The following is a 71653-nucleotide window of genomic DNA, read 5'->3' on the forward strand; positions in this document are numbered from 1 at the left end:
ATCGGTTATATCTGAAACCTTTTCATGCCTAATTTTATTCAATCAAAAAGTTTGAAATTTGAGAACTGTGCACATAACAATACATAAAAATATGAGATGTTACAAAGAATGCTAGTTGCCAGACCAAGCACGATCAATCCTTGCATTCCCCAACGAAACAATAGGCATTTGTTTCCGAATATACATCCAAACGACATGCTTGGTGGGAATGACACAATTTAAATGCAAAATCCAAATCAGCCATATAAGAGCACAAAGATAATGCATTAGAATGCAAATCAAGAAGATAAAAAAAAGATATTGTTACCTCTGCAAGAGCTTCCTTCTCGCATAAACACATGAGGTTCGCAAGGACAAGAAGGGAGCATGCCTTTGATTTGTTTCTTTCAAAGAAGGTTGAAAAACAAAGATGGGTGAGGGGAAGGTCCAGCTACCTCGTCAACAGCAGCACTGGAGCAGGCCCATCAATGATTCTTTCAAGATAAATTTAGATGGTGCATTCAAAGCCAGCACAGGAGGAGGAGGAGGGTGGGGATATGTAATCAGGGATGGAGATGGCCAGGTGACCAGAGCAGGGGCAGGTGGATGTCTGAATCTAGGGCGCGTTTGGTTCGTTTCCGTCGCTAGCCTGGCTCGCATCTGGTATGCAGGCTAAGCTAGGCCAGGCTGATTGCATGCAGGTGATCAATGTTTGGTTACCAGGACGAAAGTAGATAGGCTGAGCAGAGCACATGTTTGGTTGCATGTATGAGCTAAGAACTGGCGAATAGAGAAGAGAAAGCAGTTGTTTGGTTGGCTGCATGTACCAGAGTTTGAATACCAGATTGCTGAAATTGGTGAGGTTACCACAAGTTAAATTTTAGGCTAGGTACTCATACAACTCGTTCATACCAATGGAGGTCATCATCGGCTCAATATTACAACAAATGATCATACAAGCTTGTACAATAAAACTAGGATAATAATGAACTGAACAATGATAATGATATCTTTGGTTAGTGTGCTTGTTTTGTTCAGTTGTTTGTCAGCCTTGAACTGAGGAGGGGCTTGATCTACATGTTGGTTGTGAATTATAGGCCACCCTGAGCCTACTCATGAAGTATGCATAGATGACAGACACAAAAGCAGCAGCTTTTATCACAAGCATGTGTCTCTGGTCGACAGGGTTCATCTATTACACAATGCAAAGCATGTCTCAGCAAAACAACAAATCATTTTGAGCATTCAACAAGTGGGTCAGGAAAAAAAACTGCATCATCGCCTAATGCACAAGTGCTCACATATAGGTAAATCAGTGTAATAAGAATGCATCATTAGATAAGGACATGTGCTCAGTTTTCATTTTTATAACTTAATATCATCGGCCAAGAACATGTGCTCACTGTTGAAAATAAATAAGCATTCATCATCGGCTAAGAACATGTGCTCACTGTTGAAAGAAAATAAGCATTCATCATCGGCTAAGAACATGTGCTCACTGTTGAAAGTAAATAAGCATTCATCATCGGCTAAGAACATGTGCTCAGTTTTCAGAGTAAGTAAGCAACCATCATCGGCTAATGACAAAGGCTCACTGGAAAAAATCGTTACCGCTAGCTCCTTCAGTAAACAGTCCGAGGGCTTTCAAGAGTTCAACGGGTAAGCCAAGATAAAGGCAGATCTGCACATGAGGGAGAGGGATTACTATCAAAACATACAAGATCCAATCGGGAGAAACAACAACAGACCGAAACCCTAAAAGATAAAACTTGCCTTTTTACCTCCAACGAAATCACCAGCACAGATCCGACCCTACAAATGTTCAAAGCATTAGGACCCCAAAAAAACCGATGGAGAAAGGGAGCAACACCAGATCTGCGACGGATTACAGGTTACCTGCTCTCTTTGCCACGAAACCCCGACGAATCGAACCTCAAACCTGCGGAAAATGAAGAGAGGGAGAAGCGAAAGGTCAACCACCGATTGAATCGAGCCTCAAACACCGTGGATCTGGAGCACAAGTAAGAGAAGATGCATCACCTGCTGCGTGTTAGATCTGGAAGAGTAGGAAGAGGAGGACACGAAGAAGCGGGAGAGCTCACAGCGGAGAGGCAGAGGGCGAGTGCGACAGAGAGAATGGGGGGAGGGGTGGCGGCGGTGAAGATATAGCGCGGATGGAAGGCGCGAAAGGGGCGGCGGTAACCCTAGCTTCCCGCGCGCGCCCCCGCATCTCCCGTCTGCACGCGAGGAGCCATTTTTCTGGGCACCGAGAGCGCGCTCGCGTCCCGCACGAGCCAGGCCGTCAAGAAACGGAATCCATTTTCGTTTCCCGGTAGCCAGGCTCGGGGGGTTGTGTTGCACGCCCAGAGCCAGGCTCAGGTACGAATACAGGCATCCAATCGCTTCGACGTTGTATCCCGAGGGCCAGGCCGAGCCATATGCGGGGAAGCAAACGCGCCCCTAATGAACGCGTTCCATGCAGACATCCTGGCGTGCTTGGAGGGTGTTAGTGCAACTGATGAGATGGGCATGAGCAAAGTAGTGGTCGAGGAGTCAGATTCTATGTTGGTGAAGTTTGCCCTTATGACGAACTCCTTAGCTTTCTAGGTTGTTTTAGTATTAGTATTTTTAAGTTCATAGATATTAGTTCATAGATATAACGTACTAGAAAAATCAAAACGTTCTACAATTTAGAACGGAGGGAATACTTAGTTACATAATAACATATATGACACATATGTGCCATTCACGCTGGCATAGATAGACCGACAGCGAAGAGATACGTTGCTAATCCTATTTCGTGAAAATAAAGCGACTTCACTAAAAACAGGGATAGTTGGAGAAGGCTACATGCTAAGGGGAACAAACGGTAAGGAAAAGAATGGAAAAAGGCTACGTCACCAGAAGACGACAATCTTCCTAATACGCAGAACGGCAGAACGACACTCCGTTGTGGAAGTCAAAACTTTGCAGAGATGACGACACATACGTGAAAAGGAAACATAAACAGAACTGAAAAATCGATCGATCGTTATCAGCGCAGCAGTTTACTTCGACCGTTCGCCGTGTCCTGTAATTTTCCCGCTGGATTCGCACCGGCCGCATGCCATCTCCGTTGCTCAGCCAACAACGGAGCGTGTGGCTCTATGGTCACGAGCAGGCTACAGCTGCCGTGTTGCGGCATCAGCCACACAAGTTTGGATGATATCGAACAGCAGCCACTCCTTCCCCATCCAGATGTCCGTGCACGTCCCTCCTGCTTTGGTTATAGGAACCAGGGGGCGTGAACGAGAAGGGACGAGCACGGAGGTGGCAGCAAAACTTTCTTGCTCTGTAGCTCGTCTCCTCAGCTAGTAAGCCATCATGGCCCCCACCGCGATGGCCGCCACCTCCGTCGCTCCATTCCAGGGGCTCAAGTCCACCGCCGGACTCCCCGTCAGCCGCCGCTCCACCAGCTCCGGCTTCGGCAACGTCAGCAACGGCGGGAGGATCAGGTGCATGCAGGTAACAATTGATCGATCTAGTCACTGGAATTATATTCTATCTTGCTGGTGTTCAAATCTGAGCTGAAAGCAACTGGGTGTCGTTGTTCAGGTGTGGCCGATTGGGGGCAAGAAGTTCGAGACCCTCTCCTACCTGCCGCCTCTCTCAACCGACGATCTCCTGAAGCAGATCGACTACCTGATCCGGAAGAACTGGATCCCTTGCCTCGAGTTCAGCAAGGTTGGGTTCGTCTACCGTGAGAACAACAGGTCTCCCGGTTACTACGACGGCCGTTACTGGACCATGTGGAAGCTGCCCATGTTCGGCTGCACCGAGGCAACCCAGGTGTACGCTGAGCTCGAGGAGTGCAAGAAGGCCTACCCCGACGCCTACATCCGTATCCTTGGCTTCGACAACGTCAGGCAGGTGCAGTGCATCATGTTCATCGCCTACAAGCCCCCGGGCTGCGAGGAGACCGGCGTCGCCAAATAAGTGCCAGGAACTGTGAAGCAGCTAGCCACTACCCCATGGAGTATATATCAGTAGTTCAGCTTATTTAGGGAGCTCACGCCTTTGATTTTTCTTTGTGCCATTTGTATCTTTGTCCATCTGAGTGTTGTGTATGTCCTTTCGGCTGACATTGCGTTAAGTCTACAACTACTATTGTTGGGTGAGGAATAAACATGTTGGGGCTGGCTACTAGGGCTGGAGCCAGCTCGGCTCGGTCTGGCTAGCTAGCCTAACTAGCCAGCTCAGCTCGGCTCGTTAACCAAATGAGAAAAAAAATTGGATCGGAATGGCTAGTTAGTAGCTCAAGTCAGCTCTTGCGAGCTAAACGTAAATTTGACATTAACATCTCAACATCTATTAAATATTAAAACATAGTAATTATAAAGTTCTAAATGCTAAAATTCACCATGCATGAAGCACATCGGATGACTCAGCTTGGCTTCAATTGCTCGGCTCAGCTTTGATAGCTCGACTTCCTATGTTGGACCTTTAGCTTTCTAGCTCAAACCAGCTCATTAACAAAATGAGAAAAACAGCTGCTCGGCTCGTTAAAAATTGACCCAGCCAAGCTGAGCCGAGCTACAAACGAACTGAGCCAGCTCACGAGTTTCTAGCTTGTGATCCAAGCCTACTGGCTATATAAATAATAATGATGGTTCAAGTACATATTCTCATCTCAACAATGGAACTTTGTGCTGTCTTACCAATTTTCCTTAAATTCCATGAGGAACCGGGAGTGATACCCGCATCAGCTTGCGTGTTCTCGGTTCAGAGTTCAGGGAGTTCTATAGTAGTGATTGTCCTATTGTTTGCTGCTAATAAAACTTGCATTTTGCATTTTTGATAATATCAATGATATCATGGAATTGCAGTTTTATGGTCTCTTTCCAACACATAATTCTTAAACGCAAGATTGGATTTACATATAACTTGCATTCTAAATAAATTCAAAAGATAGGAAAGTTGTGAATATAGTTTTTGGATGTGACATAGGGAGAAACACAAAAGTTCGAAGGCAAAGATAGACACAAATAAAAGTTTCCGTGAGGTCTGACCCCATGTTACATTTTCCTGCAAAATTCCTATTAATTATTGCATCCCATGAGAACTGTAAAGAATTTCATAGGATGCAATCTTGTAATGACTTCCGGTTGGCCGGCCATAAATTAGTGACTTGGAACGGCCCGTACTGCACTGTAAGCTTTTCACTAGCTGCTTAGACTATCACCCACGCGTCACATGCAACCAGTTTTCGAAACTTTAATAAGTTATAATTCTTGAACCGGACATCAGAATTGCTTTCTTTTAATAACACCTTCAAAATAAGACCCCACTTATATATGTTTCGACAATATTTTTCAAGAGATAAAATTTGCTTATGTAGAATACAGTAATACCAAAACAGGCTAGTTAAAATACTCAATTGGTTTCCCAAAATGACCTATCGTTAAACATGCATGAAGCATCTACCTACCCCAACACAGTTTGTTTGCCTCTTTTCTGATTACACAATTCAATCTATCTTCGCAATATAAATATCAATATCCACCTTATTAAACTAAGGTGAGTGAAGCAATTTTTTGAAAAGTAATAAGCAATTTTTGTCAAAGCTGTAAGCAAATTTCTACACTGAAAAGCATTTTCTCACATAAAAAAACATCACTTAAACATATTGATGTGAGATATAGTTCTAAAGCTCTGAATGAAACGAGGTGCAATCAGATTTTCATTTGGACCCTTGATTTTCAATTTACAGCTTTTTAATTCTAAAATCACATGTATGTACTGATATCATCGAACTGTTGTTTTCTGCCCCCACATGCATGCATGTGCTTCTTTTTTTGGCTTCACATGCTGCCCTCGTGTGAACAAGTACTGAAAAAGCGGCCATGCAGAATTGACCTACTTCCTAAATTACGACCGTAATTTAGCACGTGCGGGTGAGATGCGTAGGCATGGTGTGCATGATGTGTGGATCTTGCGTGGACATGGCATGGCATATGTGCTGGCACTGAATGTACGGATGTGGCTGGAGAGAGTAGGTGCTGGACAATTGTCCCATATAGGTAAGCTAGTTCCATAGCTCGACGAGGACGTTGAGTCCTTTATGGTGGGTATATGTGAGATCCCAGCCCATGGATCAGTGGACCAAAATCGGGTTATACTTTAGTATCGTGAATTTAGTCCTAAACCGAAAACAATCATAGGGCACTTACAGACACAATCTTCCAAATCGTCGGATTCCCGATCAAATGCAACCTCATGGAATGCTACCACTAGGAGAAGCCCATCCCATCGGAACGAGGAAGTTTCCCCAATGGTTTTGTCAGTAAGGAGTAGAATAACTTAAACAATAGTTATAGTTAAATTAAGTTCAAGTGTAATTCCTTTTTGAGCATTTCTTGCGGACATGAACCAACTAGATGTCCTCGTAGTCAGAGTCGGAGTCGGACGAGGAGTCTTCATTCTCCATGTCGTGGACTTCCGCTTGCTCCCCCTTGCATGCTTATTACTGGAGCACCTTGTTTAGTGCTTTAGTTGTGTGGGAGTCGGAGCAACACCACCTTCTTGCAAAAGCACCAGCGCACCCTCAGGACCTGACGTGTTGATTCTCCAAGCAAGTAAGCTTTAATTTGGAGACCAAATATTTGATATCAATTGAAAGGATCACAAGATGCCTAGAGGGAAGTTGAATAATCTATATATGAAAATCACTTTGCAACACATATTAGAATTGTCAGATGATCCGATATGGCATCGGAACTTTCAACAATAGAAGTAATCTATGCATATTATTCAAATACAAACTACATTTGATAAATCTTCATGAACCAAAGATTGAGTTAAGTTGCTAGAGACCCTGTCGAGGATTTACTGCAAGAGAAAACTCAGAAGCACATAGATCGGAGCAAATGATATGATGTTCAAAGTCAACTAAGAACAACTAGAACACAATAAAGCATAGTAGACAAGCGATTTGTTTACTGAAGTTCACTTCCACAAAGGAAGCTATGTCTCCATTGAGGAGCCTACAAAGAGCTGGGTTGTTTTCAACCCTTTCCTCTACTTAGCAACTGCAAAGGTTGAGTGAGGATGGGTAATAGAAATTTGCTAACCCACATAAGTTGGGTGCTCAACAACAAAGACTAGCCGTCTAGGTGTGAAGCTCCAACAGTATAAATATGAATTGATGGCTAGAGATACTTCAAGTGCACAAGTGATGAAAATCAAGAAGCTCTTACACATAAACCAAAGCTCTCACTCAAACACTTACTCAAATCTCAAAAAGAGGTGTTTCTCTCAAGTTAAGCCAGTTGAAATGAATGAGGGGTATATGTACCCGAGCCTCCAAAACTAACCATTACTATGTAGATTATGTAACTGTCAGGACTTCTGACAATCACTGCACAGAATGCAGTTAGCTCTCCGATATCGAAACTTCCGACGTAGGATCGAAACTTCCAATGAAAGTTAAATCACAAACTGAGCACCTCAGGTCAGGAGAAAATGGAAACTCCTAACAGAACAATCATCGGAACTTCCAATGACATGGACAACATGGCAATAACTCAGTTCAAGTGTTATAACTTCGTGTCTCTCAGGGATGATAAAAGAAATCTACTTAGCACTTTGACACCTCCAACCCAATCAACCGCATCCCCTGTATAGGGATGCCGATCCTATACTAAATTTTAGTAAGAAAAACGAATTTCAATCTTTCATTGAGTCCAATTAATTGATAAGGACCCGCTTACTGTGCTCGAGATATACCCCAATCTTTCACGGTACAGATAACACAAAAATCAGGCTTCTCTAGATTTACTCAATTGATAAATCATCCCAATAATTATTCAGTCAAGAAAATAATTCAGATCAGCAACTATAACGTATTACCATGGCAATAAGCTTCCCACGAATTAAAGAATAGCTGGCCTTAGCTCTGATCAAAATGAGAATGGTTCAATTATCCAACCAATCACAGCTGCATCAATTAGCACAACATGTGTCTCAGTGAAATACCAAGTAGTAAACTCACGGGAATAACATTGACCCAAGAGAGTGTTGGGATACGAGGTAGGCTATGATAGCGTAAAACAAAATTTTTCTACCGCGTAAACTAGGAAAACTGCCATATATGGATCACGGGATTACCACTCGACGCACTGGTGCGGAAGATGTAGAATTGCGTCGGGGCAGCAAAGTTGATCAGCGTAGTCGATCACGTCGACATCGAGCAGCTCCTCAGCAGCTCGTCCATGTACAACGAGGTCGTCCTCGTGTCGTGGCTTGTCGTCGGCTCATTGTGGCTCGTCGGCGGCTCGTCCAAGTGCTGCAAGTGCAACACCTTCAAGGTATCCACACGTGCAGGGAGGAAGCATCACAAGCCGGACTGCTAGGTTCACGAGTTGCAATAGGGCGAGGGTGTAGGAGGCGCGATGGCTGTTGGTTCGGCCAAAAGGGATAAAATCCTAGGGCGCCCCCACCCCTCTATTTATAGAGGTTCCTGACGGGCCTCTGGGTCCGAGGCCCATTAGTACTCCTAAACCTAATCCAATTCAGATATGATCCGAATTGGGCTTCCAACCCGTTAAGTGTGTGACCCTATAGGTTCGGATACGTATAGACATGGCCCGAGTACTCCTACTTAGCCTAATAGTCGGTAGCGGCCTCTAGCAAGACGTGCCAACTCCTATACGCACACGAAGATCATATCAGACGAACCGTCACAACATCACGTACATGTTATTCCCTTTGCCTCATGATATTTGGTCTAGCTCCAAGCCGACCGCTCTTTCTCGATCCTATGATTCAAAATCCCTTTGTAGGTTAACTCTTAACCGTACGTAGCATGGCCATGTATTTTCGGATCCGATCACTCGAGGGGCTCAGGGATATCACACTCAATTAGAGAGGGGCAAATCCCATCTTAATTTGACCATGCCTCACAGCATGCTTCTTGACAAACCCGAAAGCTACCTTTTTAAGTACCCTGTTATGGTGTAGCATTTGATAGCCCCTAAGTAAGACGATCCACATCTTGAGTACATGCGACAATCTCAGGTCTAAGGACAAAGCGTACATGTTGTGTAAAGAGAGAACTACTTCTCATGTTGGGTCAGTCCTAGCACATGTCTCTACATGTGCCTACATTATTAGTTTGACATCTCGATGTCCATGATTTGTGAAATATAGTCATGAACTAATACATATTGGTTCCAAGCATGGCTTCTTTTTCTCCTCTTTCATGCACAATATTGCACCTCTAAAAATTATCTTTGATGATAGGCCGCAAGTAGTAAATTTCCCTACATTACTTTTGTATTTCTCATTAAAAGGAATGCCACCAAAGATAGGAGGGTTAATATTGGTTGCATTACCATCTGAATTATTGGAAAGAAAGCACTTCTTGACATGGTCATAATCTGTCATGATTTGAGGAGCCATGTGCTCATCATCCTCTCCTCCTTGAAACAAAGCCATCCTCAGCTTTGACATGGTTTCAACATTTTCTTTCTTCAGCATATATACTGGGGTCTTTAACGGAATTCTTACATTGCATAGTAGCATTGATAATTTTCTTATCACTCTTGACAGCAACAGGAATAGAGCCAATCTTATCAGAATTAATTGGACGGATATCCAAGGATTTGACAGTCACATTATCCTCACCTTCAAATGAAGCCTTCTTCAAATTATGTATATTTTTAGCATCCTCTTTCTTGGTCTCAACATATTCATTTAAGATCTTGCTGGCTACAGTTTCAGAATCCTTGGAATTATTTTTAGAGACAATAACCGGACAATTGACGATAGCATCAATGTCTCTTGCATTACGAGGGTTTTCACCATTACTAGCAGCATATGTTGAAGCTGAAAGAACCACGCCATTCTCCCCCTCTTGAAGCAAAGTCGTCCTCGGCTTTGGTGCAATGTCAAAAGTCTCCTTTTTCTTCTTTACAGTAGAAAACACCTTAGCCTTTATAGCATTCTCCAGAATCGGTTGAGCACATGATGAACTCCCTTGTGCACAAATGAATAATGGTTGGAACGACCACCATGTGTTGCATCAAGATCAAACTGCAATGGTCTACCCAACAACAAGTGACAAACACTCACGGATGCGACATCACAATCCACTGTATCCACATAATTTCCAATAGAAAATCTTACCCTCACTTGTGTGTAACTTTTAGTGTACCACTTTGATTCATCCATTGCATATAAGGTGGCACAGGAAGCCTCCGTGTAGACAAGGATAAAGCATGCACCAAATCCGAACTAATAGTATTTGTTAAGCTACCACCATCAATAATTAATTTGCATACCTTGTCTTGAATTTTGCATTCCGACTGTCCTTTTACATTAACAATGGTGCCATCTCTCTTTACTTCTTGCACCAACATAGATAGTCCTTTTGAACTATCCTCCTCTTCAACTGCATCTAAATGATTATCCAATTCCTGTTCATGCAGTTTAGTTGTAGAAGAAAAACCAGTAACATCAGCCACTTGGGCATCTTTTCCTAGCAACAAATTTGAGTCACTACTCAGAGCTTGTTGCTCAAGCTCTGTAGGAGAAGAAATCCCTCTCTGTTTTGAGCCAATAAAATTTTGAGTGTAAGTAGCCACCTTCTTTTCACCATGTTCTATTATACAGTCTCGTTGTTCAGATATGTAGGGCTCTCATATCCAATAATAAGTATCACTCCATGATGAGCGTATATTATTCTTCTCTTTCGTGCACAATATTGCACCTCTAAACATTATCTTTGATGATAGGCCTTAAGCACTAAATTTTCCTGCATTACTTTTGTATTTCTCATTAAAAGGAATGCCACCAAACATAGAAGTATTAATATTTGTTGCATGACCATCTGAATTATTGGAAAGAAAGCACTTCTTGACATGGTCATAATCTGTCATGATTTGAGGAGCCATGCGCTCATCACCAATCATTGCCCGTCTTCTTTTTAGGGGTCATCATCACATACAATTTTTTCATAGCATCATGTACCTGTCCATAACTTGAGAAACATCGTTAGTCCCTTAATTGTTTATGTCAGTATCACCAGCACCCACTAGTGGTCTAATGCATTTTCAATCATGAATAAAATAGGTATTTTGCTCAATGTAGTGAAAAAAGATGGTGTGTCTTGAGGCTAGAGCAGGTAAAATAGTACATGTCAATTTGGCTTATAGCAAAGCTGAGTCAGCAAAATCATAGGTAGAAGAGACAGAAAAAAGAGGAGCATGAATAAAAGCGGTGCAGGATCCATCAACCATCGCAACTCGAGCTCCGACGGGCACCTAGTTGCAGCCAAGTTCATCGGCTTCCAAGTTACAACACGGGATGCGCAGAGCCTGCACGCCATGGATGAATCTAGAACAGTACACGGAATAGGCCATAGAGATAGGTCATTGGGTCATAGGCTAAAGCCTTGCATGCCTTCAGCTAAGTGCTAACAATGGCGCCACCCTCAGGTGCTGCTCATTGATGGAAGTAATGTTTCGACTCCGACCTTAGATACTTCGGGTGAAAACCTTGTCTGGTTGTCGGGCAGCATATGATGGTGCTTGGCGTCATGTCCTTTCCGGAGGCGTCATCATAAATATCTATCATGTCATCTTTTTTGTATTCGACAGTCCGCTATGTTTTATTTTGTTGGGATACGAGGTAGGCTACACTAGCGCAATTCAAAAATTCTACCGCGTATAACCAGGAAGTACTGCCGTATAAGGATCACGGGATTACCACTCGACGCACTACTGGTGCGGAAGATGTAGATATGCGTCGATGCAGTGAAGACGATCACGTAGTCGTACGTAGTCGATCACGTCCAGCAGCTCCTCAGCAGCTCGTCCACGTGCAGCAAGATCGTCTCAGGTGCCGCGGCTCGTCGTCGGCTCGTCGTGGCTCGTCGGTGGCTCGTCGGCGGCTCGTCCAAGTGCTGCAGGCGCAACACCTCCAAGGTATTCACACGTGCAGGGAGGAAGCGTCGCAAGCCGGATTGCTAGATCCGCGAGTTGCAACAGGCCAGGGCGTGGGAGGCGCGGCAGGTGTGTTTCACCAAAAGGTGTAAACCCTAGGGCGCCCCCACCCCTCTATTTATAGAGGTTCCTGACGAGCCTCTGGATCCGAGGCCCATTAGTACTTCTAAACCTAATCCAACTCGGATCTGATCTGAATTGGGCTTCCAGCCCCTTAAGTGTGTGACCCTATGGGTTCGGATACGTATAGACATGGCCCGAGTACTCCTACTCGGCCCAATAGTCGGTAGCGGCCTCTAGCAAGTCGTGCCAACTCCTATACGCACACGAAGATCATATCAGACGAACCATCACAACATAATATACATGCTATTCCCTTTGCCTCACGATATTTGGTCTAGCTTCAATCCGACCGCTCTTTCTCGATCCTGTGATTCGGAATCCCTTTGTAGGTTAACTCTTAACCGTACGTAGCATGGCCATGCATTTTCGGATCCGATCACTCGAGGGACCCAGAGATATCACTCTCAATCAGAGAGGGGCAAATCCCATCTTGATTGACCATGTCTCATAGCATGCTTCTTGACAAACCCGAAAGCTACCTTTATAACTACCCTGTTACGGCGTAGCGTTTGATAGCCCCTAAGTAGGTCGATCCACATCTAGAATACATGCGACAATCTCAGGTCTAAGGACAAAGCGTATATGTTGTTTAAAGAGAGAACTACTTCTCGTGTTGGGTCAGTCCTAGCACATGTGTCCACATTATTAGTTCAACATCTCCATGTCCATGACTTGTGAAACATAGTCATCAACTAATACATGTGCTAGTCTAATATTCATGTGTGTCCTCACATGAACTCCGACTAGGGACAACTTTAGAATAACCATACAAGTAAAGAGTTTCACATACAATTCACATAATTGCAAATCAATTCAAGTAGCCTTCAATGGATATTCAATGAACACAACATACAAATCATGGATACAAATGGAATATCATCATCTCTATGATTGCCTCTAGGGCATACCTCCAACAGTCTCCCACTTGCACTAGAGTCAATCTAGAAGGTACCTAATACCCATAGCTCTTACATGCGCATCATGCTTAGCCTGCGGGAGTGGTTTTGTTAAACGGATCAGAAATGTTCAGATCCGTGTGTATTTTGCATATCTTGATCTCACCCCGGTTAACGAAGTCTCGAATGAGATGAAATCGCCGCATTACGTGTTTGTTCTTCTGGTGGTTCCTTGGCTCCTTTGCTTGCGCAATTGCCCTATTGTTATCACAGTAGAGATTCAATGGGCTGGACGCATTCGGGAACACACCAAGCTCAATGAGGAAATTCCTTATCCAAACACCTTCCTTCGCGGCTTCCGAAGCCGCGATGTACTCGGCTTCTGTCGTAGAATCGGCCACCATTTCCTGCTTGGAACTCTTCCAACTAACAGCACCACCATTTAGCGTGAACACAAATCCTGATTGTGACTTTGAATCATCTCTTTCGGTTTGGAAACTAGCATCGGTGTAACCTGTTACAACAAGCTCCTCCTCACCTCCATAGATGAGGAACATATCTTTAGTCCTTCTCCAGTCCATATCTCATATGGTGTCTTAACTATGGATTTAGATGGTACCCTATTAAGTGTGAAAGCTGCTGTTTCTAGAGCGTATCCCCAAAATGACAACGGTAGGTCCGACTGGCTCATCATTGATCGAACCATGTCTAACAAAGTTCGATTACGTCGCTCGGACACACCGTTTCTCTGAGGTGTTCCAGGCGGCGTAAGTTGTGGAACAATTCCGCAACTCTTTAGATGATTGCTAAACTCGTGGCTCAAATACTCGCCTCCACGATCAGATCGTAAGGCCTTAATTTTCTTGCCACGCTGATTTTCAACTTCATTCTGAAATTCCTTGAACTTTTCAAAGGTTTCAGACTTGTGCCTCATCAAGTAGACATAGCCGTATCTACTAAAATCATTAGTGAAAGTTATGAAGTATTGGAATCCTCCTCTAGCCGTCGTGCTCATTGGTCCGCATACATCACTATGTACGAGTTCCAACAAGTCTACTGCTCTCTCAGGAAATCCTGTGAAAGGTGTCTTGGTCATCTTGCCTAGCAAGCAAGCCTCACATGTCTCGTATGATTCAAAATCAAACGAAGTTAGAAGTCCATCAGAATGGAGCTTCTTCATGCGTTTTTCACTTATATGACCCAAACGACAATGCCACAAGTAGGTAGGACTCAAATCATTCGGCCGAGGCCTTTTAGCACTTACATTACAGACAGGTGAACCATCAAGATTTAAAACAAATAATCCATTCACAATGGGTGCAAAAGCCATAAACATATTATTCTTAGAGATCACACAACCATTGTTTTCACTCACAAATGAATAACCATCCTTCATCAAGCATGAAGGAGATAAAATGTTTCGACTTAAACTAGGAACAAAATAACAATTATTCAACTCCATAATAAATCCTGACGGGAGGTGGAGTTGCATTGTCCCGACGGTCAACGCAGCAACTCTTGCATTATTGCCCACGCGGAAATCAACTTCTCCTCTTTCCACGCTTCTACTTCTTATCATTCCCTGCATCGAATTGCAAATATGAGCAACCGATCCGGTATCAAATACCCAAGAATTAATAATCGTATCAGCGAGAAATATGTTGTCTATAACATTAACAACAAGCGTACCTGAGGTAGAAGTACTCTTACTTCCGCCATTCTTCAAGGAAGCTAGGTACTGCTTGCAGTTTCTCTTCCAGTGACCAAGTTCATGACAGTAAAAGCACTCTTTGTCTGGAGCAGGTCCAGGTCCAGCTTTAACCTTGGGCGGTGGGTTTGGCTTGGACGTTCCAGCCTTGCCCTTCTTCTTCCAAGAATTGCCCTTCTTCTTAAAGCTAGGCTTGTTCTGTATCGCCATCACATGGCTGGTACTAGCGCTTTTCTTGATGTCAGCCTCTGCTGTTTTAAGCATGCCACACAGCTCATTCAGACCCTTCTCCGTCCCATGCATATGGTAGTTCGAGATAAAGTTCTCATAGCTAGGCAGAAGAGACGAAAGAATGAAATCAGTGGCCAACTCTTGGCTCAGTGGGAAGCCTAGCTTCTCCAACCGTTGAGTGTAACCAACCATCTTGATTACGTGTGGTCCTACTGCTGCGCCTTCTGCTAGCTTGCTCTCAACAAAGGCCTTAGACACATTGAACCTTTCAGTCCTGGCCTGTGTTTGGAACATGTCTCTAAGCGCCACGATCATATCGTGTGCCTCATGGTTTGTTTCGAACTGCATCTGCAGCTCGGGTTCCATGCAAGCAAGCATAAGGCAGCTTACTTCAAGGTTAGCATCACATGCTTTCTTGTAAGCATTCTTAGCAGCAGCGGGTGCATCATCAGCAGGTTCTTCTGGCAGTGGGTTGTCTAGAACATCTTCCTTTTTCTCAGCCCTGAGAACAATTCTCAGGTTACGGATCCAATCCGAGTAATTTGTTCCATTCAACTTGTCCTTCTCAAGGACCGAACGCAAAGCAAACGGTGTAGTGCTGCTAGGTTCCATTTAATCTACAACAAAGTAATGCAAAATACACTAAGACAAACGTATCCATGATAGAGCAAATCACATTAAACTATTTTAACAGAATCTACTCCCACTAAAATCAATATCCCTCTATTGAAACTTAGTGATTCAGGATCCACAACTAACAAGTCCACTAGTGAGCTTTAGCATCACCGCTAGCAAACAAGGTAGATCGGTAAGCAACTTTTGCTAATCATATCACATATGACTCCTGTTGTTGGGTGACATCTCTATGTCTCGGCGCCCAACCTTTATGCTCCAAGGTCCTTAACCATTAAGATAACCTTGTTAAGCAAACCAACCCTTATGCGTGTAAGTGTCCGACACAAACCCGTCTAGTCAAGGAAAACTAGTGGTACCCTAATTTCATAGACCCACCACTAATTGTACAAGACATGGGACGGTGCAAGTTTTAGTTGGGAGGGCATACTAACTTAAACTTTGTGAGGGATCGTTCTACTTCTAACATCACAGCATGCAGAAAGTAAAACATAAACAGAATAGCATTCACACAGTTGTGACACAGTATGGCCCGATTTTCTTATGGTGATCTCCATCTCCATAGAAGCTGTTCACCATGGTGATCTCCATCTCCATGTTCCATGTGCGCCATCCTTCTTGTGATGAGTCCTCCAAGAACTAGAACATGCTATTACGCCTAATAACTAGTAAAGAATCTAGTAATGAAGATTACATAGTTGCTTGGATCATCACAAATTGGTACGCAGACCATTAAATACAATAAAGTGACAACACATATGGCTCCTGCCGTGTTGCCGTACGCGCGACACGCAGGTCACGAATGAGTTACACACATGCATCACATATACAAGGGGGCCATACTGATCACAAGATACATACATACATCCTGCAAAACAGAGTTAGGCGTCCTAACGTTCCAAACTTCGGAGGCCCGAAACTCCATCTTTCAAGCCCAATTTGGGAAATCTAATTTCGCCGAAAACAGCATAGCCGTTGAATTTCATGTGTAACTTTTTCTGTAGATCAATTTTCATATAAAATTCGCCCCGATCCGAGATCGTACTGAAAAGTTACGGCTGATTTACCGAAGCATATGCATGCGGCAAAAATCCCGACCCCGGCAGTAGATCTCATCTACTATTGCACATCTAATGCGCCTGGCGTATGACCCTGGATTTCGATTCGACCAATCATATTGATCTTCGCTCACTGCAACTGGATTTACGTGTATCACTTAACTCCGATGGCGGAAACCGACCGGTAGGAGTATGTCGTTACACTACCATTGCAGCAAGAGCACGAAACCAGGACATAGATCTAACAGAAAACTCGCATATCTCCATATGCACACATCCCGAATCCAAAACTAAGCAGCTACGGCTCTGATACCACTGTTGTGATACAAGGTAGGCTACACTAGCGCAATTCAAAAATTCTACCGTGTATAACCAGGAAGTACTGCCGTATAAGGATCACGGGATTACCACTCGACGCACTACTGGTGCGGAAGATGTAGATATGCGTCGATGCAGTGAAGACGATCACGTAGTCGTACGTAGTCGATCACGTCCAGCAGCTCCTCAGCAGCTCGTCCACGTGCAGCAAGATCGCCTCCGGTGCCGCGGCTCGTCGTCGGCTCGTCGTGGCTCGTCGGTGGCTCGTCGGCGGCTCGTCCAAGTGCTGCAGGCGCAACACCTCCAAGGTATCCACACGTGCAGGGAGGAAGCGTCGCAAGCCGGACTGCTAGATCCGCGAGTTGCAACAGGCCAGGGCGTGGGAGGCGCGGCAGGTGTGTTTCACCAAAAGGTGTAAACCCTAGGGCGCCCCCACCCCTCTATTTATAGAGGTTCCTGACGGGCCTCTGGATCCGAGGCCCATTAGTACTTCTAAACCTAATCCAACTCGGATCTGATCTGAATTGGGCTTCCAGCCCCTTAAGTGTGTGACCCTATGGGTTCGGATACGTATAGACATGGCCCGAGTACTCCTACTCGGCCCAATAGTCGGTAGCGGCCTCTAGCAAGACGTGCCAACTCCTATACGCACACGAAGATCATATCAGACGAACCATCACAACATAATATACATGCTATTCCCTTTGCCTCACGATATTTGGTCTAGCTTCAAGCCGACCGCTCTTTCTCGATCCTGTGATTCGGAATCCCTTTGTAGGTTAACTCTTAACCGTACGTAGCATGACCATGCATTTTCGGATCCGATCACTCGAGGGGCCCAGAGATATCACTCTCAATCAGAGAGGGGCAAATCCCATCTTGATTGACCATGTCTCATAGCATGCTTCTTGACAAACCCGAAAGCTACCTTTATAACTACCCTGTTACGGCGTAGCGTTTGATAGCCCCTAAGTAGGTCGATCCACATCTAGAATACATGCGACAATCTCAGGTCTAAGGACAAAGCGTATATGTTGTTTAAAGAGAGAACTACTTCTCGTGTTGGGTCAGTCCTAGCACATGTCTCCATATGTGTCCACATTATTAGTTCAACATCTCCATGTCCATGACTTGTGAAACATAGTCATCAACTAATACATGTGCTAGTCTAATATTCATGTGTGTCCTCACATGAACTCCGACTAGGGACAACTTTAGAATAACCATACAAGTAAAGAGTTTCACATACAATTCACATAATTGCAAATCAATTCAAGTAGCCTTCAATGGATATTCAATGAACACAACATACAAATCATGGATACAAATGGAATATCATCATCTCTATGATTGCCTCTAGGGCATACCTCCAACATATTTATCTACAGGGTTGTTGTTGCTTGCTAGTTGGTCATATATGGAGCTGGATTCATCTGGTAGTTTGGTGGTGGTGCTGAGATTTACTTTTCTTTCCTAAAGTACTATTTGGTATGGCTCCAACTCCACCATTTTCTTCTCCAACTCCAAATTCTAGCTGGAGCTAGCTCTACGTGGAGTTGAAGCTGTACAGATGGCGGTGTTTGGCTAGAAGGGTGCTCCAACTCTAGAGAAGAGGGTTTTCAAGATGGATTGCCATTGTTGCCCTCCAACTCCTGGCCCACCTGTCATTCTCTCTATCTTTGTTTTTCTCTTTTTTCATGGTTATCTTCCTTTGCGAGGAAGAAGGGGAGCTCATGCCGGCCTCCTCGAGCTGGTGCTCCTCTGCTCGCCTGGCAGCATTGTGAGCGCATGGGTCAACAGCGAAGCGCGGGACAGCACCAATAATGGCAGCGTGTGCGAGGAGCCCCACGATGGTCGGTAGCGCCTCCCTGTGTAGATTGGAGTTGGGGACAGCGGTGCTGGGGAAGCTGGGGGATGCTGGTGGCTGGATAGGGCCAACGACGTGGGACTTGGCTGGTAGCACTGGAGGAGGCTGGCTGGGTCCCCACTGGCTGGATCTGGGGTGACATCCAAGGGGCAGCCGGGGAGATGGGGAGGCAGGGCTCAGGCAGCATCCATGGGGTGTCGGGGGGGGGAGGCGCAGCTTGGGCAACGGTGGCGCCCCTGCCAGGTGAGTCGGGAGATGGGGAGGGGTCAAGGAGAGGGGTGATTGGGAGGAGATTAGTTGGGAGCAGAGGAAAAATAGAATGAACTGTTACACTCGTGTAACCAATGGCAAAGGTGGGTGATTACCTCTGAACTTTCACTACAAGAAATCTTCCGACTAGTGACAAACTAAAAAGTGTCATAAACATGTTTTTTGCATCATAAACCATGATTTATGATGCGGGAGCGATGAAAACCCTTCAACATTAGTCGATCATCATAAACCGTGACTAGTAATGTTCCTTATTTCGGTGTGTCACTAAGATAATGATGAATGAAAATTCATCTCACATGTCATCATAAAACTGTTTCGCAAGTTGCACCACGGTGGACAAGAATCCATGTGGCGGAACCGCCCAACTTAAACTGGTTTAAATGCGCCTAATCGCTGTCGATACAGCAATTATCCGAAACGCACTTAAAATAGTATAAGTCCGGTCGTCCGTCGAGTGTCCCTAGGACTCCTCGAATGATCCACATCACGTCTCATAGCCATACACCATGATTGTTTCCGCGATGGGAAAGCATCAACAAATATTACATTTTTACATACATACACGAGGTACGAGTTATTACAAGACATAGTTTGAAATAAACTTAACAGTGCAGGTCAGACAGAGGTTCTAGGAATTAAACATAAACGGGTTCAGGTGGGAGATGAGCATTCGAAGATTTCTTCTAAGGGTATTGCGAGACTCATAACAATACCCTAGTTTTTCGGGGCTTCCTCCTCGGTGGACTCCTGCGGTGCCTCTGAAAACAGTCACAAGGGATAACCCTGAGTACGGGGTACTCAACAAGGCTTACCCGACTAACCAATATAATAGTTTTTCCTGGAACTATATGATAGCTTTTTGGTGTACTGGCTGACACACTTTTTGCCCAAAAGAGCTTACTATAAGTGCATCCTTAACTTTATCTTTTATTTTAATTAAGTTATTACCTAACCATTTTAAATGATGACAAAAATAAATATATCCTAAGCATCAAGATATTAAGTCATACACCAATCATTAGTGGAAAGATATTGCATTCAAGAATTTATACTATGATGCTCAACAGTGATCAAGTGCATTCATAACCGAGAATTGCGACGATCCGGATTAAATTACATCCTACCGGAGAGTACCCTGATCACCAGTTAAGTACGACTGTCCAGGTTGTACGTAACAACCTTTCGATTAGCAAATCCAAGGATTGGGAATAAGACTACCCGGACCCAGGGACGCACCCCCACATGGGATCCCAAGTCTGGCCTGATCTCCATGTGAGTTTCAGGCTATGCCCCTGCCAATCTCCAGCACGTCAAGCACGGGTACGAAGTATTCCCGATCAGAGGGTTAACTAACCTACCGGCCTTTACTGGTCCCATACCTAGTAAGTAATCAGGTGTCATTCACTTGATCAAAGGTTAAGACAACGATCGGGCCTGAACCAAATTAATCTAGCAGGCAGAACTACATCCTTAGCTTCTGTCCGCTTCTTAACTTTCAAGCTATCTTTCCATAATTTAGCATGTATGACCCAACATGTTACCTTAAGGTTCGGTAAACAAGTTACTTAAGCAACTAAGCATTTCTAGACTTGGATAACTTACTAAATATTCGAACAAGTGGCAAAGATGTCCTTAAAAACAAGGCACGATAATGCACAAGAATGGGTTTCAATCAACTCCTAGACTTAGTGCATTCATATAGAAAATAACCGATAATTGGACACATGAAATAATGACTCCAAAATAAATAGGTATAATGCACCGGGGCTTGCCTTGTTCTATAAAAAAGTTAGCACTGTCTGAAGGATTGGCCTCGCAGGGGACCAACTCAATGATCTCTTCGAACTCCGGAGATCCTTCTGAAAATTTCGAGAAATCCTCTTCCGGTGCTTCGGTGTCTAAGATAAAGCATATGCAGGGGTTAGTGATGCAACTTTTTGAATACAAGACTATACAACTTTCCTTCATGATAAAGTTGGAAGCCAACAAGGGACCATACAATTTATCATGATAAAGTTGCAAGCCAACACACAAAAACCCGAAAAGATTAACATACCATTTTTATTTCCTTTACTAACCCTACCTAAGGCTCTTTCTTTTATTTTTAGAAAACGTTATAATTATTTTCTAGTATTGAAACCTAATTTCCTATGAGTTAACAATAATTTGTGATTATGAAAACGTTATTCTATATTTTATGCATTTAATAAAGATTAAGTATTTATTTAAATACCTTAAAGAAAATGCATTAAACAAATACCTAAATTTTATTATTTTTCCTAGGGTATAAAAATTTTAATGCATAAAGGAAAATAAAACAATCCTAACAAAATTGGTTTCACTAATTTTGGACACCCCTAGAAATTTCTGTGATTTAAATGGTGATAACTGGATTTAATCTATTATTCTACAAAAGGAAATCTAAATTTTTCCCGGAAAAACCCCCGGCCTACTTTTCTCACGCACTCCCTTTCTACCCCCTCTCTCTTACGCTGGGCCCGCAGCTCAGACCCACCCTTCTCCTATTCACTCTACCCGTCGGCCTCTTTCTCCTTTATTGGGCTCATTGGGCCGATTTCTTTCCCTCTCCTCCTTTCCTTTACTTCCTGCCGGCCCACGACCCACCCTTCCTTTTTCTTCTTCTTTCCGCGCCACCGGCCTGCTGGACCTCACGGGCCCCCGGCCTCTTTTCTCCGACGGCCGCCCGCACCGGCACTTGGGCCTACGGGACTTCGGCCCACCAACTCTATCGCCCAGCCGGCCTTCTTCCTTCCTCCTTTCCTCTAACGCGCGGGCCTGCCGTTGCCACAGCCTTCATCTCCCTCGCGCCAAAATGGAGCACGACAGGTGGCGGCGCGGCTCGCCGGCCGGTGTCTCACCGGCGATGGGGCTAGGCTGGGGAAGCATCCCCAAGCCATAGCGCACCCTTGTGCAGCGACAGCTCCCTTGGAGGTGGCCGGAGCCATCCTCTCCACGGCGGCGGGCGGCGGCGCTAACGGCCGGCCGTGACTAAGCACGACGACGGCGCAGCTCGCCTCTTCAACTACCCCTACAGCTTCCTAGCACCCTAGACGCCTACCTAAGACTGACCACAAAGAAAAACAGTGACGGCAAGGAGGTGCTCACCGTGAGAAGGAGGTGCAGCGGTGGCGGACGAAAATGACGGCGGTTTGTGGCACGCCGGCAGAGATGTTGGGCAACAAGTTGCTAGGGTTGCTGGTAGGGTGCGAGTGGAGGTGTGGATGGAAGGAATCGACGAGAGCTGCGGTGTGGTGGAGGAATTTTGCTCGGCGGTGGCGGCTTAACAGAGAGGGCAGCGGCGGTAAAAAGAACAGACGGTAAGCACGGCGGCGGGAGCGGTAGATATATGAAGTTTCACCGTGCTCATGGTCGACACCGTGGCCTAGCTATAGACTCGCGTTCTGCGGAGGTAGCCTAGCTGCTGCGCTGGCGGACGACCGAAGACGCCGGCAACGACACTTGTGCTGTTTTTCTGAAATCCTATTTTCGGACGGTGAACAGTACACTTCTATTTTTATTTTTCCATTGGTTTTCTTGAGATGTTTAGGACCAGATTTTGTCTCCAATCTTGATCTCCAAGTTCTAAACACTCTTATCCTTCCATTCCATATTTTTGCCCAATTTTTCTGAATTTCGAATTCAAAATTCAAATTTCGGTCAAATTTGACTCGAATTTGACTTTTAGCCAATTTCTTCTCCTTTTCTTCATAATTTGCCTTTAACTCTTCTGAATTACTTTTGATGGCTAAAACACCAGGTGTTATAGCCTCTCCCCCTTAACAGAATCTCATCCCGAGATTCCAAGGGTTAAATTCTTGGTTTTGGGAATGGAAAGGAAACTGCGTCTGATAAAACATTTTTCTCTTTTTGGTACAAGGAAAGTGGGGTGGTGGATTTTGTTCATCTGATCTCGACAGTTTCAAATAGCTCAGGATATTTGGACTCTAGGTCTTCAGCCTGCTCCCAATTAGCTTCATCTGGAGTTTGATTCTTCCATTGTACCTTGTAAAACGTAATACTTCGTGTTCGGGTATCTCTTGTCCTTTGATCCAGAATTTTAATAGGCCTTTCCTCGTAGGTTAGGTCTGACTCGAGCTCAATTTCTGGATCTTCTAGAATTTCTTCTGGAACTCTTAAGCACTTCTTAAGCTGGGATATATGAAATACATCATGTATAGAAGCAAGCTGGTCTGGTAATGAAAGCTTGTATGCTACCGGACCTTTTCGTTCCAGAACCTCATAAGGACCAATATACCTTGGGGCTAGTTTACCTTTTACTCCAAAGCGTTGTACTCCTTTCATCGAAGATACCTTCAGGTACACAAAGTCTACGACATGAAATTCTAAAGACCGTCTCCTTCTGTCTGAATAACTCTTTTGTCGAGACTGGGCTATTTCTAAATGTTTACGAATCTTCCGGACCTTTTCTTTGGTCTCCATAACCAAATCTGATCCCAAATGTGTCCTTTCTCCTACTTCCGACCAATTCAAGGGGGTTTGGCATCTTCGACCATACAAGGCTTTGAAAGGTGCCATTTTAATACTAGTTTGATAGCTATTATTATAGGAGAACTCAGCTAGGGGCAAGCATTCGTCCCATAGCTTAGAGAAGGTAATGACACAAGCTCGTAACATGTCTTCCAAAATTTGGTTGACTCTCTCTGTCTGTCCCCCTGTTTGAGGATGATAGGCCGAGCTTCTGATTAGAGTAGTTCCCATGTCTTTTTGCAGTTGTTCCCAAAATTTGGAAACAAACTGGGAGCCTCGATCGGAGATAATTGTCTTTGGTACTCCGTGCAGAGACACTATCCGGGCTATATAGATCTTTGCATATGTCGACACTAGATATGTAGTCTTGACGGGGATGAAATGGGCTGACTTAGTAAGTCGGTCGACAATAACCCATATGGAATCATATCCTTTTGAAGTAGTAGGCAACCCAACTATGAAGTCCATGGAAATATCCTCCCATTTCCAGACAGGGATTTTCGAAGGCTGAAGCAAACCCGCCGACTTTTGTAGGATTGGTTTAACTCTCTGGCAGGTATCGCACTCGGCTACATACTTTGCAATTTCAGGTTTCATCCTGGCCCATCAGAATCTTTGCTTTAAATCTTGGTACATTTTGTTGCTTCCGGGATGAATGGCAAACTTAGATAAGTGTGCTTCGTCCAAGATCAACTTTCTTAGGCTTTCATCCTTAGGAACTACTATCCTTTTCTTGAAATATAGTCCCCCATCCTCTTCTTGAGTGAGTTCAGAAATCTTTCCTTCTGCTTTTTGTTGATAAAGTACCTTGATCCAAGGATCTTTCTTTTGGGCTGTTATGATTCTTTCTTTTAGGGTGTCTTGCACAATAATGTTCTGGAGGGTACCTTGTGTTACTATTTCCAAGCTTAAATTTTTTAATTCTTCACACAAGGTCTTAAGGTTGACGATAAGCATAAGCAATAACTCTGCCTTCTTTCATAAGAACACACCCTATCCCCATCCCTGAGGCGTCACAGTACACGTCAAAAGGCTTCTCTAAATCAGGTTGAGCTAGTACTGGCGCTGTAGTTAGTAGCTTCTTCAATGTTTGAAATGATTCTTCACATTCAGGGTTCCACCCAAATTTTACTTCTTTCTTTAACAACTCCGTGATTGGCTTGGAAATTTTTGAGAAGTTAGGAATGAACCTACGGTAATAACCGGCCATTCCCAAGAAACTCCTCACTTCATGAACAGTGGTTCGTGGTTTCCAATCCAATATGTCCTTGACTTTTCCGGGGTCTACTTCAATCCCCTTTTCGGACAGTACGTGCCCAAGGAATGGAACTTTCTTTAACCAGAATTCACATTTACTAAACTTGGCATATAACTGGTGTTCCTGGAGTCTAGTTAGAACAATACGCAAGTGTTGCGCATGTTCCTCTTCATTTTTAGAAAACACTAGGATATCAACAATAAAGACGACCACAAATTTATCCAATTCCGGCATAAATACCGAATTCATGAGGTACATAAAATGCGTTTCAGCTTTTGTCAGCCCGAAAGACATAACCAGGTACTCATATAATCCGTATCGGGTTGAGAAGGCTGTTTTAGGTATGTCTTCGGGCTTTATTTTAATCTGATGATATCCCGACCGAAGGTCGATTTTTGAAAAGACCTTGGCTCCAGCTAGTTGGTCGAATAACAAGTCAATCCGTGGCAACGGATACTTGTTCTTAATGGTTACCGCATTCAGAGGGCAGTAATCCACACACAACCTCAATGTGCCATCTTTCTTTTTAACAAATAGTGCAGGGCAGCCCCATGGCGAAGTGCTAGGTCGAACGAAACCTTTATTTAGCAATTCTTGGAGTTGGAATTTTAATTCTGCTAACTCCTTAGGTGGCATTCGATATGGCCTTCTTGAGATAGGAGCAGTGCTAGGTTCTAACTCAATAGTAAATTCTACCGCTCTATCAGGCGGTAGCCCAGGAAGATCTTCTGGAAACACATCTACAAACTCGTAAACCACAGGAATAGATTCTAGAGTCACTGCTCTAGTCTTTTTGACCATCTGGTCCAGACAAGGATGAGTGGGTAATTGGAGCTTAAAAGGATGGCCTCGGTCATCTTTCATACTAACGACCCGGTTATCCATATCAATTTGAACTTTATGTTCCTTCATCCAATTTACCCCCAAAATAATATCTATTCCTTGATCTTCCAGAATTAAAGGATAAGCACCCACCTTATTTCCTTCTAAATTCAAAATCACATTGCGAGCTACCTGATTTGTATTTTGAGTAGCTCCAGTAGCTTGAATAGCATATTTGACATTTAAGGTGTGCACTTCTAGTTGGTGTTGCTTAACAAACTCTCTACTTATAAAAGTATGCGATGCACCTGAATCAAATAGAATCATGGCAGGATAATCATTGACAAAGTACATACCTGCCAAAATAGGTTCGCCTTCTGGGATCTCCTCCACATTCATATAATGAGCCTGCCCCGTCTTGGTATTCAGAAATTTGCGGCGAACAAACTTTTGTTCGGCGCCCTGACCAGAGGTTTGAGCCCTCAAATTCGTGTTTCCCCCAGCTTTGGGAAAACGGCAGTCCCGGGCAAAATGTCCCGGCTTTCCACAGTTAAAACAAACCTGTGGATTCCCTTGAGGAGTAGGGCCGTGAAACCCAAGAGGTGGCGCATTTCCAAGACGAGGAGTATTGGTAGGATTTCTGATATTCCAGGGCTGAAATGGCCTCTGCTGAAAAGAAGGCCGATACGCGGGTCGAGGAGGACCTCGGTATACTACCTTCATCCTCTGCGGGGCATTCCCGAAGGTTCCAAAGGAAGTATTCTTTCTTTTCAAAGATTCTTCTTTCTTCAAAGTTTCATCTAAAATTCTCATTTTCTCTTCGGCAGTAATGGTTGTGCTTACCGCAGAACTATAATCAGCAAAGGTGCAGGTAGACAATTTCTCCTACATCCGTGCATTAAGCCCACGAAGATAACAGTCCCTCTTTCTGGACTCCGTGTTAACATGATCCGGTGCATACTGGGCCAAGTGATCAAACTTATTGGTGTAATCCAGAATGCTACGAGTCCCTTGCTGCAGCCCTAGAAATTGCTCCAGCTTCATTCGCATAATTCCTTCTAGTACAAACTTTGTTCGGAAGGCTTCCTTGAAGTTTTCCCAAGTAAGCTCCCTTCCGACAGGTTGCCTTGCCAAATAGCTGGTCCACCAGGTCCCAGCGGGACCCTGGAGTTGGAGTCCGGCAAACTCCGCCTTCTGGGTGGTGGTGCACTGGGGAATCACCCGAAATTTCTGCTCCATCGTCTGAAGCCATTCATTAGCCTCTAGTGGGTGCTCGGCTTTTAGGAATATCGGCGGGGAATCACCACGTTCTGGGTCCCGTCAGTTTCCACCATTTCCAGTGTTTTGCACAATCATCTGAAGCAGTCGAGCCTGTTCGGCTCCTGAATTCATGAGGCTGGCTATGGCATCAGCCAGCGTTGGGGCTCTGGGTAAGTTTTCCTCGTGGCCCCCTGACCCCGAAGCTTGAGGACCTTTCGGATCCGTCATGCTGCGAAAATCAAACAGAGTATTAATATCTAAATTATAGTTTGCTAACAGTTTCATGAGCATGCTTGTGTTTCACACATCACCACATAACCATTGTAAATACACACAAACCACACTTATATACATTATTATTTATATTACATGACCCGAAGTTGCGTTTTTACAAAACCACCACACTACTCCATCCCACTGTGTTTATTTTACATAAATACACCACAACGCTTCTTGGTCATGATCTTGCTTCAGCCGTCATAGGGATAGATGCCTAACTCTTCAGCATGTATTCCTAGTCGGGCCATCGCAGCCTGCAGAACATAACATCCTGATCCACCGTCATTAGTGTCTGTCCCGGAGGAGCGACAGGTGGGGGCTGATTTACTGAATTCTCACTTTCTGACTCTGGCCCAGGGTCACTTGAAGTGTAGGAGGTATATGATGCAGAGGTGCTGACACCAGAATTTTCCTCCATTTCTTCTAGATCTTCTTCTTCTTCCCCGCCTTCCTGCTCGGCTTCACCCCACTGTTGCATAGGTCCATAGCCTTGTGGATCTAACCCGTCTGCATTTGCATTGGCCCAGGAAAAGTGATGGTTTTCCATTGGAGCTTCACCCAGATCATCTTCCATATCAACATCAAAACCTTCTAAATTTTCATGAGCGTACAAGTTGATCTCCGGAGCTGCAGGTGGAGCCATATCACCCTCCACACCTACAACGTCCACCAACTGATCTGCTTCTTCTGGGATCGGCGGCTGTGGTTCTTCTGGTGGTGGAGGTGGTGGAACGTTTACTATGTTCTGGGCAGGTACCTGAGCCTGCATTTCTTCCAAAGCCAGACGAAGAGATAAGATTTCGCCCAGTTGCTGAAATCTCTCCGCCTCAAGCCTGTTAACATTGGATTCAGCCTCTTCTTTTGCCCTTTCTACCGTATTCCTACTGGCATCCATGAATTCCTTCATTGCCCTGAGCTTCTCTTCATATTCATCTATCCTCCTGGACTGTTCTCTCATGATCTTCTCCAGGTCATGTTCCCTTGCCAGTGCTGCTTTCTTGTACAATTCTTTATCGTGTCTGGCACCCATTACCTCCATCTTGACATCCTCATTTCTCTTTCTCTGATTATAATATTCCTGGATGCAGGACTGATGCAGGTTATACATGGCAGTCATATAGTCAGAGGCAGCAGCAACCAAAACGTCATGCTCCACGCGAGAAGAATTCTTCAAGGCTTTGATCCTCTTCTTCCAAATTCCATCATCTTGATGCTTTATAGGATAGAATCAAGCAGAGCTCGACCCTATTTCTACTTTATGTTTCTCACATAGGTTCGTGAGAGCGGTCATAGCTACCCTTTCAATTGTATCATTAAACTCGAAGCCCGACTCCATAATTTCATCAAGACGCCAATTGGGGTTTGTGTCTTCATCTGGGATATGGACATAAACAGTACAACACTGCTTATGACAAGTATCCTCCTTCCTCCAATAATACTCCGGAGGGTTATGGAAGCCTAACTCCTGTAGCATCTTCCATAGCAGCTGCACAAATCCTAGCTTGTCCAGGTAATGTCCTCGGGTCCATCCATCCTGATCTGTGTATCCTTCTTGGAACATCCTATAAAAGAAACGGGGTTAGGTCTAACGGCACTCACCAAACCCAAAAGTTTTTAAAACATGCTTATGCAACATGATACAACGACTCCTACGTACTCACAGACTCATATACACACTCGTAGAAAAATTGGTGGCATCATAATCTCTCCCTAATAATATACTATCGAGTACTAGCGACACGCAGCAAACAGTTAGCATCTGCAAAACAAACAATCGGTTAACACTACTGCCACCTATGACTCACGTTTTTTTTTGTCTAAAGTAGAGTCTCAGTTCTAAATAGTAACATTTGTTGATTATCCCAACCTATGGCTCTGATACCAGCTGTGGCGGAACCGCCCAACTTAAACTGGTTTAAATGCGCCTAATCGCTGTTGATACAGCAATTATCCGAAACGCACTTAAAACAGTATAAGTCCGGTCGTCCGTCGAGTGTCCCTAGGACTCCTCAAATGATCCACATCACGTCTCATAGCCATACACCAGGATTGTTTCTGCGATGGGAAAGCATCAACAAATATTACATTTTTACATACATACACGAGGTACGAGTTATTACAAGACATAGTTTGAAATAAACTTAACAGTGCAGGTCAGACAGAGGTTCTAGGAATTAAACATAAACGGGTTCAGGTGGGAGATGAGCATTCGAAGATTTCTTCTAAGGGTATTGCGAGACTCGTAACAATACCCTAGTCTTTTGGGGCTTCCTCCTCGGTGGACTCCTGCGGTGCCTCTGAAAATAGTCACAAGGGATAACCCTGAGTACGGGGTACTCAACAAGGCTTACCCGACTAACCAATATAATAGTTTTTCCTGGAACTATATGATAGCTTTTTATTGTACTAGCTGACACACTTTTTGCCCAAAAGAGCTTACTATAAGTGCATCCTTAACTTTATCTTTTATTTTAATTAAGTTATTACCTAACCATTTTAAATGATGACAAACAAATATATCCCAAGCATCAAGATATTAAGTCATACACCAATCATTAGTGGAAAGATATTGCATTCAAGAATTTATACTACGATGCTCAACAGTGATCAAGTGCATTCATAACCGAGAATTGCGGCGATCCGGATCAAATTACATCCTGCAGAAGAGTACCCTGATCACCAGTTAGGTACGACTGTCCAGGTCGTACGTAACGACCTTTCGATTAGCAAATCCAAGGATTGGGAATAAGACTACCCGGACCCAGGGACGCACCCCCACATGGGATCCCACGTCTAGCCTGATCTCCATGTGAGTTTCAGGCTACGCCCCTGCCAATCTCCAGCACGTCAAGCACGGGTACGAAGTATTCCCGATCAGAGGGTTAACTAACCTACCGGGCTTTACTGGTCCCATACCTAGTAAGTAATCAGGTGTCATTCACTTGATCAAAGGTTAAGACAACGATCGGGCCTTAACCAAATTAATCTAGCAGACAGAACTACATCCTTAGCTTCTGTCCACTTCTTAACTTTCAAGCTATCTTTCCATAATTTAGCATGTATGACCCAACATGTTACCTTAAGGTTCGGTAAACAAGTTACTTAAGCAACTAAGCATTTCTAGACTTGGGTAACTTACTAAATATTCGAACAAGTGGCAAAGATGTCCTTAAAACAAGGTACGATAATGCACAATAATGGGTTTCAATCAACTCCTAGACTTAGTGCATTCATATAGCAAATAACCGATAATTGGACACATGAAATAATGACTCCAAAATAAATAGGTATAATGCATCGGGGCTTGCCTTGTTCTATAAAAAAGTTAGCACTATCTGAAGGATTGGCCTCGCAGGGGACCAACTCAATGATCTCTTCGAACTCCGGAGATCCTTCTGAAAATTCCGAGAAATCCTCTTCCGGTGCTTCGGTGTCTAAGATAAAGCATATGCAGGGGTTAGTGATGCAACTTTTTGAATACAAGACTATACAACTTTCCTTCATGATAAAGTTGCAAGCCATCAAGGGACTATAATTTATCATGATAAAGTTGCAAGCCAACACACAAAAACTCGAAAAGATTAACCCAGCATTTTTATTATTTTATTATTTTTCCTAGGGTATAAAAATTTTAATGCATAAAGGAAAATAAAACAATCCTAACAAAATTGGTTTCACTAATTTTGGACACCCCTAGAAATTTCTATGATTTAAATGGTGATAACTGGATTTAATCTATTATTCTACAAAAGGAAATCTAAATTTTTCCCGGAAAAACCCCCGGCCTACTTTTCTCACGCACTCCCTTTCTACCCCCTCTCTCTTACGCTAGGCCCGCAGCTCGGACCCACCCTTCTCCTATTCACTCTACCCGTCGGCCTCTTTCTCCTTTATTGGGCTCATTGGGCCAATTTCTTTCCCTCTCCTCCTTTCCTTTACTTCCTGCCGGCCCACGGCCCACCCTTCCTTTTTCTTCTTCTTTCCGCGCCACCGGCCTGCTGGACCTCACGGGCCCCCAGCCTCTTTTCTCCGATGGTCGCCCACACCGGCACCTGGGCCTACGGGACTTCGGCCCACCAACTCTATCGCCCAGCCGGCCTTCTTCCTTCATCCTTTCCTCTAACGCGCGGGCCTGCCGTTGCCACAGCCTTCGTCTCCCTCGCGCCAAAACGGAGCACGACAGGTGGCGGCGCGGCTCGCCGGCCGGTGTCTCACCGGCAACGGGGCTAGGCTAGGGAAGCATCCCCAAGCCCTAGCGCACCCTTGTGCGGCGACAGCTCCCCTGGAGGTGGCCGGAGCCATCCTCTCCACAGCAGCGGGCGGCGGCGCTAACGGCCGGCCGTGACTAAGCACGACGACGGCGCAACTCGCCTCTTCAACTACCCCTACAGCTTCCTAGCACCCTAGACGCCTACCTAAGACTGACCACAAAGAAAAACAGTGACGGCAAGGAGGTGCTTACCGTGAGCAGGAGGTGCAGCGGTGGCGAACGAAAATGACGGCGGTTTATGGCACGCCGGTGGAGAGGTTGGGCAACAAGTTGCTAGGGTTGCTGGTAGGGTGCGAGTGGAGGTGTGGATGGAAGGAATCGACGAGAGCTGCGGTGTGGTGGAGGAATTTTGCTCGGCGGCGGCGGCTTAACAGAGAGGGCAGCGGCGGTAAAAAGAACAGACGGTAAGCACGGCGGCGGGAGCGGTAGATATATGAAGTTTCACCGTGCGCATGGTCGACACCGTGGCCTAGCTATAGACTCGCGTTCCGCGGAGGTAGCCTAGCTGCTGCGCTGGCGGACGACCGAAGACGCCGGCGACGACACGTCGTGCCCTGCTTCTGTCGCCCCCTCCCCCCTCTTTGTTTCCCTGACACCCGAAGTTCAGAGCTCAGCCATGGTCGATTTTGCATCCAAGGGTCCAAGAGCCCCTTAAGCAAAGTTGGAGATAAACTTGAGCTCTTTAATTCATATTTAAACTCCTACCCGAGATAAACATCCAACTGTTGGAAATTTTCGAATTCTTTCCCTCAGTTAACTGAATCCCCTTTGACACCTCATTCAGTTCGTCAGACCTTCAACATGGTCATTTGCACTTCTGTTAATTTAATTTCAGTGGCCCAATCTCACTCCTCTTAGTCCAACTACTTCCCATTTGTGTTCTACAACTTTCAAAGATTCCATTTTGCTCATAAACACTTATACCTTTTGCTCTACATTCTTCTGAAATTGGCTCCAAACTCAGCTACTTATTGCTGTTTCAGACTTAGACAGTTTCAGCAATTCAGTCTACCGTGGCAAAGTGCTGACTTTGAGCTAAAATTTGAATTTGATCCCTTTACCGTTCCTGATCAACAACACCCGAATATACTTGTCCAAAGTCTATACTTCAATACGGTATAGTTGCCTTGGTCCACTTATTTAGAAAATTTGGCAGAAAATAATTTCCAAAATGGACACTTGTGCTGTTTTTCTGAAATCCTATTTTCGGACGGTGAACAGTACACTTCTATTTTGATTTTTCCTTTGGTTTTCTTGAGATGTTTAGGACCAGATCTTGTCTCCAATCTTGATCTCCAAGTTCTAAACACTCTTATCCTTCCATTTCATATTTTTACCCATTTTTTCTGAATTTCGAATTCAAAATTCAAATTTCGGTCAAATTTGACTCGAATTTGACTTTTAGCCAATTTCTTCTCCTTTTCTTCATAATTTGCCTTTAACTCTTGTGAATTACTTTTGATAGCTAAAACACCAGGTGTTACAATCCAATGTGGCTCCGATGTGATAAGGGTGTTATTAAGATTTCAGTTCATCACAAATTGAAACCCGATCCATGTAAGAGCCTTTACGAGCCTAATTTTGTTGGGCCTTTTTAGCCCATTTTAGTTTTTCATGCTATTTTTTGGGCTGAAAATGTTTGTTGCACGACATATTGTGACATTTTTTTTGGATCTTAGCCCATCTAATGAAGAGCCATTATTGCAGTTCGCAGTACCATATTGGGCTATTTTTTGGGCCCTAGCCCATTATTGCAGTACCCGATATGTGTTCGTTTTCCTGATCACCATCTTCCTGCATAATTGCATTATCCACAACCTCCTGATCCGACAGAACTGCAATTTCCTCACCCCTATCATCCTGCAGATTTGCATTTTCTTGAACCCTATCCTCAAATGTTTCTCCATGATGTATCTACCTAGTGTAGGTGCTTGCCATCCCATTCATAAGTAAGTGCAGGTTCACCGCATCTACAGTACATCTAGACTGATTCAGGCATCCATGACACGGGCATAGTATTTGTTCACATTAGAGTATCTACTCTTAACAAATTCCATGAAATCATTGACCCTTTCTCGTGCTCAGGGGTATATAGTTGAAAACTGGGTATCCAATGTCTATCCATCGGGGAAATTTTAGTGAATTCAACTAAAAATTACTAACCAGATTGAAAGACCTCAATACGAAATGAAATTTTGGTGAATTCAACTCAAAATTACTGACTAGATTAATGCACCGCAGCACGAAGCACAAGAATTGTGCTGCCGTAGGACTGAGCCACTGCGGGGAGGAGCAGATCTCCGCCGGAGTGCTACATCCTAGCTGCCTTCTCTCTATGCTTATTTTTCCCTATCGCGGGAGCACGGCAGTGGGTAAACTATTTTTAAGCTGGAGCGTGGGCTTTTCTGCTGCTAAATACCACACTTACCTGAAACTTACCTTACATGTGGGACCCGGTCGGAATAAAGACTTCCCATTCGATCGATAACAGGTTCAACCCACGGGAGGAGCACATTTTCCATTTTATTTTATCATCCTATTTATCAGCTTAAACCTACATGTGGAACCCTCATTGGTTTATGACATTTTCACAGAGCTTATATCATCACAAAACCACCATGAGTGGAGCGAGTGATGATTTCTTTTTGACTACAGTGGCAACTTTTATGACATTCTGTAACTTTGTCACTAAGGGGGTGTTTGGATACGAGGTACTAAACTTTAGAAGGGTCACATCGGATGTCGGACGCTAATTAGGAGGATTAAACATGAGCTAATTATAAAACTAACTGCAAAACCCCTATACTAATTCGCGAGACGAATCTATTAAGCCTAATTAATCCATCATTAGCAACTGGTTACTGTAGCCAAATCATAGACTAATTAGACTTAATAGATTCGTCTCGCGAATTAGACTCCATCTATGAAATTAGTTTTTTAATTAGTCTATATTTAATACTCCTAATTAGCATCCAAACATCCGATGTGACAGGTACTAAAGTTTAGGAGGTGTTACCCAAACACCCTCTAAATTTGCTTGGATGTCAAACTTTATGATGTTTTGATCCAGAAACGTCATAGATCTATAACGAGAATAAATGTGTCATAAAATTATCATCATAGATCAACACATTTCTTGTAGTGTTCACGAGTAGGTTCATATTTAAGGATCTTGGAGATGCAAATGAGGTGCTCCACAAAAATGAACTGGGACTCGAAAAACTCCATAGAGTTGGGCTGGTCCAAAAAATGGTGAAGTTGGCCTGTTTGGCTAGCTCCACTCAACTCCAGTCTGGAGTTTAGTGTTGGAGCCATGCTAAACAGGGTCTATATTTGGAGCTGTGATAGTTGCTTTCTGTGTGCGTTCTAAACTAGTGTTGCCACCTTTAGTGTGGTTTTGTTGCATTTCTATGGTTTTGGGCTCTCTCAAAGTTGTGTTGTAATTCTCTTCTTTTTAATAAAAAATATGCTCAGGCAAGTAAAAAAACTAATAAACGCCCGTTTTCCTACCTGGACCATGTAGGGCGCTCGACGAATGTGCCACTAGACATCACTAGAAGTCATGCTTCAGCTTCAAGCTTGGCAACACGGTGGAGGCAAACACTCTCACTATTAGAGAAATGACCTTCAATCATCAACAAAATTCTCGGAACGAATTGGATCCAGGACTAAAGGGGCTTTAGTCCCGAGTTTAAATTTCGTAGTCCGTGGAGACCCCTTTAGTCCCGGTTGGTGTTACAAACCTGAACCAAAGCCTCTCAGAGCTTTAGTCCCATTTTGTATTACAAACCTGGACTAAAGGGTCACTTTTAGTCCCAGTTGGTGTTTCAAACCGGGACTAAAAGGTCCCCTACGGGTGACTACAAAAGGATAGCATCCCCTACTTAGTTAGATATGTTGTATAAGTGAGATGGTAAGGAAGCTACATGCGAGGCGAGAGGTCATGGATTCAAATCCCACGCACCGCGCACGCGCATATTTCGCGTGTCTTGCGCGTGTGTGGGACCTTCCCATGAATTTCTAATATTTTTTAGCGCAAAACCCTTTAGTCCTGGTGACTTTAGTTGATATGAACTCGTGGGGTTGAATTCCGATCTTTTGATAAGAGAAGGAGGATTACTCGTTATCATGATTGTATTTTATACATTTGATGAACTGATGCTGCACCATGATGTGTGTTCATTGTTATTTTTAGAAATACATACGTGGATCAAAAAGAGCGTTAAAGACACGTGGAAGGTATGGAAGACCAAAGAAGTTGATTAGGGGGCAAGTCCAAGTATTCCCAACATCCTCCACCTGGCCACCACGTCACTTTTGACCTAAGGAAAGAAAAGATCAAATCCAACACGTCAGGGCTAGATTCCTCGACTACAGCACTTCACCAACTTGTGACAGCCACCACGACTTCATCTAGACTCCGTTTTGGATGTTCAAGTACTTCATGGAATCCTTATAAAGTCTATTTTTATATCGATCTAGACTTATGTCCATATCTATTCTGAGGCTCACATCTTTAGCATGGTATAGTCTAGGCACAACCCCTTCTTTCTTCTCCTTCTCTTTTCTTTTTTTCTTGTTTTCTTCTTTTTCTTTCTTTTTGTTTTTTTTGCAAGGGCCTAAATCTTTTGTTTCGTACTATGACAACCCAAACAAAAAATAAGGCTATTGCACACAGCCCCTTCGAATTCAGATTTAACAACTCTTGTTAATACAGCGGATGCGGAAATCTCTAGGAAGATTGTGGAGCACTCGGAACGAATTTTGCTACAACGCCAGATCCATTGGAAACAAGATAACTTCATCTTTCTAGATTGTATTTAAACTCCCAAATCGGACGTCATATGGATCCGTGGTGGCAGAAATGCAGCAAAGATGTATATGGTGATGGTGGATCTCGTGATGACCAAAACGTGATTGAACTCAAAACTCTAAAGGAATAGACACTAAGACCAGCATTTTGAGACAAACGATGCAACCGAAGACTCAACAAGCCCTAACTAACTAGTAGCTCAAAGGGTCTTTAGGAATAAGGGAACTAATCTACTAATTTTTTAGGCTTTTTCTAGACTATAGGAAATTGAAAACAGCAAAGAACTGGAAGTCTCTCACTAATCAACCTTACTCTGATTACCAACTGATGTGAACCCATGGGGTTGAATCTTGATCTTTCGATAAGAGAAGGGGGCTAACTCGATTTGGGGATGGAGATTACGTTCACGGCCCAACTACAACCATCCAAGGACGCTGCACCTTAGCAACCGATATACCACCTCCAATGGTCATCGCAATCTTCTAGAGCACGATCAACAAAACTACTAGGGTAATTCCTGCAAGCAATCGAGGAACAAGCAAGAACAAGTAGAACGAGCAACTTAATTGCAAATATGGAGATAAAAAACCAATCTGAAATCACAAAGTTGGGATTCTGAATTGAGTAGAATGGATGGTCAAGTCGACACGCGTCTACAAGGAAGTAGCAATGAGTAAACTTTCAACAAAACAAAACCCGATCTGTTTGTGACGGCTATGGTGGTATATGAGAGGGTGGAGGATGACCAAGACATGGTTGGGCTCATCCCATGACCCTAGGATGAGTCCCTAATGGATCCACCTTGATACACGACCCATTGGGCCAAAATAAGGCGACACAGCACCTTGGATAGAAAAAATATGTCAGTTATTATTTAATCACTGCGTCCCCCTCAGAATAGACATGCACATGAGTCTAGATCCATACAAAAATAGACTTCATAAGGATTCCATGAAGTACTTGAGCGGCCAAAACGGAGTCTAGATGAAGTCGTGGTGGCCATCACAAGTTGGCGCACTGCTGCAGTCCGAATCCAGTCCCGAAACGTGTTGGATTTGATCTTTTTAGAATGCAAGTGGACCCACACTTCCAATTCACCTTAGCACCCAAGTGACCACTGAAACCACAAATATATCTGTTTGACTGCCTAAAAGCATGTATTCTTCATGTCACTCCATGTTCTATGTGGAGAAATTGCTGATACATGGTCTAATAAATGCCACAAATAACTTCAACGATAATATAGTCTTAGGTAAAGGGGACTTTGTGGTCATCTTCAAATGGGCCATAAATTATGTGACATTTGCTATCACGAGGTTCAATAATGCTACTATGTGCTTCAAATTCTTGGGAAAATGAGTCACTGTAATGTAATTTGTTTGACTACTTGGTTCCTAGGCTCTTAGTCCATAAGTACACATGTCCCCGTACAACTTTGACAAATTTCAAACTTTTTTTATAATCTCTCTTGCCTAAATTTAAGCCTTCAATTGAGGTTGTGAAGAGGGGGATGTTTAGGTTCTCAAAAATCAAAGTTGAAAGCGTGAATTATTGGGATCATTGTTGGAAATAGCTAAGCACAGATATGACCAAAGGTGATCTAGTAGGGGCGTATGTCCCCACTCTATTTTGATGGGCTTGGATTTACTGCCAGAAGCTTTGCTTTTGGTTGGAAGCATCCTAATTAGCGATTCTTGTTCTTTACACTAGGCTTTACCGGTACCACTTAAAAAAGAATATAAATATCACTAGTAACTTCAATAAAAGTGTGGTCTTAAATAAAGTGGACTTTGCAAGGGATTTTGGCGGGCCGTCCACCCAACAATGGGGCTGATCACAAGAATCTGGTCGGTGCTCTCTTTACATGGTTGAAGAGTAGGGTTCCTAACTCCCATCTTCCTTGTTAGGATGTCGTAAGGTTTTGTTGCCCAACACAATCATGGCTCAATATGCAAAATCGGTCCACCGCATATATTCAATTAGTTGGTAAGAAATACAATTTTCTATTTACTTTTTAGTTTAAAATGTAATTGAGTAATATGAAGTTCACTTAACTAATCTATACCTAATATTAAAGAGAGGATGCTTGGTCATTTTTCAAAAAAGCCCCTCAAGTTTTCAGTAATCAACCCGCAATCCAGTTTTGAAGAGAGGGGAGCTCAGGTGGAAAAAGAAGGGAAGAGAGGGGGTTAAATGAGAAAGAGCTTCTCCTTTTAGAGGGGTGACGGTCACCACCGTTGGAGCCTTGGTTCGTCATCCCCCGCCCTCCCTCCGCCGCCCTCCTCCCGCCTCCAACACCATCCTCGGGCGGCACGACCGCCCCCTCGCCGACCTGGTCTGCGCCAGCGGAGGCGGACTCGACGGGCGACATGGGGCACCCAAGCCGAGGCCCAAGCCGAGGTAGGGTCGCTTACCTAGAAGCAGTCCAAGTCCAGATGAGCGGATCTCCGCTCCGCCCCCAGTCCAGCGAGTAGAATGGAGGAGAACGACGACCCACCCAGGTATAATCCCACCTCGCCAATTTACAACCGAAATTGCGGGATTAAAACCTGGGATGCAGGTACGGGTAATGTCACGGAGGAACAGAAGAGGAAGGGATTGGACTGAGTGATGGATTCGGCAAAATCTTCAGGGGAAGCCGTTGTCGCGGCGCAAAAGGTTGTGGAGATGTGCTTGAGGCGGAGGTGGATGACGGAGGCGCGGAAGGGAGGGCGGCGGCGACAGCCTCGACCTCGGCGTGGAAGTTGCCATGGCGGCGCGCGGGGTTGAGGCCGGGCATGGAGCATGCGGTGGACGGGGGCGTGGAGCCTACGGGATGGCCAAGAGTGGCCTTGGCGGTCAGCCACTGGCCACGGCTAACCGGATCCACCTCCACGGTGACGTCTGCTGACGTCACCGCCCGGTGCACCCCGCTCGTTCTCCTTCCCAGGCCCTTCGCCGACCGTGCACGAGTGGACACCCGAACGCACTCCTCCAGGCCATTGTCGAACCTGGGATTTGGCCAGCCATGAAGGTATGGTTTCCTTGGATTTTGTGAATGATTTAACGGATTCCTAATCCTAATCAAAATTTGCCTGCAATGTGCAGATCAGAGAGGGCAAAAGTTAATTTCAGTGGATGACTGGCATCGCTTATCATTGATATGGGAGAATCATAATGTAATTGATGCCTAAACCATGAACTGTAGTCTACATGAGGTTCTTTCATTGATGGCCATCAGACTAAGGTAGCAGGTGCCATCGTCATCTAGGATCCAGCAACTGATTACCGCTGCCACGACATGTTGTGGCCAGCAACAATAAATCCACCAAAGTCCTTGCGAGTATATGTGAGAATAGCTGACAGGGTAACACTCCTGCTCCTATTTATCTTTCTGTGTCCAATTGATATATGTGCTAGGCATCCCTCCTAATTTGATTGTTGTTATGTACTGAAGCTGATTAGCTAACCATCCCAATTAATTTAAGTACTTATTTCTTTTTTTCCCTTTAGAGGTTGCTGCTCAGTGCGTAGAAAAATATTGGTGTCCTAGCATTTATTATTCCCAAAAGAAGGACTATCAGAGTCTCATCAGTTGAGGCAGGTATGGAAATCTCAGTGCCCATGTGCATCATGTTTCTATGCAATTTTAGTAAAATATTGGTGGCCTAGCATTTAGTATTGCTAAGAGAGTACTTTCCAATGTCATAAGTTTGTGCCTGTTGAGAACCGTCACTCTTCTATCCATGTCAATCTTTTGTTGCCGCATTTGCTGCACAGTGGCTAACGATGACCTCAGGACCACTCTTTTGGTGGCCTAGCATGTATACTTTCTTGTTGTTAATAATGTGAATCTTGCATTACATCCATTTTTAAGTAACAAAGGTCCGATGCCCTTGTATTGCAATATTTGATTGGTCTTTCCTCACGATTCCTTTTCTTTGTGATGTAATTGATTTCAGATGTGCATGGCCTAATCGTGTGAAAAATACATCCAAACAATCAAGTTCACCAGCGTGATTACTTTTCTTATTACCGCAATTTAGGTAGTTGTATAGTACAGTATCATAGATGAATAAACATTTGTGGTAGTTCTATAGGACAGTATCATAGATGAATAAACATTTGTGAAGATGCTCTGAGAAAAAATAGATCTTTGCTTTTCTTTCCTATCTTATGGATTAAATATGCTTTCTCTCCTGTCTTAGGTGCTCAGTGAACTCCATCTTTTGCTGCTCTCATGGTAGCTGTTTGTTACCATGTTAATCAGGTGGGAGAGTGGATTTTTTTCTACACAGCCTGGAGCTACACAATTGAAGTTTGGCACCTTCAAGCTGTTGATATTCAGGCTATATTGGTATGTGCGCTAATGACTGACTTCTATTTTGTTAAGCTTGTCATTTTTCATGGTCTTTCTATTATTTGAATGTATTACATATTATCAGTTGTTGTCTTAGTGTATTAAATGTAGTTTGCTATTTTTTTGAGGTAAATTACAGAGAGGTAAATAAATATCATCTGTTGCTCTGGTTTATCATCTCTAACTCAACAGCTTGTTTTCTAAAGAGAATTTTTTTGTTAGTATTAGCCTCCGAACTGATTTTTATTTTTCTTTTCATGAACATGGCAGGATTAGATGTGCTTCTTTTTTACTATATTGATATTTCACCTCTTTTGTATATTCTGTTTAACATTGTTAGTGTTGCAAAGACATGCCGAATTATGTAAAGCAGCAGGCTGTCATCATCAGTCACTTTAGGTGACATTATAATGTATGGAGGCAGCTGATTTCAGTTACATGAGTTTCTTGATTACAGTTCTCTGAACTTGGCAGGCACATCACCTCTATTACTTTTGCATTGGGAGATGACTACTTAAGCGTGCAGAAGCACTAGCTGCTTTGATATTTGTCAGGTAATCACCAACCATGTTTTCAGTGCCATGATGCCCGATTGTTTAACCATTCATTTCACAATGGTCATGTTGACTAAATGTATTTATCATATTGTTCGTTCTACTATCAGCTCTACAAGAACAATGAGAAATCTAGAGCTGTTTCTCCACAATGATTTTTATTATGTTCTTTCCTGAACCCCTTTAGGTGTATAACTAAGTGATGCTTTTGGAATGATCTGTTAGGATATGCTGAATAGACAAGTTTTGTGCCACTCATTGGTTTAAAATCGCTCTTACAAATTTTTCATCAACCATTGCTACTTTGGGTCCAGCAAGCAGTGTGTTCTTAAATGTGAGTGTCTTGCCGATATACATTAGTTTGCTTCTTGCAGCTATGAGAAACCAAGTGCTGTCATGGAATTGTGCGGTCGTTTTCTCTTCGCAATGCAACGATCTTTTCCTGGGGTGGCTTGCAAGGGTGTTGCTGCTTTGTGCCTTGACATGGCTGCATCTTCCATCCGCTCAAGTAAAGATAGGAGGTGTGGCTCATGGAACGGTTGAGGTAATGCCTTCCACATCCTTTATGTCTGTGTTGATATGTGCAACAGTGGTAGTCGTGGGAGGCGGAGTAGAAGAATGCAAGATTCCTCAAGCATCAGAGGTCCACCAAGATCTCTTTAGTGCAATATAGCCACTGCACGCAACATGTTTGTTGAAATGCCTAGAGGAAGAGAGCCTGACCGACGGTGACCGTTGTTTTTCCCTCTTGGAAGATTTAACATTCAAGGTGTGTAATATTAAAGTATATTGAATGTAAATTGTTTTAGTGTTGATGTGACATAGAATATGTCATTTTGCATTGTGTGAACTTTAAGAAATATACACTATTTTTTGTTTTATTTGCATTATGAAATATTACGTAGCATAGCATTAGCATGGGCATTTTACCGTATATATATCTACCTAATATTAAACTGCGGTTGTTTATTCCAACCGTCATGATTGTTTTGCATTCCAACCGTCATGGAATATGTCTGGACGATTTTGAAAAAGGTCCTGACCCAAGGTCCAGCCGTTGCTCTGTTCTTTTGTCCCACCCACACAACGTGCTTGCCGGCGGCGGCTCGGGACGCGCGCAACCGCTCCGTCGCTCGCGTGGCCAACTCTCCTCGCGCTCACCACGCACTACTGCTGCTTGTCCGGGACCTCACACTCTCAATCACGTCCATCCCCTGCATATCCGGAACTAAGGTCTCCACATCTAGCAATTGGGGGTTCAATTTTGCACTTGATTGGAATGATTTGGAGTGGATTATAGAATGGAGGTGAATGGAAACGAGAAGAAGAGGAGAACACACTGCTCATGGCGGCCGGAGGCGCTGTGGCCTATCGCTCGAAGTAGGAACGAGGCTAGGCACGGGGAGGATGAGTGCTTGCCTGGGCGATGGCGAGGACGGCAAGATGCGTATCGCCTAGGCGACGGCGAGGATAGGGCAAAATGCGGGTGGCATCGATGGACGAAGAGGCAGTGATTGGCTAGATGATGATGAGTACGGAGGAAATCGAATGGACGGATAGAGCGAAGGTTAAGCAATGAATTTTTTTTGTTTCCATATGTTGGTCCCACGTAATAAACACATAGCATCAAACCACCTACAAATTACCGGCAACATTTTATGAAGCGAAACTAACATATTAGGAACAAGCGAATAATAACGTTAAGGACCCGTAGCAACGTACAGGCATTTCTTTGGTGATTTAAAAATTGTAATCAGGATTTAGGGCTTAGTATTTATTCTGAGTGGAAGGAGATAATGCCCCACCGGCGTCTGTCCGCAAAGACCACAAGGCTCTCAGCCACACTACAGCCAAGCTCTGACCTTGAGCCAGGAGCTAGCTTTAGCAGTGGCGCTCACTACAAACCGCCGGCGGCCGGCCGGCTGACCATGATCCTTAACGCCCCCCTCCACCTTCGCCGCCCGTGCTCCCCGGCTGCCCACCACCCCAAAACATCCGCTTCCAGTCCAACCCTAATCCCTCTCCCATGCGGGCTACTCGCTCGGCGCGCCTGCGCCTGCGCCCACTCGCCACTACGGCACGTCGCGTCACCGGCGGAGGAGGAAGGGGCAGGGGAGGGGGAGGGCGGCGAGGAGGAGGAGGACCTGGGCCCCGCGTCGGCGGCGGCGGTGGCGGCCGCCATCCGCCGGGCTTCGAACGCGTCGCCCGTGCGGTTCAGGCGCGTGCGGCTTGGGGAGACGGGGGAGGCGGGGCCGCACCGCGAGGACGGCGACCTGGCGGAGCCGAGCGCCGACTTTCGCCGGCTCTGCGCGGAGCAGCTTGAGATGTTCCGGGTGGTCGTGTCACGCGATGCCGTACTCTCTGTAAGCCCCGACCTATGCGCAATTTAGCTTGTCAATGAAACGTTTCGCGTGCAGTTTGCACAACATTAGCTGCCAACTACTGGAACCTATTTAAAGATTGACAGGTACATAATACAGTTTGCGAAAGACTAAGAAGTATGATCAAATTTGATTTACGAAAGACTAATGAATTGTTGTGCATTAATAGCTGCACCATAGCTTAAATTGTTAATTTCGTGTTGATTTTGAATAATAATACCTTTGATTATTTTCCAGTCTAGCATCCATGGTCAATATTCATCTCTGTTATTACTATGTATTTTAAAGGTATATGTGAGACCTGCTGGGAGTTATATTATGGATCAGCTGGAACTACGCCGTGTGGCTTTATATCCTGGAATTAATAATGTTCCTGAAAGGGATACTGTTGTCCTAGTTGGTAATTTTTCTATATCAGCTGGACTAAGAGCTGCAGAAGCTTTTCTAGTAAAACAACAGGTATTTGGTCCATTGTCTTTCCTGTAGCGTGGTTTTACAACCTCACCAGATTGCGGGTTCAACTACTTATAATCGCAACTAGCAGCTGCGCTGCTCTGGTTTGAGATGTTGATGTTTTACTTTAGTGGCGAGCAAAGGGAGCAAAACCCTAATCAAACCATTTGTAATCACTCTCATTTGTAGTTAGCCTCTTACATCCAAGGTATGAAAATTTGAACAGTGTAGTTGATATAGTGTGGATGCTGGTTCAATGGTTTGACCACCAGTTCATTGTTCTACTTGGTGGTTCATATGAAAATTACTAAGTATTATTTCTATGTAGCATAACATCTCAACATATTATTAAGTATTATTTTTACTTGCCTTCCATTTCAATGAGTCTGGGTTTAGTGTGGTTCAGTCTAAAATCAGCCAGATCAACTAAGTTTGCAACTGATTTATAATGTTCAATTGCACATATTTTGGTTGGACAAAACTGGAGCAGGCACCAATTTTTATTTCTTCTAATTGAACCGCTGTCTGTTTCTTGTACTGTGCAGTCTCATTTTATTTCATTAAAACTTTGTATCATCATGTAAAACACCCTCCAACCACATTAATCTCTTAAGCATTGCTTAGGATTCTTTGCTAAGACCTAGGAGTGCCATGAGATCGGATGCTTAGAAATCTATTTTTAACCTATTGATATAGATTCACAATGAATTGACAAGGAAATGAGAAAAATGCTCAATGGGTGGTTTGGCACAATAAAAATACTCTTGGGGGTTAAATTTACCAAAAATTGACGTGTGGGTAATCGAGTAAAATAGGAACTTTGGGTTCTGAGGCTTTTCCTCTATAATACCTTTCATAGTAGGCCACTAATTATTACCCTTTTGATTAATTTGACAAACAGATTTTCTAGCTTTGATGATTCACACTGATCACTCCCTCAAACTACCTTCTGACCCTATGAACCTATCGTGAGGCTGTTTTGCTTTCCCTTCCAGTTATAGAAACCATGGTTAGTAGGTGCCTAAAGAACAAGAAGAGTTGTTCTGTGCTTCTACTCGTCTTATTTTCGTCATAATTGTGTCACACATATACTGCAGATGGAAGTCGTAACAGAATTTGGAGCTATAGTTCTTCCGATGGTGAAACATCCCTTTGTTGTTGGCTTCCTTGTTGCAGAGCTTCCAGAACTACATGGTGGACGTGCCATTAATTTTCATACTGCCGATATTCAGTTACCATCCAGTACATCCATGGACAAATCATCTGAGATAACTCCACATACTAAATTTAAAGCATGGGATGTTCAAACTTCTGGTGATCAGGCAAATAATTATTCACAACTTGTTAATGAATGGAAGAATACTGCTCTTATGATTTCTCGAACTTTGGCAATGGCTTATGTTATGGATCAGGTAATTTTTTCATTTTTTTCAGATAATATTTAACAATTACCACTGGTGATACTATCATGGGCAGTTGGCTGGACCAACTGGGCCTATTGGGCCAGATCCGTTAGGGTTAGGGTTAGGGTTAGAGATAGGATTAGGTATATTGCTTAGTGTCATGTCAAGTAAGCCTGTCAGTAAAGGCAAGCAAATAGAATATCAAATTATCAATCTATTGTCCCAATCCCCTTCTATCCCTGCCCTTGTGGTGCGGCTGGTGCCTATCTCTAACCCTATCAATCTTTGTATGGAGAGGCTTACATGATCCCTAAATAAGATATCTAATCCTATCTCTAACCCTAAGGGCAGTCCCAACACAGTGTCTGTCGGTAGTGTCCATATTGCCACATAAGCAAGACACTACTTTAGAAACTACACTCTACAACCCATAATTTCTTGGTGTGGATCCTTAATAAATTCATCATCCCTTCTATCAACCAATCATGTTGGTTCTTTATTTATCATGAAGACACTACCATCTCCTAATGGAAAATTTAGTAGTGTCTATGCATAGGTTCTCGTGTTGAAACTGGGCCTTGCATGAGACCCAGTTTCTTCCTCTACTCATTCTCTCTCTTATTTAATCCAGTGCCACATAAGCTAAAAGTTATATGTGGCAATGCAATTAAAGCTATAGAAACCATCCTAGTTGGAAGGTTGGGACTGCCCTAATCCTATTGGATCTGGCCCAATAGGCCCAGTTGATCCAACCTGCTGCCCATGACAGATACATGCAAAGTCATAGTACTTTTATATGTTAAGATTTGAGAAAAAACATATAAATAACCATTAGATGGATCCCAGAGATTTATTTACTCGTACTTGAAACAGAGAAGGAGCTGCCAAATTTTTTAATCAATAATAAACAGACTTGTTCAGGTAGGCTCTGTAGCTGCAAAGCGATGCTTGTACTCATTCTTTCATTCATTTTTCCATCATGCAAGACAAGCAATTTGCAGTGCAGTTATGATGTATCGCTTTCTTTATATCATGGACACATATCAGATATTCAGATGTCCATTTTTATTCACATAAATCATGTGTTCATCAATTTGTTCTCGAGAAACTGAGCTATCGAGGGCAATCTTAGATCTTGATTGCTTCTCTTCATGTCCTCAAGCGCGATAAGAATTCTTATTTCGTACATAACCTCACCATTCTCTGCAGAAAGCATATCTGGTTCAACAAACTTCCTGGCAAAACAATGTCAGAATGAGTGGCCTAGTAGAACAGGTGAGTTCCATATCCTCATGAAATATTGATTTGAAAATTTACGTAGATATTTCTCCATTTAAAAAAATCATTTGCAGATTCGGGGCCCCCTCTCTAATATACAAACACTTGCAAAGATGTTATCCGTTCATATGAAGAGAACTGAGGTCTCTAAATTTATTTTAAATTGTTTCTTCTGACAAAAGGCATTTTTTAGCTTGTCACATGCATTTTTCGGGTTAGTCTAATGCTTTCTTCCTTTATAGATTCCTTATGATATTATTGAAGATATTCTCATCCAAGGTGACCACTTGAAAGATGCTTTGCAACAAATTCAAGAGGCTGTATATCTGACTAAGGTGGTGTTTAAAGTTTATTGTTGCTAGCAAAATCTTGTGGTTCTACTCAAATGTCTCATTTGTATTTTTCTTCTTTTCCTTTGGGTTGGAATTCTTATCTACAAACTAGCAAGTAAATGTAAAGAGTCTTCGCAAAAAAAAAAAGTACAATGTAAAGAGAATCCCCAGCAGCAGAGCTAGATGTTTCTCTGCCATATCCTCTCCACCTCATGTTAAGGACAGCACAAAAGACAGCATCTCTCCAGTAGTCTAGCTCTGACATAGTCTCCAAAGTTGACATGGGTCTCCCATGTAGTACTTTTTTACTAATCTGTCTAACTAGCTTTGAAAGACCTAGTACTATTAGTAGCTAGATTTTACCTCTCCTCCATGTAGGTAAAAAAATATCTGGCACGGACTCCCTTATAGCTTGCTCCTTTATAGCTAGCTGATATGAATTGTTGGAGATGCTCTAGTAGGCTTCAGATGGATATCAAGGATTACACATACACTTTAAATCTCCCCAGGATGTCTACAGGAATGCCTTCACAAGACCTCTTGAATTCTGGTTTCTCTTAGAAGGGTGTAACTATAGATGAGGACGGTTCCCTCACCAGATTAGTTTCCTAGTTGAAATGCTAAGAACTAAAACAAATCGTTTCAAAAAAGAAATGAAGCATATATTTATTTCTTAGCGTTTCAGAAAAAAAGAAATAAAAAAATTGTTCAGAAAAAAAAAATTGGTTCGACACACTGAATTGGATACCTCTGGCACCACAGAAGTGTTCTTTTTCTTTATGAAGATGATCTTCTTTCATCCAAAAAAAATATGATATTCGGTGAAATACCTCGTTTTCATGAAATGAACTTTAGAATAGATAATCCTCAAAAGTATAAGAAAAAACTGGCCTTATTCTGACAATGTGTCAACTTATTGTAAAATCCCTTGATTTATAACTCATATATTGACCATCTACATTTTATCTAAGAGCTACAAGGCATCATAGATTCCATTTTTTTTATCATATATTCCCTATTCAGCTAAATTATCATATTTCATCTGAATAGGCAAACATAGTCAGAAGCAGTGAAGAGACTTTAAAGAAAATTCAGGGGTCACCGCATCCTTCAAGAGCTTTATCAGATTATGGATCAGTACATGGCAATGATTCACAAAACGTAGATCCAGTGTTGGCTCTGAATTCTGATAAGGATGACATGGTAATGCCTATGCCACCTCTATGGCTGGTACCTCTTCAGCACCAAGATGCTAGGTAATACTTTTCTTTGTTGTACACTGCCAAGATATTTGTGAGCTTTTGATGTTTACCTTTCATTTTTATTATGTTGTTCATATTAAATTAGCTCTTTTTAAGTTCTTCATTTGCTCAAGCATCGATTTTCTGTTTGAAAAATGGTAGTAATGACCGATGTAGATTAAAAACCTACATTCGGTGCATAGTGCCCCCTCTTTCGCATTATCAAATCTATAATTTTCAGAATAAATTGCACAACTACTGAGGTTAGTACAAGTAGGTCTTTGTGTAACCTACTTCCTCTTATCACAATGTAAGTCCATCTAGGTTTGTCCTAAGTCAAACTTTTTTACTTTGACTAGCAATATCTATAAAAATATATTATCTTAAATGAAAAGTTATATATTATGAAAGTGTTTCTTATGATGAATCTAAGTGTCAATCTTGTGTCGTTAATCTAATTAGATATTGATGTCAAAGTTTTAAAAAATGTTTGATTTAGGACAAATCTAGATGGGACATATATTTGTGGTCGGAGGAAGTACAATGTTTTGTGACAAACTTGGTTAAAATAGGTTGAAATGACAAGATACTATTTGCTGGCGGTAGTTATGCACACGAATGTGAGCTAACCGCTGTGCATGGTTCCGCAACAGACAATAAGCAAAAAGAACATCACAACTCTCAACAGCCACGTTTATGGCAACTTTCTTTTTACCAGGTCAGCAATACCTGCTAAGTACAAGTCCACCCAGTTCCTCCTGATGACTCTTGGCTGATCACTTTCCAGCCCAATCAATGGCATACTGCTGAGTCAAAGCCATTAAGAAAGCATCGCCTTGAAGGAAGACACAGGTTCCTGTTGGTGGTTACAAAAAGCCCAAACAGTAGAAGGTGGTTCTTGGGCAAGGCACTTGTCCAGAAGACCTTCTAGGGGACTGAGTGGCTAGGATGTTGTGCCTTGGTTAAGCCCTGCGCCCCTCTATTTATAGCCTCAGGGGGCGGGACTTTTTCGGGTAAAAGACCTACATGCCCCCGGTACGGCGCCTGTGGGATCGGGCCTGGTGTGGAACCACCTCTGGGGGAAGTAAGGTCAAAACCCCCTTTGGAGTACGGAGATCCTCTGTAGTTAGGGCCAACATGGCAGCTTCATACCTAGGGCTGACGCTGGTGCGCCCTTTACACATGGAGGCCACGTGGTGTGGGGCCCCACTCCCTGGGCTGCTGCGGTGGTGGAGCCTTGTTCTTCACTCCTGCACCTCCAGGAGCGTATGCCTCCCGAACGGGAGTGAGGTTTTCAGGAGTCCTCCTCTGGACCCGGAGGGACGCCGAGCCTTCCGGGGGGCCCTCATCTATCAGATGGTGCGACCTGCTGAAACAACGTGTGTGGGGTGGTTGGTGGGGAGTCCCCCTTGCCTCCACCCGAGTTCGGAGGGACCCTGTTGATCCCGGAGAACTGCCGAAATCCACGGTCCCCTGGGCCCGTGATCCATGGCCGATTCCCCAACAGTTCCAATTCACATCCAGTAACAAAGTCATGCCTAAAGAAATCTCCAAAGTTAAATGATCAATGCTCAGACTAGCTCCAGACCAATGGACTGAGCGAAATAGTACAAAAAGAAATAAACTTGGGAGTAGGAGGAAACCTGTAGATGTGGGACTGGAGGAGGTGGAGACTGGGAAACATCTAGTGGTTCAAAATGGCATGGAAGGAGCTAATCAGGACGCGGCACATGCTAAGTTGTGAGGTGACGATGTATGACATACAGCTGAATAAAAATGCCGAGGTCTCGGCAGTTTGCATAGGCTTGGGAAAGGTTGATTTATTTTTTATTTTTGGGTTAAGGTGCTGCAATATCGAATCAGGTGGGCATGATGGATATCTTGGAATTGGGGCCTGGGCAAGTGGGCATGCACATACACACACAGAGTTATAGGTATATTACATTTCTGTAGGAACATGGTTCTCTTCTTCCAAATGGGACCTAGATTTAGTCTTTTTCCTTCATGATAGGGTAATGAATTGTACATTTCTAGCTCTGCATGGTTGCTTGGCGTGAAATGCTTTTATTTGGGCCTAGGCCAAGATTATTTTTCTACATTAACTCTGTCTCTGTTGCACCTACAATTTGTTTGTTGAGAATTCCGATATGCTTTACCTGACTTCAATGTTATAGTATGTGTCAGTTATTATTATCTTTTTGTTGTCAGGCAGACCATGTGATCTCTGCGATGTGCTGAAAGATTTAGTTGCAGGAGCGTTACCACTTGCTTATAAGCAGCAACGCACATTAGATATAACTGGAATTTCAAATCCACTTCATGTTGCTGTTGAGGAATCTGCTTTGAGACAAGCCTTGAGTAATCTGATAGAAGGATCTCTTCTACGTACACAGCATGGTGGAAGAGTTCAAATATATGCAGGTGAAGCACCTGCAGGAGGTACTCTCGTGGTCATTGATGATGATGGGCCTGACATGCAATACATGGTAAGAGAAGATACAAATTTTAGCAGTAATACAGTTTATTCTTTTGTTATTAAATCTAAAACTCGTGAAGAAAAAATGCACCTGCTTGATTGTCATACTGATACTGCTAGAGCAGACTGATACTACTAGAGCATTAGTCTGCATGTTCTAAACTTCTAATAAACATGTTTCTAACTGGTAGAAGTTTTTAGCAACTGTCTGAGTTATGTTGTGTGGAATTGTTAAGTCATTTGGTTTATCGGTACAGGAGTGTGCCATCCAAATTGTCTCTATGAATTTCTTGCTTAGCAAAGGAATGTTCGTTTCAATTTTCAGGTGAACTCTGAACTTTGTTTAACTTAGCATGTGGAAATCTGTAGTTTCGGTGCAAAGTTGGTGAGAGTGCAAACATGACGGAGTTGAGCCATATGTAATTATGTATAACAGTTACAGCAAGTAGGTGCATGACCTGGAAATGTTCATAAAAATAAATAGAGTAAAATACACCAGCGGGCCCTTAAACTTGTCTCGAGGTGCCATTTAGGTCCACGAACTCTCAAAATCGAAATCTGGCATCCCGAACTTGTTAAGTTGTGCCACTTAGGTCCATACCCCTTCAAAATATGCAAAAAAATCCCTTGATTTTTATCTTCTTCTCTGCATTCTCCTTATCTTCCTCTCCTCTCTCAGCGCCACCGCCCCCGGTCGGTCGCTACAGGCGGCCGTGCGCCCCCCGCGCTATGCCCCGCCGCCACTGCCGTTCCCCCGGTTGCTGCACGCGACCACGCCCCTGCGCTGCTGCTGGTGGCCATGAGGCCCCCGCGCAGGGCGGCAGGGTCATGGCGACTGCGAGCGCAGGCATGCGGCAGCGGTGGTGAGCTGGCAGCGTTGGGCGCCCTGCGGCAGCGGTGGGGAGCTGGCAGCGTTGGGTGCGCGGCGAGCGGCGAGGGTGACGATGGTGCGGCCGCTGCTCCTTCGCGATGCGCTGGGGCGTGGGCTGTGTGGCAAGCATGATCCTTGGCCTTGAATCGAAGCTCGAGCATCATCGAATCGAAGCCGGCAGCGGGCGTTGCTTGATTTGGAGGGAGAAAGAGGGCCGGCAGCGGTCGCTTACAGCCGAGCATGAGGTGCGCTCGTGGCCAGCGGCGTGGGGCACGTGCGACCGGGCTCGCGGCCGGACGCGAGGTGCGCGCGGGGCCCAACACAAGCGGTGCTCGCGGCCAAGCGGTGTCGACCACCAACGGCGAAGGGAGGACCTCGGGCTCCTTTTGGGCGCTCGCAGTCGGGCACGAGGGGCACTCGTAACCAGCGGCGGGGGGCATGTGCAGCCAGGCTCCCAGGCCGGAATCCTTGTCGCCGGCGAGGTAAGCGCCGGTCAACGGCTGCACATTGCAAGAGAGAGGAGAAGGAGATGAGGAGGAGGATGTAGAGGTAGAAGAAGATAAAAATCAAGGGTTTTTTTACATATTTTGAAGGGGTATAGACATAAGTGGCACAACTTAACAAGTTCGGAGTGCCAGATTTCGATTTTGAGAGTTTGTAGACCTAAGTGGCACCTCGAGACAAGTTTAAGGGCCGCTGGTGTATTTTACTCAAATAAATATTTAACAACTTGTAGAAGAGCAGCACTAGAATAAGAAGGTGCACATGAAATTGGAAGAGTGCTGCTGTCCAAGTGAGCGATGACCCTGGGGGGATAGATACATAACAGAGGCTTTCTAATTCTGTTACATGCTTGACTCGTAAGGACCCCATACTATAGAAAAGGAAAGCAACAACTTGATCTCTTAGTTAAGGAAAGCTAAAGTGTGATAACTAATCGTTGTATTATCCCTGGATCACTGCTGCTGCTGCTTCTGCTCTTTCTGCTTCCACTGCATCTTCCTATCATATCATGCCTTCTTGCCTGAAACTGGTGATGCTACTTCAATTAAACCATGAATCATGGTGAAATCTGTATTGCTTTAATTTCGAACTATGTAATGACCCTCACATTTCACAGTTTGTCTGGTTCGTCACTAAAGTTGATTGATTTTCCTAATTCCCTTATTTGACCCTTGCAGACTCAGATGCGCTCCCTGGCCCCATTTGGATCAGACCTTCTTGCGGATGATATGCTTGAAGATAACATGACTTGGAACTTCATTGCAGGACTAACTGTTGCGCGTGAGATACTTGAGAATTATGGATGTGTTTTGCGTGTGATATCACCTCGAAGGCCTGATGCAGTTATAGGCACTGGAGGAAGTCGTATTGAGATATGGTTACCATCTTTTCAGACAGAAGTAGCTGATATTACTGAAGAAGCATAGTTTGAATATGAGGAACTTAGGTATGCTTAGAAGACCATGCAGTTTCCATTGAAGTTTTGATGTTTTGAAATCTATAAATGATTTTTGCCTATCAGATCTTATTGTGCCAGTAACATCTCATATGTTCAATTTGCAAAAATACAGGTCACTTACTTGATATGATGCTGGTGGTGTATTATTGTGCCCTATCTTCTGTGAAAATGTTGTTGATACTCAATAGTGGCTCAGCTCAATTGTTTGTGAACGATGGATATTATCCGATGTGTCTCAGGCTTCACCGCTAGAACATCCAGATGATAGAAAGCTTCGGGGGACTCCAAGATTTTGCTTCTGCATACCTGTCCGGACATATTCCAACGTGAGCTCACCCAAATATCTGGTGACAAAGACATGATTAAGGTGGAGTACATGCGTCAGAGAATTGATATTTTGCATAAAGACTCAACAAAACATCCAGTGTTAAGGTTCAGGGCAGGCAAAAGTCTTCCAAATTGACAAGTTCAACACTGCGTTGATACATCTTGTGATGCGTTAACCATCCGGCATGCGTACATGCCAAGAGAACTAGGGAAATTTGGTACTATGTAATGATTCAACGACATTCTGACGCTTACAAGAGAATATGTCGGACCATGACGTGCATAGCTTCAGCATAATAAGCTGGAAAATTCCGGTTCTGAGATGTATGTAATATTCCTCAAAATGAGTAATATTAATTTGAGTGAAATTTTAAAAATTTAAATAACTTTTGTTTGAATTGTGTGCTTATTTAAAAATTAATGGCAACTACTCTAATCTCTCATAAAGAGTATAATTATTTTCGAAACATGAGTGCTAGTGTTATTTGGATCTTTTGGATTTTATTTGGATCTCAAATATTATCTGAGTTTGAATTCTAAATCAAATTCAACATTCAAACTAAATACAAAACCTATCTAACCCTAACAACTAACCTAACTAACTACCAGGCCGGCCCGTGACCAAACTTGTTTGGCCCGCTTACCTCTCCCACCGCATCTCCACCTCGTAGCCCAGCAGGCTGGCACGCTATAGCGGCCCAGCTTGCCAGCCAACACCCTCTCTCCCCGCCAATCTTATCTTGCTTCTGGAATTTTTTTCCTTATAAATTTTCCATTTCCATTGTTTGAGATTCGTATGTGTCCCTATCCGTCGGATGCACCGCCTCACGACCGTGCACTTCGGCCGCGGCCCCCACGACCGAGCTCACCGGCCACGCACTCCCGTCGTGTGCGCTGCTATTCCAGGGCCACCATTGCCCGAGGTGCTCCGCAGCCACCCTGCACGGCCTTCGGTGGCCAGGTTCCCGCGCTCGCCATGCTGGCCGCTGCGGCCCGCACTCACCGTCGATCCCCATTGTGTCGTTCGCTGCGGGCTGCCGCCGCCGAAGAAGAAGTATGTACTTTTTTCAAAATGTTGAGCTAGGTTGCAGGAGATGTTGAAATAATTCTCTCAAAATGTTGAGACATCTCATACCAAATGTTGAAGTTAGTATTTTTGAAAATGTTGATGAGTTTCTAAAAAATGTTGAATCCACACTTTGTAAATGTTGATCCTATTTTCAAAAAATGTTGGATCTATATTCTGAAATGTTGAATTTAGACATCTAATTTTAGCCTAATGTGCTATATGCATGTCTGTTTTCGGCTTCCGCACAATGTAATTAGGCTTTAAAGCCATGTTGTCTATCTGGCTTCCGTGTGCTATATACGAGGGGGCCCCTCTCCCTTTTTTTCTCACCGGCACCTCCCTCTCTCACCCTTTACCCCTTCCTTCCGCCGGCACCTCCCTCTCTAACCCACCCGCCTACGCTGCTGCTGCCTCGCTGGCACTCGCACCTGCGCGCCCTCCCCTACTACACGACAAACCGCTAACCCTACCCGCGCGCGCCCGTGACCCCCCTTTCAGAAGCTCCCATAGCCAGGGAAATCCCTGCCTTGCTCTTGCACCACCGATGCGCGCCACGCGTCCGCGAGCGTGGACGCCGATGATCACCGGCCTTCCACAATAGCGCCCCACGGCCGCTGAACCCTAACCCTATCCCCATCACGCCTATATAAGGAAGCCCTCACCTCCGGCCTCTCGATAGCCCACTCAGGGTAGAAAACCCTATCCGCTGTCAGTCGAGTGAGCAAAGGAGAGGAGAAGAAGGGGAGGAGGAGAAGGAGAAGAGGGGAAGAGGAAGGGAGGAGAAGGAAAAGGGGAGTAGCCGAGGCCGTCGCTCGTCGCTGACACGCCGCGTAGGAGGAGCCGGAGCTGAGGATGTCTGCAAGCAGCAACTGTCATGCGAAGACGTACCGCGAGCCCGCCACCGTCTTCGTCAAGCCAATGCACCTTCACTTCTACCATGCCGTGAGCACCGCCACCTCTCCCCTTTTTCTTGGCGAACCTGCCTGGCCGTTGAGCCGCAACCCTTGTTCTTCTCGTCTATCCCGTCATCGAGCTACGCTTGATAGTAGGGACCACGGCTGCAGCAAGCTGTCGTCGTTTGTTGTCGTGGGCCTAGAACGCCGGTGCCCCGCACGCTGAAACGGCCATGCTGCGGGCCAGGCTTTCCCCTATGCCACGCATGAGCAGCCCGCGCTATGCCACGCTGCACGAGCCGACCTTTGGCCAAGCCGTTGCTGCAGCCACCTCACGCCCGCCTTGTCACGTCACCCCGCACCGCTTGCGCTGCCTTGCTACCTTGCCCCTGCTCCGCGCACGCTGCAAGGCCAAGGCTTGGCCTTTGGCAAAACTTGCAGTGCCGCAGCCTTGCACCATGCCACTCGCGCTGACCCTGCCTTCGCCGCGCTGCTTGAACCACACCGCACCAATGACGCCCAACCGCTCCGACGCTGCAGCCACACCCTGAACCACACGGCACAGGCCACACAGGATCTGAGCTGGCACACTAGATCCCAGCCCAGCCGAACAGCCATGTGTGTGCCACGTGGCAGGGCCACGTAGGATAGGTCTGCCACGTGGCTGCCACATGGAGCCATGTGGCACTGATGCGTCAAGGCTCGAGCCCACTTGCGGGGCCTACTAATTGACCAGAGGGGGCATTGACTTGTGGGGCCCACCTGCTGATAGGTGGGCCCAGTTAACCGTAACTTGGTCAACGTTGACCAGGTCAAAGCTGACCATTGACCACGGTCAACGCTGACGTTTCCTAACACGTGGCACCAACTCAGGCTGCCACGTGGCGCTACTGGAGCTGACACGTGTCCCCTTCTTTTTCTATTTTTTTTGTTCTAAAATAATTTGAATATTTTAAATATCCTTTTTTCCTTTAAAAATTCATAACTAATTCATTTAAGCTCCAGAAAAATATGAAATCAGTTGAACTAAATTCGTAGAAATCAAATCATTGCTTATTGCAGCTATTTTGATGTTATTTGGTTGTTCTATTTTGGAGTTTTTGGTATAAATGCATTGCCGATAATTTATAAACATGTCGTATCTTGTTCTATCCAGACTCGAACTATGACCTCGAAGATTCCCAAGACCCCGACTACACAGGAGAGGACAGCCACAACAATGGAACAAGTTTCATGTCACTCCCAATTCTATAGATCCAATGCATGCTTAGTTTGCTAGCGCTTTATTTATGTTGCTTGGTTGATGATTGAATGCATAGCCAATTTGTTAGCCATGCCTTGATAATGGTTTATCCTGCTTTCCTTGCTACTTACTTAGTGGACTAGCTACAGACTCGTACCTAGTCCACCTTACTTTATTCCATATACACTACTGTTGAGTTATGGATGGGCATGTCTATGCCATGGATGTGGTGATGGGAATCCTTGTACACTTTTGTGTGAGTTTTTGGTGTGTGTGATTCCTTGACGTGTTTTGACGGGAGTGAGCCGCGGTCGGTATAATGACAGTACCTAGCATGGGGAGAGGTTCTAGACCCTCCCTGTTCCTTGTACCTGTGGCAGGTACATTGTTTGAGACTTTACGAGAAGTTGGTGTACCTGTCGTGGGTACATTGCAGGTGCTTTGGCACATTCTTTATGGAGTCGAGTGCTCGCTCTCGGCCCCTAAGGACCAAGTAAGTTTACTACAAGTTACAGTATCTATATACGTACATACCGTTTAGTCATGTTATGTCGGGGTTCGGATCAAGACTAGCGGTGGATAGCGCTCAGCCTGTAGGCAGATCAGCTGATTAGTGTAACGAGTTCGAGGCGATGACCTACTCCGACTAGACTATGGTTTCACAGCTTCGAGGTCTGTCAGTGTTTAGACCTGGCAACCTACCGAGTGGGGTGCCTGAGGTAGTGTTTTGGTCGGTGGGGCTCGTAGGGATCAGGAACTCAAAGGTAAATGTAGACACACGATTTAGACAGGTTCGGGCCACTGAAGAGCGTAATACCCTACGTCCTGTGTGTTGGTTGGATTGAGTTGCTTTGGAGGGGGTCCCTGCCTCACCTTACATAGTCGGGGGTAGGGTTACAGGTCGATTGATTTACAAGAATACTAGTCGGATAGGACTAGAGGAGTTCTATTCTTATTACAACGAATACTTTCCTAATCCTCGACTAGCTCCTGCCTTTCCATGTAGACTATGCCACCCTGCGCCATGGTCTCCATGTGAGGTGCATCTCAGTATCCAGCCCCATATTTGGGATTGTCCAAATCTTTTGGTGGGCCCATAGATGTATGTACGACAAACCCCTAGGTACTTTTTAGCCAAATGTAGCAAAACCGAGTACTTTTGAAGTCTCTACCGACTACTCTCGATACTCCTTGAGTACTTCATCTGGTTAGATCTTCAAAGGTGCTCAAAAACTTCCATGAGGCTGGAAGGTGCTCAAACCCCTTTTGAACTTTTACCTTGTAATCTTCACCCTTGAATTTGTATGGAAATGCGACAAAAGTCGCACTCCATATGGAGTAGCCCCAGAGTCTTAGGTTGAATCGAAGAATCAGGCTGAGGGTCAATCTGTAATTTGCATCACTTTTCCCTTAAAACCTGGAGAAAAAACTTTTTGTCAATGGACATGTGGCACACAGCCCCCGAGCCTTTAGCCGGCTAGTTTGGTGGGTATAAGGGTCAACATTTTGTCAACGTGACCATCTCTGAAAAAAGATCTTATCTCCTCCCGAAATAAAGGCAACTGCCAATTGGGTTTCCTAATATTTTGGGGATCCTTTAAACTAGAAACCTTTCACTTCGCATAGTATTTACGGTGCCACTGTTATAAATAATAGAGGAAGTTTATCCCTTCCGTTGTACCCTTGCCATTCGCCTCTCCAACTTCTATACTGTAGCCCTAGCACCGCCGCCACTGCCCAATCTCTGAGCACTTGTGCCACCGCCCTCCATCTCTCCTAGCCCCCGAGCGCATGCGGCTGAAGACGCTCATGACATCAAGGATGGGGAGGAAAACTACTAGATCCAAGACTGCCGATGGCGAGAAGAAAAAGAAATCTGGCAAGAAGGAGCCGTAGTTGCCGGCACCCAAGTACGGGAAGACCGATCAGACTGCACCACCCAATCCCGTTGCTGCTTGGAAGCGGTCAACCTTGAAGGAGGAGTAAATCAAGGTGCTCGTGGCCGCCAAACTACTCCAAGATCAGGACTTTATTGCCTGGAGATCAGCATTCGACAACGCCTGCCCTTTGAAGGCGTACCCAAATGAAACGGTAATATTTGCCCACTCATTGAGCATGGTCTTGCATTGCCAACCTCAGATTTATTCCAAGGTTTATTGGATTATTATAAGTTGGAGTTGGTTCATCTGAACCCCAACGGGATCTTCCACACTGCGATCTTCGTCCACTTCTGTGAGGGGTTTCTAGGAATCAGACCTCACTTTCAACTTTTCCGAAAGTTCTTCCGAGTGAAACTGCAACCCAAGATAGAACACACAACCCTTGTTGGTGGTGCGGGAATCCAGATGCATCAAACGATGAGATTCCAATGCAGAGTGGAAAGAAAGATGGTGCTACATTGGCAACCACATTCCTCGACTTCCTAAGTTGTCAAGCCACAGGCCTATATGGAACAACCGTTGGTTGGATGAGCCAAACACTTCAGAGTGCCTGCAAGTACCTGAGCTGATGAAATGAATAGCAGATCTAAAGAAACTACGTCTGACCGGTCTTGGTGTCACCTTCAGCTTTATGAAGCGATGAATTCAACCTCTGCAGCAACGCTGCCATCTAGGCTACGAGTACACTGGCCCCAATGATCCATCAAGATTTTCACCAGATGATGAGGATCTCCCAAGCTCCTCACATTCTTCTATAGCTGATGCGTCGAATGATCAAGACAATAATCCCAATGCATACAAAGGGCCAATAACACGAGCACATGCATGGGAAAGACAAAATAAGGTGAATTTGTTTCTTAGTAATATACATATTTTTGATGAGGATAGTATACTACCTAATGCATGTACTTTAATTGTTCTCAGGTTTGAAGGACTAGTACCATTGGAGGTCAAGACCAAGGAACAAAACAAGAGGCTTGCTGAAATGAAGCTGTGCTTAACAATACAAGCATCTGATGATGGAATCATGAGGGAGGAGAGGGAGGACGGTTCCAGCACTAGAGGGAAAGTTCAGAGGGTGTGGGAGATATCCTATTGTGGTCCTACATGGATTCAAGTCGAGCCAATCATGAAGACAAAAGATAGAAGGAGTTTAATTCGGTTCAGACTCGGTTTGGACTCTCCAGACAGACACGGAGTAAGAATAGCATAACTCCTCCATACAAAGTCGGATTGGGATGATTAAATACTCGTTGGAAAGATTATTTCATAACCTTTCCAACAAATCTGGCCCTGCTGTCATATTCCTTCTGAGGTGTCCGCAATCATCAACGTAACGTGTCGGTTGTAACTTAGGTTTTCTATTTTGTAACATAGTTGAGTCCAAGTCGGCTCAAAACTATTGTAGGGGTTATAAATAACCATGTACACGACCTGAGAGTTTAGACCACGTTTATTATTCATCAAAACTTGCAGCATATGCTCTTGTTCTTATCTAGGGTTTAGCCTATTGCAAACCGACAACTACATAGGAATTGGGAGTTCCTGCCATAAGATTATTCTTGCTTTTCCGCTGGGAATTGAGGGGGCAATTCAATTCACTTCTGCGTGGTCAAGTGGATTGCTTATCAATCGCGTGGTTTGCGAATTCAAGGTGACAGGTGTGTTGCACGGGCAGTGTGTTGTTCACCCAATTCGTTGGATTTCACGGCATATCCAGATTCTACTTCGAGAAGGTCGGGCATCCCGTATCATCTTGGTAATCAGGGCAAGGTTTTCTCGGTAGGATCTTTACCCTAGCTACGTATTTGTTTATTGTCCTATACAAAAGCCAAAAAATTATCAACCCTTAGTTTGCAATCTGTTATTCTTGTGAGTTTTGTTAGATTTTAGTCCATTGGAATCGTGTTTAGCTTGCTGATCATAATTCCTTTGCGTGTCCTTTTGTGCTGTTCTTTATTTTTCTTATTTCATCGTGTTAAGTTTTCTATTCTGTTTAGAGTCTATGAATTCGAAAATAAAAAAAATAGTGAGCCAACATCTATCCTTTGTGACAACTTTGAACCTATTGAGATTAGCTGTAGGAAGTTGCTCGAGGGCTTTGCACATTATCATCTTTGTGAATCATATTATAAGTCTGCTGTGTTGACCATAGTAGCAAAAAAAAAGAGGGAAAAAAAGGAAAAGAATTCAGTAAGAAAAAAAAGGAAAGAACATGCTTTGGTCACCACATTTATTACATATTTGTTGTTGATCAGATTTAATTTGCTGTTACATTGTGCAAATCTTGTAGCCCTAATTGTCTGTTTGAGCAATCAGCTAGCGTCTCTCCATATCTTGTGCAACGTGAGCTCCTATTTCTTGATTTCAGATTGTATAGCTCGTTCCTTGGTTGCATCAAGATCAATTTATCTTTGTGTGTGAGTTGCTTTTTTTTCCACTTACATTTTTGATCAGCAACTAAGCATCGTATTCTAATTTGGATTATTACTTAACGAGACAACATCAAGAGTGCAGATTTGCTAGGATAAACATAGCCCTCCAAGCTTGAGTAGGTTGAGTGCTTTCCACATTTTTTTCCACATATACACTTGCTGTAGTAGATAGGAATTTAACTATGATAGGAACTAGCGAAGCAAAAGATGTTGATGGGAAAGGCAATGATAACGAACCTGTGACTTGTCTCCAGTACAATGCATTGCGAGATGTGCTGTGAAAGGAGATGACTTCAGGGCTGAATGAACTACGAGACAAGACAGAGAAGCTATCTGAAGAAATCAAGAAAACTGTTAAAGATTTTGAGGAGCAAGCTAATGACACATGGTGAAGCTAAGGCATGACATTGTCGCTGATGTGAGGAATCTAATCCAAGCTGATGAGGATGTGAGGAATCTAATCCAAGCTGATGAGGAGGAAGCAAGTGTTCATGGGTCTCCTAAAGGTGAAACAGATGAGGAACGTGCTGCTCGTTTACAATTGGAAGAATAAGGACATCGTGAACATGATGCTACCAATTCTGTCCATCCACATGGACGTGGAGGTGGGCAGGGAAGTGGTAACGGAAGAGGTCGTGGTCGTTTTGGCTATCGCAATGCCTTTTTGGGTGAACATCGTGATAGTGGATTTCAGTGAAATCAAACAACTAATAGATTTGAAGACAGATTTGGGAAGCTTAAGATTACTATTCCTAAATTTTGTGGGACTAATGATCCTGAAGCATATCCAACTTGGGAGTTGAAAGTAGAGAAAATTTTTCGAATGCACAATTACACCGAAGACACCAAGTTACAATTGGCATCACTTGAGTTTGATGATTATGCGTTGATCTGGTGGGAACAAGTGTTGAACCAAAGAGAGCAGAACAATGAACCTCCTGTTGCTACATGGGCAGAGATGAAGCGGGAGATGAGGGCACGTTTTGTTCCTTCTCATTACAAACGTGACCTTTTTGATAAATTGCAGAATTTGAAGCAAGGGTCTCGCTCTATGGAGGAATACTACAAAGACATGGAACAGGCCATGATTCGAGCCAAGGTGCAAGAAGATTAGGAGCAAACCATGGCACGTTTCCTTGCTGGTCTGAATTACTCTATCAAGCGAATTATCAATTTTCAGCCATATAACAATGTTGTGCAGCTGGTGCATCAAGCTACCAAGGCTGAACGACAAGTGCAAGAAGATGCAAAGCCAAGATCTACTCCATTTTCTGCACGCATCACATCAAGTGGAGGTAGAAACTCCACTCCTAAATTCAACTAGAGCAAGAACTTCACTTCTGGTGGATCCAATGCATGTGGTACAGCAAGCAAGAAAGAAGAAAATACCCCAAGCGTTAGTAAAAAGTCAGCTGGTCCTGCTGCTAGTGCATCATCTTCGATTGGTTCAACTGCCAAGTCAAGTTCAATTCAATGCTGGAAGTGTTTAGGACATGGGCACACATCTAAGGACTGCCCAAACAACAAGACAATGTTAGCAATGGACAATGGGGAATATGATTCTGCTAGTGAAGAAGAATCTGAACAACTAGCTACTCCGAAGCGATTCAGCAACGCACAAGATGAAGAGGAGGCACCAGGTACTGTTTATTGTGATTTTGAGCAAGGACCTACCCTTATCGTTGCACCCACTGTCCTTAGTGTTCAATACAAGATTGATATGCAACAGCACTGCAATTTATTTCATACCAAAGCTAAGGTCAATAACAAGGTATGCAGCGTTATAATTGATGGTGGTAGCTGCCACAATTTGGCTAGCAAAGAAATGTGCGAGAAGCTTGGTCTGAGATTTTTGAGACACCCTCATCCTTATCATGTGCAATGGCTGAATGATAGTGGAGAACTAAAAATTCAGTATATGGTGAAAGTATAATTTCAGATTGGAGATTATTGTGATACGGTTGAGTGCGATGTGGTGCCAATGACTGTGTGTCACTTGCTATCGGGAAGACCGTGGGAATTTGATCGTGATGCACAACATTCAGGCCGGAGTAATGAATACAAGTTGAAGTGGAACAGAAAAGACATAGTGTTGCGTCCAATGACTCCTTCTCAAATTTCACATGAGAGTGGGCAGAAGCTAGAGAGCACACAAGAAAAGGAGAAAAAGAGTGGCAAACTAGAACCGGTGAGTGAGAGCCACAAGCCAAAACTGAGCCGAAAAGGAAAGAATGAGAGAGTTAAATTAGTAATGCTAGCCACCAAATCTGATATTAGAGAGATGCGAGTTGACCCCAATTTAGTGCATTTGGTACTCCTGTACAAAGACGCATCGCTTTCTACTAACAACTTAACATCTCTTCCTAGTGCTATCTCTAATGTGTTGCAGGAATATGAGCATGTATTTCCAGATGAAGTGCCTGCTGGTTTGCCACCACTTCGTGGGATCGAGCATCAAATTGACTTGATTCCAGGAGCATCACTTCCCAATCGTCCACCTTATCGCACCAATCCCGTAGAAACAAAGGAAATCCAGTGACAAGTACAAGAGCTACTAAGTAAAGGGTATGTACGCGAGAGCCTTAGTCCTTGTGCTATTCCTGTTATTCTTGTTCCTAAGAAAGATGGTACATGGCTCATGTGTGTCGATTGTAGAGCAATTAATAGCATCACAATTAGATACCGTCATCCCATTCCTAGACTTGATGATATGCTAGATGAATTTTGTGGTGCTGTTATATTCACTAAAATTGATCTACGTAGTGGGTACCATCAGATTCAAATGAAAGAAGGTGATGAGTGGAAAACAGCCTTTAAAACTAAATTTGGCTTGTATGAGTGGTTAGTAATGCCTTTTGGTTTAACTAATGCACCTAGTACATTAATGCGTTTAATGAACCATGTTTTGAGAGCTTTCATAGGGAAGTTTGTAGTTGTGTATTTTGATGATATTCTGATATATAGCCGAACAATGGATGAACACCTTGATCACATTAGGCAAGTGCTAGAAGTGCTCAGATCTGAACGCTTGTTTGCTAATATTGAGAAGTGCTCTTTTTGTAAAGATAAAGTGGTATTTCTTGGTTATGTTGTTTCTGGACAGGGTGTAGAAGTTGATGAATCTAAGGTTGAAACAATTAAAAATTGGTCTACACCTGTTAATGTTAGTCAAGTGTGAAGCTTCCATGGTCTAGCAGGCTTCTATAGACGTTTTGTGAAAGATTTTAGCACTATTGCAGCCCCATTGCATGAATTGACAAAGAAGGGTGTGCCTTTTATATGGGGTAAGGCACAAGAAAATTCTTTTAATGAATTGAAAAAGAGGTTAACTGAAGCACCATTGCTTGTTTTACCTGATTTCACTAAAGCCTTTGAGGTTGAATGTGATGCTAGTGGAATTGGTATTGGTGGTGTTTTAATGCAAGACGGTAAATCGGTAGCATATTTTAGTGAGAAACTTGGTGGTGCTCAATTGAACTATCCTGTCTATGACAAAGAGCTGTATGCTCTAGTGTGTGTTCTAGAAACTTGGCAACATTATCTGTGGCCAAAAGAATTTATTATACATTCTGATCATGAAGCTTTGAAATATTTAAAGGGTCAAGCTAATCTGAATTGTCAACATTCATTGAATCTTTTCCATATGTTGTGCGTTATAAAAAGGGAAAGGAGAACGTTGTTGCTCATGCATTATCTAGGAAAAGTACACTTCTAAATCAATTGGAAGTTAAGGTTCCAGGTCTAGAGACTTTGAGGGAATTGTATGCTGCTGATCGTGAGTTTTCAGAACCATTTTCAATGTGTAAGGCCAAGAAAGGTTGGGAAAAATATCACTTGCATGACGGGTTTTTGTTTAGAGCTAATAAGCTTTGCATTCCAGAATCGTCCGTGCGTTTGTTATTGCTGCAAGAATCACATCCTGGTGGTTTGATGGACATTTTGGGAGAGAAAATACTTACATGCTGTTGTCCGAGAATTTTTATTGGCCTAACATGCGGCGTGATGTTGAGAGGTATGTGTAGAGGTGCGTAACCTATCATAAAGCAAATTCAAAACTGAACCCTCACGACTTGTACACTCCATTACCAATTCATAATTCACCATGGGAAGATATTAGCATGGATTTTGTTTTAGGATTACCTAGGACTAAGAGGGGGAGGGATTCAGTATTTGTTATTGTTGATAGGTTTTCAAAAATGGCACATTTTATTCCTTGTCACAAAAGCGACGACGCATCGCATGTAGCTGATCTATTTTTCAGGGAAGTTGTTCGTTTGCATGGAGTGCCACGTACTATTGTTTCAGATCATGATGTCAAATTTATGAGCTACTTTTGGAAGACTTTGTGGGCTAAGCTTGGGACCAAGTTGCTGTTTTCGACAACTTGTCACCCACAAACCGATGGACAGACCGAGGTGGTGAATCGAACACTTTCAATGTTGCTGTGGACAATGTTCAAGAAAAATTTAAGAGAGTGGGAAGATTGTTTGCCATATGTGGAGTTTGCATATAATAGGGCAGTCCATTCTACTACTCAGCTCAGTCCGTTTGAGGTGGTGTATGGCTTCAATCCAATTACGCCACTAGATTTATTACCGCTGCCACATCAAGAGCGTGCTAACATGGAAGCGTCACAGCGGGCTGATTATGTGAAGAAAATACATGTGAAGTGTAACAGCTGCCATTTGAGTCATTAAAGTGACTTTGAAGAATTGGAAGCACGTCAAGAAGAAAAGAAAAAGAAATTGGCCGAAAATCTAATTCGGGTCAAATTTGGCCGAAATTCGAATTTTGAATTTGAAATTCAGAAAAATTCGGCAAAAATATGGAATAGAAGTATAAGAGTGACTAGAACTTAAGGATCAAAAATTTGGAACAAGATTTGATCCTAAATACTCAAAAGAATCAAAGAAATGAAATAGAAAACTGAAATCACTGTTCACCGTCCGAAAATAGGAATTCAGAAAAACAGCAGCAGAGTCTATTTTCAAAATTGATTTCTGATGAATTTTTCAAATAAGTGAATCAGAACAACTACACCATATCGAAGTATGGACTTTGGACTACTAGAATTGGATGTTGTTAGCCAGGAATAGTGAAGGGAACGAATTCAAATCCAAGCTCAAAGTCAGCACATTATCACAGGTGACTGTCTTACTGAAAACGACTAAGTCTGAAACAGCAGTGTGTGGCCGACTTTGAAATGGATTTCAGAGCAATGTAGATCAAGAGGAGTAGGTGTTCTTGAGCAAAATGGAAACTTTGGAGATGGTAGAACACGAATGGGAAGGAGTTGGACTGAAAAAGGAAGATTTGGATCCCTGAATTCAATCACAAAATGAGATAAGTGACACTGTCAGTTAACTGACGAACTAAACTTAAAGTTCAGCAAAATTCAGTTGAAGCCGAGAAAGAAATCCAAATTACACTGTGCTCGGATGTTTATCTCAGGGTAGAGCCAAAATAAAAATTGGAGGATTCAAGTTTATCTACAACTTCGGTTAAGACACTTGGGGACCGTTGGATTGAAAATCAACCGCAATTTGAATCTGAAGTCACGAGAGTTAGAGAGAAGAAAGGGGAGCGGTGACAGAGCGAGCTCGACGTGTCGCCGCCGCCGCTCTTGGTCGCTCGCCAGCGCAACGGCTAAGCCACCTCCTCACCACGCAAGCCTACGAGTAGGCCACGGTGTCGCCCATGCGCGCGGTAAACCGTTCGTATATTTACCGCTCCCGCGCCGCCGTTTCTACCGCCGTCTTTTTACCGCCGCCAGCGCCTCTATCCCAGCTGCCGCCGCCGAGCAAAATACTCCCACCACACCGCACCTCCCATCGATTCCTTCCATCCACACCTCCGCCCACACCCCACCAGTAACCCTAGCAGCTTGTCGCCCAGCTTCTTCGCCGGCACGCCTTAAACCGCCGCCGCTTCTGTCCGCCGTCGCCGCGCCTCCCGCTCACGGTGAGCACCACCTTGCGCTGGTTCCCTTCCTTCTTGGGTAGTCTTAGGCAGGTCCTTAGGATACTAAGATGGTGTAGTAGCTGTTGTTCGAGTAGTTTGTGCCGTCGTCGTGCGTAGCCGCGACCGGCCGAAGGTGCCGCTGCCCGCCGCCGTGGAGGGAATGGCTCCGGCCATCTCCCGAGGAGCTGTTGCCGCGCACGGGTATGTGAGGGCACGGAGGTGTTGTCTTGGCCTAGTCCCGCCACCGGTAGGGCGCCGGCCGGCGAGTCGCGCCGCCCCCTGTCGCGCGCGCGTTTTGGCGGGAGGAGGAGGAAGCGCCTGGAGCCTTGGGCCCGCGCGTCAGAGAAGGCAGGGGAGTAAAGGAGGCCGGGGGGGCGCAGGTGTCTGTGGGCCGGCGCTTCAGAGGCCCAAGAAGCCGGGGGACGGTCGACCGTGGAGAAAAAAGGGGCCGAAGGCCCAGAAGGAGGCAAGCCGCGCTCGCGAAAGAAAGAGGATAAGAAAAAGAAAACGGCCCAAGAGGCCCATCCGGGGAAGAGAGAGAGGCCGGCGGGTGAAAAGGAATAGGGAAGAGGTGGGTCCGTGCCGTGGGCCCAGCGCGCATGAGAGAGGGTAGAGTCGAGCTGCGTGAGAAAAGTTTTCCGGGGGTGTTTTTCGGGAAAATTAGATTTCCTTTATAGAATAATTAGTTTAAAACAAAAAATCTCCATTTAAATCACAGAAATTTCTAGGAGTGTCCAAAATTAGTGAAACCAATTTTGTTAGGCTTGTTTTATTTTCCTTTATGCATTAAAATTTTTACACCCTAGAAAAATAATAAAAATTTGGGTATTTATTTAATGCCTTTCCTTTAAGGTAATTAAATAAATACTTAATCTTTATAAAATGTATAAAATATGGAATAACATTTTCTTAATCACAAATTATTCTTAACCCATAGGAAATTAGGTTTTCAAGTTAGAAAATAATTATAACCTTTGCTAAAAATAAAAGAAAGGCCTTAAGTAAGGATTAGGTAAGAAAATAAAAATTGTGGGTTAATCTTTGGGGTTTTCGTGTGTTGGCTTGCAACTTTATCATGATAAATTGTATAGTCCTTGTTGGTTTGCAATTTTATCATGAAGGAAAGTTGTATAGTCTTTTATTCAAAAATTTGCATTCCTAACCCCTGCATGTGTTGTGCTATAGATTCCGAAGCACAAGAAGGAGATTATTTGGAATTTTCAGAAGGATCTTCGGAATTCGAAGAAGTCTTTGAATTGGTCCCCTACGAAGCCAACCCGTCGGACAATACTAACTTTTTAAGCGAACAAGGCAAGCCCCGGTGCATCTATACCTATCTATTTTGGAGTCATTATTTCATGTGTCCAATTATCGGTTATTTGCTATATATATGCACTAGCTCTAGGAGTTGCTTGAAACCTATTCTTGTGTATGATCATGCCTTGCTTTAAGGACATCTTTGCCACTTGTTCAACCCTTTAGTAGATAACCCAAGTCTAGAATTGCTTAATTGCTTACATACTTGGTTTACCAACCTTAAGGAAAACTTCTGAGTCATACATGTGATATATGGAAGGATAACTTGGAAATAGAGAAGCGGACAGAAGCTAGAGATGTAGTTCTGTCTGCTCGATTAATTTGGTTAAGGCCCGATTCGTTGTCTTAACCTTTGATCAAGTGATAAGCATCTGATCACTTATTGGGTATGGGACCAGTAAAGCCCAGTAGGTTAGTAAACTCTATGATTGGGAATACTTCGTACCCGCGCTTGACGTGCTGGAGATTGGCAGGGGCGTAGCCTGAAACTCACATGGTGATCGGGCCAGACGTGGGGTCCCATGTGGGGGTGCATCCCTGGGTCCGGGTAGTCTTATTCCCAATCATTGATTTTGCTAATCGAAAGGTTGTTATGTACGACCTGGACAATCGTATAAAGCTGGTGATCAGGGTACTCTCCTGCAGGATGTAAATGGATCCGGATCGCCGCAATTCTCGGTTATGAATGCACTTGATCACTGTTGAGCATCGTAGTGTAAATTCATGAATGATATACCTTTCTGATAAATAAGTGATGTATGGCTTAAATACCTTATTGTTGTATTTACTCTTTTCTCATCATCTAGAATGGTTAGGTAATAACTTAACCCAAATAAAAGATAAAACTAAGGCATCACTCGTAGTAAGCTTTTCGGCAAAAGTTGTATTAGCCAAGTACACCAAAAAGCTAGCATACACTTCCAAAGAAAGCTATTATATTGGTTAGTCGGGTAAGACTTGCTGAGTACCCCGTACTCAGGGTTATCCCTTGTGGCTATCTTTCAGAAGCTCCGTAGGAGTCTACAGAGGAGGAAGCCCCGAAGCCCTAGGGTATTGTTATGAGTCTCACAATACCCTTAAGAAGAAGTTTTTAAATGCTCATCTCCTCCTGAACTGTTTATGTTTTAAATCTTAGAGCTCTGTCTAACACTACACTGTTAAGTTTGCTTCAATCTATGTAATAACTCGTACCTTTTATATGTATGTAAAAATGTAAGGTTTGTTTATGTTATCCCATCGCGGATACTATCCTGATGTATGGCTATGAAACACAACGTGGATCTTTTGAGGAGTCCTAGGGACACTTGACGGACGACCGGATTTATACTATTTTAAATGCGTTTCGAATAATTGCTGCGTCGGCAGCAATTAGGCACATTTAAACCAGTTTAAGTTGGACGGTTCCGCCACAGCTGGTATCAGAGCTGTAGGTTGGGATAATCAACAGATATTACCATTTAAAAACTGAGACTCTACTTTAAAATAAAGAAAATATAAGTCACAGGTGGCAGTAGTGTTAACTGGTTGTTTGTTTTGCAGATGCTAACTGTTTGCTGCGTGTCGCTAGTATTCGGTAGTCTATTATTTAGGGAGAGATTACGATGCCACCAATTTCTTTACGAGTGTGTATATGAGTCTGTGAGTCCGTAGGAATCGTTGCATCATGTTGCATAAGCATATTTTCAAAATTTTTGGGTTTGGTGAGTGCCGTTAGACTTGACCTCGTTTCTTTTATAGGATGTTTCAAGAAGGCTACACTGATAAAGATGGATGGACCCGCGGCCATTATTTGGATAAGCCGGGGTTTGTGCAGTTGCTTTGGAAGACGCTACAAGAATTAGGCTTTCACAATCCCCCAGAATATTATTGGAGGAAGGAAGATACGGGTCACAAACAGTACTGCACTATTTATGTGCATATTCCAGATGACGACATCCGTCCCAATTGGAGTCTAGAAGAGGTGATGGAGTCAGGTTTTGAGTTCAATGACACTATGGAAAGGGTGGCTATGACTGCTCTTACCGAGTTATGTGAAAATCACAAAGCGGAGATAGGGTCGAGCTCTGCTCAGTTCTATCCTATCAAGAATCAAGATGACAGGATCTGGAAGAGAAGAATTAAAGCTTTGAAGAACACCTCTCGGGTAGAGCACGATATCTTGGTTGCTGCTGCTTCTAATTACATGACGGCCATGTACAACTTACATCAATCTTGCATCAGAGAGTATTACAATCAGAGGCAGAAAAATGAAGATGCTAAGATGGAGCTGATGGGCGCCCGACATGATAAGGAGTTGTACAAAAAGGCAGCATTGGCAAGAGAGCACGATATGGAGAAAATAATGAGGGAGCAATCCAGAAGAATCGACGATTATGAAGAAAAACTCCGGGTGATGCAAGGGTTCATAGAGGCCAGCAGGAGCATGGCAGATAGAGCAAGGGAGGAAGCTGAATCCAATGTTAATAGGATTGAAGCAGAAAGATTCCAGCAGCTGGACGAGATCCTATCACTTCGTCTGGCTTTGGAGGAGATGCAAGCCCAGGTACCTGCACAAAACATCGTCAATGTTCCACCACCTCCACCACCAGAAGAGCCCCAGCCACCGAACCAGAAGAAGCGGACCAATTAGTACCTGTGGTAGAAGTGGAGGAAGATCCTGCTCCACCTACAGTTCCTGAGATTGATCTGTATGCTCATGAGAACCTAGAAGGATTTGATGTTGACATGGAGGACGATCAGGGTGAAGCTCCCGCGGGAAATCAACAATTTGCCTGGGCCAATGCCAACGCCGATGGGCTAGATCCATAGGGCTATGGGCCAATGCAGCAATGGGGAGAAGAGGAGCCAGAAGACGGAGAAGAAGAGGAGGATCCCGAAGAGATGGAGGGAAACTCCGGAGTTAGCACCTCCGCATCCTACACTTCTTACACTTCGAGCGACCCCGGGCCGGAATCAGGAAGTGAAAACTCAGTAAATCAAGCCCCACCCGTCGCTCCTCCAGGGCAAACATTAATGACAGTAGATCAAGATATCCTGCAAGCAGCAATGGCTCGACTAGGACTTAATGCTGAGGAACTAGGCATCTACCCTTACGATGGTTGAGATGAGACCTTGTCTGCAAGATGTTGTAATATATTTATGTAAGATACGTGAGATGGACAAAGTGGCACGGTGGTTTGTAAAAAAAATAATAACTTCAAGTTATGTATTATAAATAGCTATGTATATAAGTGTGGTTTGTGCGTGGTCATGCTGTGATGTGTGAAATATTAGTGTGCAGGGAACTATTGATAAAATGCACCCTAGATATTAATGTTCTGTTTACTTTTAACAGCATGACGGATCCAAGAGGTCCACGAGCTTCAGGGTCAGGGGGCCCGGAGGAGAATTTACCAAGAGC

General features: G+C 44.0%; 2 protein-coding genes across 2 annotated transcripts; both read left to right on the top strand.

Moving 5' to 3' along the window:
- Positions 1 to 3204: 3204 nt before the first annotated feature.
- Positions 3205 to 4229, top strand: LOC101768770 (ribulose bisphosphate carboxylase small chain A, chloroplastic). The gene is made up of 2 exons (XM_004962554.3): positions 3205 to 3483; positions 3574 to 4229. Exons 1-2 carry the CDS (start codon positions 3343 to 3345, stop codon positions 3952 to 3954), a joined length of 522 nt encoding a protein of 173 aa, XP_004962611.1. The 5' UTR covers positions 3205 to 3342; the 3' UTR covers positions 3955 to 4229.
- A 38752-nt stretch (positions 4230 to 42981) lies between these two features.
- Positions 42982 to 53781, top strand: LOC101769178 (chloroplast sensor kinase, chloroplastic). The gene is made up of 10 exons (XM_004962555.4): positions 42982 to 43534; positions 43841 to 44011; positions 45103 to 45417; positions 46618 to 46683; positions 46761 to 46829; positions 46929 to 47021; positions 48069 to 48274; positions 50472 to 50745; positions 52788 to 53056; positions 53181 to 53781. Exons 1-9 carry the CDS (start codon positions 43100 to 43102, stop codon positions 53034 to 53036), a joined length of 1878 nt encoding a protein of 625 aa, XP_004962612.1. The 5' UTR covers positions 42982 to 43099; the 3' UTR covers positions 53037 to 53056; positions 53181 to 53781.
- Positions 53782 to 71653: the final 17872 nt, after the last annotated feature.

Source organism: Setaria italica, chromosome III (assembly GCF_000263155.2).
Source record: "Setaria italica strain Yugu1 chromosome III, Setaria_italica_v2.0, whole genome shotgun sequence".
NCBI lineage: Eukaryota > Viridiplantae > Streptophyta > Magnoliopsida > Poales > Poaceae > Setaria > Setaria italica.

Excerpts from the sequence above, each read along its gene's own strand:
- LOC101768770 (XM_004962554.3), top strand. The coding sequence starts at position 3,343 with ATGGCCCCCACCGCGATGGCCGCCACCTCCGTCGCTCCATTCCAGGGG. Across the intron at positions 3,484-3,573 it reads GGAGGATCAGGTGCATGCAG|GTGTGGCCGATTGGGGGCAA; the intron begins GTAACAATTGAT and ends GTCGTTGTTCAG.
- LOC101769178 (XM_004962555.4), top strand. The coding sequence starts at position 43,100 with ATGATCCTTAACGCCCCCCTCCACCTTCGCCGCCCGTGCTCCCCGGCT. Across the intron at positions 43,535-43,840 it reads CACGCGATGCCGTACTCTCT|GTATATGTGAGACCTGCTGG; the intron begins GTAAGCCCCGAC and ends TGTATTTTAAAG. Across the intron at positions 44,012-45,102 it reads CTTTTCTAGTAAAACAACAG|ATGGAAGTCGTAACAGAATT; the intron begins GTATTTGGTCCA and ends CATATACTGCAG.